Source organism: Rutilus rutilus (assembly GCF_951802725.1).
Source record: "Rutilus rutilus genome assembly, chromosome: 11".
Classification (NCBI taxonomy): Eukaryota; Metazoa; Chordata; class Actinopteri; order Cypriniformes; family Leuciscidae; genus Rutilus; species Rutilus rutilus.
The window spans coordinates 9,454,533-9,514,289 of record NC_140216.1 but is presented as its reverse complement, the minus strand read 5'-3'; the positions used below and the strand labels follow the sequence as shown (position 1 = coordinate 9,514,289).

Genomic DNA, 59,757 nt, shown 5'->3' with positions numbered 1-59,757 from the left:
TATCCATTGTTTTTAATCATAACATGATCATGGCATTCACAATGCATCATGGGATTGTATAGTTTCCCTTATTAAAACCGTCAAATACACAGTCTTGAACCTTTCTCTTTTTTATTGCTTTAAAATCAAATGTTGTGATTTTTGTGAATCACCTCATTGCTGGTTAATTTAGTTCATGGCTTATGACTCTTTACAAAAACTTTTTAAAAATCCCAATGGGGAAAATTAATGGTGAAAATACTTCTGCTATCATGGCAGCTCGGGATTTGAAATGTTGTAAAAGCAACGCGGAGATGGTGTTTTTATTACTCAACAGGTGAGTAAGGTATTTTATTGAACCAATAAACTGCCATAAGTAGCTCTCTAACAGAGTTAATTATGAAGCATTATCTATTGTAAAGGGTAATTTCATTATGGTTTTAGCGGTGTGCGCTGTAATTTATTTTCAAGGAAGTACCGTGTCTATTAATGGGTAACGCTATAGTAACATCTTCAGCTAGTCAGCTTGAGATCCTTTCCATCTACACTGGTTATTTCTCTTACGCCCAGTAGTGAGTGTTTTATGAGCAATAGGACAAAGAACCATATTCATCCACACAGTCACACAGGGCCGAAGCACAACCAAAACAATGTCCTTCCGCAAAATGCATGCAGTTTTGTTTTTTTAAAGATTACCTACTGTACCTTAAACTGGTTATTTCAATTTTTTCTAGTGATAAAGTATGTTTATGAGCTGTTTAATTCATAAGATTTAATTAAACTCATATTAACTAAAACTGATCCCATGATGGGCAAATTTTCTATATAGACAAATTTTTTTCTTAATGGAAGCATGAAGATGATATACAAGTATGTACAGTCAGCCGGTCATTATTCCACAATAACATATTTGATCACATAATTTAACAAAAATGGAAAGGTATTTAGGACACAGTTTTCATTCAGATGTTTATTCCTCCATATTTAATGTTTTACTGATAACACATTTAATCCAGTATTTTCTACCTCATCTAAAACTGCACAAGGCATGTTGAAGAAATGAGGTGCAGGAGTTTTCACATTCCTCTGGTCTGATATGACATCCCACCACACCCATTGTACAATCACAAAGGAAGCAGGCCAGCAGAAATAGTTCACAACAGTACACAATGCACCAATCTCTGCACAAATCGACTCAAACTTAGAGCACAACACACAGGAGCGAGCGTAAAGTGGCAGAGAAGATCATCTGCTGGTGTGTAAATTTTTCACTAGCATGCATTTCTTTCAGTTGCTATACTATAGTAAGAGAATGGGTTGCATAGTTACAAAGAATGAATCATATCACTCTAGTATTTTCCTGTCAAGAGACTTATTAGATGTTTTCATTTTTCACCCTCTCGTACAGATGCAACCCCATTGCATACTTTAAAGAACTTAAAGGTTGTAAATGAACAAAACTGAGCCATGCTACAACATTGTTTTTCCAAAAAAGATTTATACAGCAAGGTTCCTGAGTATCTATGGAGCACAGAAAACTGGAAGACAGAGGGAAATATGTTCATGAATGTCTTTCCTCTCCTCTTTATGGTAGAATTATGCTGCTCATTTCACCCAAAATTCAAATTGATAGAATGATGACAGAATTTCCATTAGCAGCTGAACTATTCCTTACCTAGTAATGGTGAATCTGTATTTGTGAGTGTGCGAGTTTTTTTAACCTGTGGGACTAGGTGAACATTTGGCTAGACTGCTGTGTGACTCTGATGAAGGTCGTCCTGCGGCTCAGTTCTTTGAGTTTGGCAGCTCCTACATATGTGCATGTGGACCGCAAACCACCCATGATGTCCCTGATGGTGTTTTCCACGTCACCTTTGTAGGCCACCTGGACCGTCCTGCCCTCTGATGCCCTTGAAATCACATAAACAGATGTACACATAAGATGACCTGCAATATCACAGTTATTTATGTAGCTCTGGTGCCACACATCCTTAATGCCACAAATGCACTTAAACCCCAAAATGAATTGGCATAAATATGCCCTATATAAAGTATGAAAACATCCTCACCTGTACTCTGCTACCCCTCCGACGTACTTCTTCATGGCTGTGTCCGAGCTCATCCCATAGAACATCTTGAACTTCTTGCCGTCTTTCTCAATGACTTCACCAGCACATTGATCGTGTCCCGCTAACATTCCTCCCAGCATGACAAAATCTGCCCCAGCGCCTAATGAAAATGTATTATTAGATAGCTTAAAGGCCCGTTCACACCAAGAACAATAACTATAAAGATAACTATAACCGTGGTGTGAATGGGCCTTAGTAGGACAACAATAGATATAATAACTTTTATAATAGTACAAAAACAGTAAATTATTGTTTGGTGTTTGAAACATGAAACCACTCATCACTGCTCACCAAAAGCTTTGGCAACATCCCCGGGGCAACTGCAGCCTCCATCCTAGAGAAAAAAGAAAGCTTTACAAAGTCCTATACGGTCATATAAAGTACAGCACAGTTGAAAAGCATTCGTATAGACCTTATTCTGGTTAGACGCCATATTGAATTTAATGCAGATGAAAGCTTTGAGGGATAGACTTACAGTCTTTACAATGGCATGCACTGTACAAAGGTCACAGATCACTTAATTTTGCCAACTCACAACTTTCAAGAGCGTCGCTTTCATTCCTGTCAAAAATTAAATATGGCGCTACCCTGACTAAGGTCTTTAGCTCAAATGGTAAAGTGTGGCACTATCGACGCAAAGGTCTATTCCCAGTTATTCAGTTTCCAAAAATGCATGCGCTGATAAAATGTTTTATTTGAATCCAAAGTTGCTTTGGCCTACTTGGAATGAATTTTGATTTTACTGTCAAACCTATAAAACAAATTGCAATTTAACTGGATTTTATTTATTTTCTCCATGATTGCAACTAGAACTGTTAAAACTTGTGTCTCAACAAGCTTATGTGTCTCATTAAAGGAAGAAAAGAAACTACTTAAAAAGTGTTTATAAAAATAATTATAATAGCATGCTGCAGGGATGCCATATTTTTGCAATGCCAAAACTCGCAAATGAGTTAGCATTTTAACATTTCAGGTTCCATCATCAAAGTCGATGCGTTTTTAAATGGGTTTTTGGTTAAATGTCTAAAATAATGTCTGTGGTTAACACAATATCAATATACTTTCACAATTTATTCTACAACATAAAAATACATCAGTAATACCCCTACTTTTACAGCCTTGGAGATGGTGATGTTGAAGTCATGCGACCATAGTCTATACGTTTAGCCTTTTACTTATGCCAATTTTATTTAGGTTTCAAAATTCAAAAATCATATGCGAAAATTATCATGATGAGCAAAATGTGTAAGAATCATAAACTTTTGTTGGTCACGAAACTTATTTTATGCAATAATCCAAAAGCTAATGGAATATTAGCTATTGGGTTTTTGTCCAGGAAACCAGGGTGATGCCAACTTCCGGGTTGGCCTAAAAAAATAAAATAAAAAGTCACATGACACGTCTGTTTTGGTGTTAATGAAGCCTTTGAGCCTTTCTGATGGGACAAATAAAACTGACATGGTAGGGAAACACTGGAATAGAATTGAGGATGCTGCCCTCTTGTGGTAATGTGATGTCACTTGTATGTGGGTTCCCAACTACCAATCTATGCCTTGCATTAAAGGATGGCATTAATGGATTTAAAAACGAAAGATTTAATTTAAAGAGACTCACAGATATTATGTGTCCTTTCAGTCCATGGGCCGAGTCAGCGCACTCAATAACAGCACTCAGTTGAGGATAACCCACACCGGTCTTAATGCGTGTGGTGCACACAGAACCTAAAATCACAGTGTTGTCAAACATCATTAACATGCTCCAGATACTGCAAGGAATGCTGTTAAATATGAAGGATGATTACCTGGCCCAATGCCCACTTTAATGATATCAGCTCCAGACAGAATGAGTTCCTCCACCATCTCTCCTGTCACCACATTTCCTGCCTAAGTGATCAAGATCCTTTTGTTATATGAAATTTGTTGTTCAACAAATACTTATGATGCTTGTTATATTATGTTTAGGCAAAAATCTCACCATGATGGTGTGCTTAGGAAACTTTTCCCGAACTTTTTTGACAAACTCCACAAAGTGTTCTGAGTAGCCATTGGCCACGTCCAGGCAGATGTACTGGATGAGAGGAATGGCCTCCAGGATGCTGGACAGTTTTTCCAGATCCGCCACTCCACTGCCTGAGCTGGCCGCGACATGCTGAGGACGAGACGGTAGATAATGCTTAAAGGTGTTTGCATATAAATGTGTCTTTGCAGTGTGTGGACACAACCCCCATACAATGAAAAAAATCCATTCACTCCTTTTTTTTTTATTCTCAAAAAGCCTAAACACTCTCAATAATCAAGCCGTTTGGATTTTCTGAGCAATATAATGTCATATTGCTCATGCTCCGCCCACGACCACTGACGAACTATCCCGTATTAGCATATTTCCGCCCTCAGCCATTTGTATACTGTCTGCCAAGGCAGCACTTTACGTGTCTTGTGTATAGACTGTAAAAAGGTCTTGTGTCGACGCGCCCCACGGAAGAGAGGGGTGGGGTGAGCAGTTGCTCATTATCATTTAAAGAGACATGCACCGAAATGGGTCTCTGTGAACAGAGCTGTTTTTGAGGAGGTAAAAAGGGTGTTTTACATAACCATTGAGGAATTTTAACCAAAGTATGTATAAACTTTACATGAATACCCTAAAGAATCCTACCAACTTGTGGAAAATGGGCATCCGACGACCCCTTTAAGGCTTCATTGATTCACTGCAGGAACTTTGTGGAGAAATAAGAAAGTTTCCATCTAGAAAGCTAAATGTGCTAAAAGTTACATGTGTGTTAATATGGAAGGTTGTTTCCGCCATGGTATAAAAACATTTAAAAGATGATTGCGACTTTAGATCTCACAATTCTGACTTTTCTTCTCGCAGAGAGTTTATATTAGGCAATTCTGAGAAAAAAAAATCAGAATTGTGAGATGTAAACTCGCAATGACGAGGGGAAAAAAAGGTGAGAATTGTGAGATAAAAAGTACCTTGTTTTTTATTTTTTATTCAGTGGCAGAACAAGCGTCCATAGTGTTAGTCTGTTGAGGTTATTATAGACAGATTTGAAGTCTGAAAGAATATGCCTTGTTACGGTTTCTAATGTTTTCTGTATCTGCTAGGCAGAGGTGTAAAGTCCAGGTTCAGAAAGTCCTTGAATTCCAATCACCTGGATTTGCTTATTAGCACAGTTTTTCAGCCAGGAGAGAACTAATTAGTGAAATCAGCTGGCTGAGTTAATGGGTGGAATAAACATATGGCAGGACTTTGACTTTCTGACCCCTGGACTTTACACCTCTGTTGCTAGGTGGTTGCTTAGCTGTTGCTCGATTGTTGTGGCTAGTTGCTTGGTGGTTGCTAGGGTGATCTGAGGATAATACCTGGGGGATGCCAGGCCTTTCTAGGGTGTTCTTAGTGTTTTGTCGACATGACAAAAGTTTTTTTTTTCACAACAAACGTTTTTCCTCTGTGCAGATAAAAACTTTATCAAAATGATTCCTGTTCAACACGGATCAGCGGAAACGACTAAAAACGCTGTATTATGCATGCCAGACAAGTAACTGTCAATGTCGCTTGAAAGACTACACGCCTGCACACGTACGCATTCAAACGTGCATGCCTATAGAATAAACACTTAATACGCATGTGCATGCCGTCGCCATTTTCACAGATTCAAGTTTTTGACGTTTACACGGAGATGATAACGGTATCGCTTTCAAACCCGTTTTCAAAAACGGGCACTTAGAAACCATTAAAAGTTTTCTATTTTCAGTTGAAAACAGTGTCATGTCTGCTAAGTTAACAACTAATGATTTTTCTCAATGGAAATGAATCAATAAAAAACTTTTATTTTTGAACTAGACAATGACTTAGAGCTGTCTTTGAAACAATCTTTGTTGCATTAATCACTGTAAAGCTGCTTTGAATCAATCTGTATTGTAAAACAAGCTATATAAATCAATGTGATTGTTAGGCAGTTGAACCTTTTAATTAAACTGCTTTTGATTAAGCGAGGCAAGAAAAACATTTTTGTCCATTCACCTCAAGGCACTCTGGATGACTGGCAGCAAAAGTCTTCCACTCCTCCAGGGAGTAGTGCTTCTGGATGGCTGTGAAGAGAGTGTGCTGAAAGACAGAGCAGAGAGATGTCTGAGAGACCAGCAAAGTGTCTGGCTCCGAGACAGACAGAAATATAAGAGCCTCTTGATCCCAGTGCATGGAAACAGGACACAGCTAATTATGTTTCAGTGATAAATCACAGAGATAAAACATAGTAAAACAAGACTTTTCTTGGGTTGTATTTCAGACGCAGGTGCTGTGTTTCTTCCGTTAGTGTGCTTTGTTTAAAGAAGCACTCACCTTGCTGAGCACCTGTGCCATCTCAAAAGTGCCGGTGGTGTCCATGTTAGCAGCAATGATCGGGATTCCATTGTATGTCTGCTTTGAGTTCCGGAATGTGAAGGTCCTCTGCAGGTCAACCTTCAAGAACAAAAAATAAAGAGGAAATTACTTTTCAAACATACAAACAGTACATGTGACCGGCGTCTCATTTTAATGGATAAACCCATAATCAACCCAAACATCCTGTGTTCCTATATCCTGTTCTCCAGTCCCTGTAACCCACTGAAGCATGAACTCAAATATATTACAACTGAAAAATATTTAGACCCATCTAACAGTCATTCTCCACGTCTGGTGGATGTCAAATGCAGTGTTCAAAGTGTAGTAGTGCTTTCTCTGAATAAAAACAGGAGTATCCGTCTGTTCTAGTTTGAGATTTGAAACAAAACATATTGATACATTACACAAGAGTGAGGCAAGTAGTCATATTGCATATAGTATAGCCTATATTTTGCATCGTTTTTCTGATTAAGATCCACAGCCATTGGATTATTCCTTCACATGTAGTCAGCATATTCAGAATAAAGACATGCACATTCAATGGATATTACTGTATTTTTTTCCTAAACAAAAACAAAAAAATTTTTTTTAGTATTTTTAAGCATCTGATAACTGGTATGAAGAACCAATAAGCAGAAGATTTGTAGTTATTATTTTAATTCTGCTGTTGCCATTATATCTGCTGTTTTGTTGAAAAAACATCCAAAAATGTGTTTCTTCAATAGTCTGTATAATACAATACAGTTACAATATGATACAATTGTCTGTATATAATACACCCAGATTTACCTTTGTTTGCACGTTCAGATAAATGTTAATGTTCAAAGGATATTCTGGTGTTATACACTGCTCAAAAAAATAAAGGGAACACTTTTTAATCAGAGAATAGCATCAAGTCAGTTAAACTCCTGGGATATTGATCTGGTCAGTTAAGTAACAGAGGGGGTTGGTAATAAGTTTCAACTGCTTTAGTGTTAATGAATTTAACAGCAGGTGCACTAGATGGGCAACAGTGAGACAACCCCCAAAACAGGAATGGTTTTACAGGTGGAGGCCACTGACATTTTTTCCCTACTCATCTTTTCAGACTGTTTTTCACCAGTTTTGCATTTGGCTAGGGTCAGTGTCACTACTGGTAGCATGAGGCGATACCTGGACCCTACAGAGGTTGCGCAGGCAGTCCAGCTCCTTCAGGATGGCTCATCAATACGTGCCATTGCCAGAAGGTTTGCTGTGTCTCCCAGCACAGTTTCAAGAGCATGGAGGAGATTCCAGGAAGACAGACAGCTACTCTAGGAGAGCTGGACAGGGCCGTAGAAGGTCCTTAACCCATCAGCAGGACCGGTATCTGCTCCTTTGTGCGAGGAGGAACATGATGAGCACTGCCAGAGCCCTACAAAATGACCTCCAGCAGGCCACTGGTGTGAATGTCTCTGACCAAACAATCAGAAACAGATTTCATGAGGGTGGCCTGAGGGCCCGACGTCTTCTAGTGGGCCCTGTGCTCACTGCCCAGCACCAGGGAGCTCGATTGGCATTTCCCATTGAACACCAGAATTGGCAGGTCCGCCACTGGTGCCCTGTGGTTTTCACAAATGAGAGCAGGTTCACCCTGAGCACGTGACAGACAGGAAAGGGTCTGGAGAAGCCGTGGAGAATGTTATGCTGCCTGTAACATCGTTCAGCATGACCGGTTTGGTGGTGGGTCAGTGAGGGTCTGGGGAGGCATATCCATGGAGGGACGCACAGACCTCTGCAGGCTAGACAATGGCACCCTGACTGCCATTAGGTATCGGGATGAAATCCTTGGATCCATTGTCAGACCCTATGCTGGTGCAGTGGGTCCTGGGTTCCTCCTGGTGCACAACAATGCCCGGCCTCATGTGGCGAGAGCATGCAGGCAGTTCCTCGAGGATGAAGGAATGATACCATTGAAGGGCCACCACGCTCACCTGACCTACATCCAATAGAACACCTCTGGGACATTGTGTTTCGGTCCATCTGACATCACCTGGTTGCACCTCAGACTGTCCAGGAGCTCAGTGATGCGCTGGTCCAGATCTGGGAGGAAATACCCCAGGACACCATCCGTCGTCTCAGTAGGAGCATGTCCCGACATTGTCAGGCATGCATACAAGCACGTGGGGGCCATACAAACTACTGAGAACCATTTTGAGTTGCTGCAATGAAATTTCAGCAAAATTGACAAGCCTGCTGCATAATTTTTTCACTTAGATTTCCGGGGTGTCTTTGAATTCAATCCTCTGTAGGTTGATTATTTTCATTTCCATCAAACAATGTGGCATTGTTTCGTTCATAACACATTACCGAGTCCATATTAGTATAGATATCCAGCATGATATTTTTCCCCATTGAGATCTGATGTGTTTTCAAAGTGTTCCTTTAATTTTTTTGAGCAGTGTATTACCCAATATTCAGATAAATTTTTATTAGATTAGTCATATTCAAGCTGTATTATTCTAATGGAATATTGACCTCTGACCATGTCAATTAGGTAAATATGTTTACTTGACATTTACATGTGCATTAATATGCGCATATGCCAATGCTTGAGATTGCTCTACTGATTGACAAGATATAACACTGTTGTTGTTGTTATTAGTTTTTTTGTTGTTGCAATTTTAATGAAAAAAAAAGAACTTGATTGGTCACAGAATTCGATGTAACAAGGGGAACTAAAATGTTTAGGTGTTTATAAAAGTTTTTATTGTATTTTATGGTATTTATTATTTTATGGTATTTTACATTATTTTTGAATGTAATAATAAAATGTGACAATGCAACTTATCTGTTTATTATTATTATTATCAAAATTTATATGCAGTTTTATCATATAAAATTGCAATCTCAACAATGCAATTTTGACCCGCTGTGAGTTATAGTCAGGTGCGACTTTCTGGAAAATACGAAAGATTTAAAAATATATTAAAATAGAAAAAAGTTCATTTAAATTGTAATAATATTTCACAATATTACTGTTTTACTTTATTTGTGATCAAATAAGTGAAGCCTTGGCGAGTGTAAGAAGCCTATTTAAAAAAATACCAACCCCAAACTTGCTAACGGTAGTATCCCTCTAGCTGAGAGACTGTGGTGGGCTTAAGTGAAATTGTGCTGAATCATTTATAGTTCCCTTTCAGTCAGTCACTACGAGTTACGTCAGTGACTGACGAAATGGGGGTTCGCTAGAGAGCCCTATCACCTTCAAGTATTAGAAAACGAGCCAATGGTATGAAAATACCATGGGTCTGCGGAATTTGCATTGCGAACTCCGCCCCACCGCGAGGGTATAAAATGAGCCACGAGTGCAATCTCGCATTATGTTTTTGCTTCGGAGCCGAAGTGTGTATGTGCTTCTCCTTCACCTTCTTCAAAGCAACGAGCGCTCTTCAGTCGGTGTTGGTGTGATGCTGCATTTCAGCGGATTCACGATCCTGCTGCTGGTCTGTGCAGTGGCTTGCACGCGGCTCGTGTTTCTCCCCTGGGCGCTTCAGCGCTACTAAAAGAGCTTTTTCTTTCTAAAAGAGCTGCACGGGCACGTCTTTTTAAAGATGTCTTGCCCGTGTGTTTCTGGTTGTGGGCACATGGTCCATCCGCCTGACGGTCACGAGCGCTGCCTCGCGTGTTTGGGCTTTAATCACGCTCAGGTAGTGCTTGTAGATGAGTCATGTTCTCATTGCAGGAACAAGGTCATCGCGGTGTTTAGGTGCTTAAGGCTGTCTCCTTCCACCCTGAAGGTTTATGTGGCTGCGATCTCTGCGCACCACGACCTTGTGGAGTCAAAGACAGTAGGACAGCATGACCTGGTCATCAGGTTCCTTAGAGGGGCAAGGAAGTTAAATCCTCCCCGCTCCCCACATATGCCCTCTTGGGACCTTGCAGTGGTTCTATCTGCACTGCAGAGAGCTACCTTCGAGCCATTGCACTCAGTTGAGCTTAAGTACCTCTCTTTGAAGACGGCGCTCCTGGTTGCTTTGGCCTCCGTCAAGACGGTAGGGGACTTGCAGGCATTTTCCTTTGACGAAGCGTGCCTGGAATTCGGGCCTGCTAACTCTCACGTGATCTTGAGAACCCGACCTGGATATGTGCCCAAGGTTCCCACCACTCCCTTCAGGGATCAGGTGGTGAACCTGCAAGCGCTGCCCTTGGAGGAGGCAGACCCAGCCTTGGCACTGCTCTGTCCAGTACGTGCCCTTCGAACTTACGTAGACAGAACGCGGTGTTTCAGGACCTCAGACCAGCTCTTTGTCTGTTTCGGTGGGAAGCTGAAGGGAAAGGCTCTCTCCAAGCAGAGGTTGTCTCATTGGATAGTGGATGCTATTGTCTTGGCTTACCAAGTGCAGGGCCTGTCATGCTCCCAAGGGGTGAAGGCACACTCCACTCAGAGCGTTGCTTCCTCCTGGGCGCTAGCACATGGCGCCTTGCTAACAGACATCTGTAGCGCGGCAGGCTGGGCGACACCTAACACATTCACGAGATTCTACAATCTCCGTGTAGAGACAGTGTCCTCTCGTGTACAGCGGCCAGTAGCTAGGACCTGCTCGGTGTCATCGCTTGCTGCGCCATTCCACTCCATGGACTGGATCCGAGCGCTATTTTACTCAGATGAGTTCTCCATAGACCCTGAGTTCCTCCTGCACTGTTCATGCCGTCACCAGAGTGCATGCCCGGTTGGTCAGCCCTCGTGACTGGCTAGGTGCCTCCATATGCATGGTTCCCCGCTTGGGCAACTCCCACGTGTGTATTTCCACGGTAAGTCTCCTCCGAGCACGTGTCTTTCCCTCAGGTAGGTACTGTGTTACATATTCCACCTGGGATATGCTACCCAGTGTACCTTGATATTCTTGCGTTAGCCTTGCCCTTCGCTCCTGCTAGCCTCACAACAGGGAGCTGTGGCTTGCGCAGGACACTGGAAGACAGCTGCAGTGGCAAGATTAGATTGGGACCCCCATTTCGTCAGTCACTGACATAACTCGTAGTGACTGACTGAAGGGGAACATCTTGGTTACGTATGTAGCCCTCGTTCCCAGAAGGAGGGAACAGAGACATTATGTCCGCATGCCACTACCGCTGTGCCGCTGAAACGGCCAGGGCGCACAGTCTCGGCTCCTCGGCAGGTAACATAATGCGAGATTTTATACCCACGCAGTGGGGCAGAGTTTATGATGCAAATTCCACAGACCCATGGTATTTTCATAACATTGGCTCATTTTCTAATACTCGGAGGTGATAGGGCTCTCTAGCGAAACCCCATTTCGTCAGCCACTGACGTAACGTCTCCGTTCCCTCGGACTAAGACGTTTTGTCTGCTTGCAGAAAAAAAATATTGCAAACTGATATGCACAGAAGTTCTCTATCTCTCAAGCACACACACACACACACGGACGTTCTCAGGTTCTCCGAATCAGTTCTTGGTTATTTCCAGTTCCAGTAACTGCTGCAGCCACATCAGTCACACTACACTGCCCTATGAATAATCATCCTGCCGCTATTAACTGAACTGCTTTCGTGCTATAGGGAACAAATTCACCATTCTCCTGTTTGAAGAGACATTTCACGGACATTCCAGGCATAAGATTGGAATCCTCTCGTTTATTGTTGATGCTTAAGGCTAGGTCAGTGATAGATTACTGCAGGTTATAAAGAGATCCTCAGCTGCTCTTCTATTTTAATGAGCCTGTATATCATCACACCACTGTTCCTGCCTGTACAGTGACATCCATCAGATTAGCCAGCCGCAGAGATCTGACCGGCACTTTACGTCATCCTGCAGTGAAAATCTCCTCTGAATTCATCAGCCAGGACACCAATAGGAAAAAATGAACAGAATATACAGATGATCAATGTTGTAAACCTGACAGATTAGCATGTGGATTTTGAAAGCAGCTGTTTAACTAAGAAAGCTACACGTTAACTGGAACAAAAAGAATGTCTGGGAGAAATATGAAAGAATTACAGGCATACAAACCATGTAGATAATCATATGTTTTGTCCCATTATGTGTCGTTGGGTGGACCTATAGTTTGACCAAGAGTTACACCACAGTGGAATCTGCTTCTATTAATGTTTAAAAATAGGCCTGAAGCATGCCAACATGTTTTGAAAGCACTAGCTCTCAGGTTGCTTTTCCTTAGCCTGGTCAGTTGACCCTGAAAACCACTGGACTTGTTTCAAGACACAACACCACAAAATAAAGAGAAACCAACATATACTGGAGCACTGTCTGCTGATCAAGCTTGATAAACTGCCACTGGTTGAAGCTTAAACATGGGCCACATGAAAAACAGATGAACTTCATCAAGGTCATCCTAATTTTCAGTTTCATTCTTTGCCCAAACAAACATGTAGCTCCCTTGGTACTCAGTTTAAATGAGTCTTTCAGGTATAACAAGACCAAGGCCAGTGGCACAAATTTATTTTAAAAGAGACAGCAAGCAGATGTTCTTACCTCAGACCTGCTCTTCAGACTGCTCCTCTTTGGTCTGAAAAGGACATCTTTAAAGTCCAGTTTGAGGTCAGCATCCACCCGGGGCATAGTGACAGGCCTGAAAGCGGATGAGAATCTCCTGAGACGGGCTGGTGCAGTCACTGGTCCAGAGCTCCAGGCACCAAACCCGAACCGGCAGAAGAACAGCGTATTTATAGTGTAGAAAGGGCCGTCACTGCCCAGGCCCCCATGGCTTTATTTGGCAAGGCCTGTACGCTCTCTCCTTTCCTCTCTCTCCTCTCTCTATTTCCCCCCTCCGCCTGCATTCAGTCTAGAGTGGCAGAAGCAGTAGCAGTGATAAAAGTGTTTCCTATGGCTGTCTGACACACACACACATACACACACACACAAGCGCAGTCACTGCAGCTCAGCTCAGCACTGCAGTATGTGCAGAGCTCCTGCTGTCCAGCAGAGGTATTGCTCCTCTGAATCAATGATTGGACTCATGGGAAATAAAAGAGAGAGAGAGAGAGAGAGGGGGGGGGGGGGGGGGAGAGAGGGGGGGGGGGTGGAGTAGTAGTAGAGGAAGGACATGAAATACATTTTACATGTCCTTCACTTTTTTATGTTGGCTAATACAGAAATCATGGGCAAGTGACCCTTGAACTAAAAATAATAAAGATTGCTGCTATAAAACACATGGTACACTAAAAATATAATCATGCAACTGTATTTAAGATGTGCAATTCCTTTATGAAATACCCTATAATTAAGATAATTTTAATTGATATCATTCTCTTGCTATGCGCTATCTACAGCTTTATTATTGCACATTGTATGCTCACTGTGTATCCCTGACTAATGTTTTTTTTTTTTTTTTTGCATTTAATTATTTCTAGTATGTATATAGTATCATTATTCAGTGTCTGTTGTTCGTTGCTGTAAGCACTGCTTTATATTCCTTGTGCTGGATGTTGGAATGGATTTTTTTTTTTTACCCCCAATTTTTTTTTTTTTTTTTTATATCACATTGGACTAAAACTAAAACAGAGGGTGAGCACCCCCTGCTGGCCTCACTAACACCTCTTCCAGCAGCCACCTAGTTTACCCAGGTCTCCCATCCAGGAACTAACCAGGCTCAACCATGCTTAGCTTCAGTGGGCAACCAGTCTTAGGCTACAAGGTGATATGGCTGCTAACAATGAATTAGTGTTCAGGGAGTATGTTCATGTTTACATATGTATCACATTATGTGCTTGCAAAGATCAAGGCCTCAGAACTGTGCATGCGTTGTTACATCACACACACATTCATGTGCACAAACAAACAATTCTGAGTATTGCAGGCTTTCTTTTACACAGAGATGAACTTTATCCTCAGATCAATGAGGCTAAGATCAATAAGATCTATGATCAATCAGTCCCAAAAAGAAATACAAAACCTGTCCTAATTGAAAGAAAATATATAAAATGTACAATGTATAAAATTGAAATAGTATATATGACTATTTTTTGTAAGTTATCAAGTTTGCTTTGTAAAATAACTCAAACATCAGCTGAAATGACGTCTCAATTTTAACCACATGTAGATTAAACCATTAAATGCAATGATATAAAAAACTTTATGGTTTCTGACATTTGGTTCTGATGTTTCTTTCACTTGGTCATTTTAATTGAGCAATCTTTACAATAAAAAAAATACACTTGATTCATAAAAAACTTTCTTAAAACAAATGTATTACAAAAACCAGGCATGTGGCCCAAAAGAAGGAGGAAATATCCAACTTCTTTGAGATTTGATAAAATCGCACCAACAGGTGCTGGCTGTAATAAATGTATTTAAAAACGCTGCATTTTGCAGTTTGTTTAATGATTAAGACTATTTCGCGGTTCACATAGTTCATACTTGTCAAGTACGAAAATACAGAAATCTGTATATAAAAATCACATCCCTGACAATTTCATTAAAATCTCCACAGTTGTTTTAAAGGCTTCAGGCCACCCCGTCCAGCTTGAGAGTCCAGGCTTGAGCGGGTGAGAAAGGCAGATCAGGCAGGAGAATTATCAGTCCTGTTGATTTCAGAGGAGCCCATTTCAAAGGCTCAGGATTCCCCAACAAAGTCACCTGAACAGAGTTGCAACAGATAATTCATTGATGTCTTACCAAAAAAAAAACCTACATTTTATTCCTAAATTCTAATGAATTCATAAGTATTTACCACTGTGCTGTCGGAGGTTTTGGGCATAGAAAGCTGAAAGGTGTTTTGCATGGGATTGGAGGTGAAGATCGCATACACAGTGCTGGTGTTTTTTGAAGTATACCTGGAATTAAAGTAAAATATAAAACATTATATTAAAGCTGTGAAAGCTTTATTAATTGCAACTACATCACAGGCTAACTACACTCACCTAAAGGATTATTAGGAACACCATACTAATACTGTGTTTGACCCCCTTTCGCCTTCAGAACTGCCTTAATTCTACGTGGCATTGATTCAACAAGGTGCTGAAAGCATTCTTTAGAAATGTTGGCCCATATTGATAGGATAGCATCTTGCAGTTGATGGAGATTTGTGGGATGCACATCCAGGGCACGAAGCTCCCGTTCCACCACATCCCAAAGATGCTCTATTGGGTTGAGATCTGGTGACTGTGGGGGCCATTTTAGTACAGTGAACTCATTGTCATGTTCAAGAAACCAATTTGAAATGATTTGAGCTTTGTGACATGGTGCATTATCCTGCTGGAAGTAGCCATCAGAGGATGGGTACATGGTGGTCATAAAGGGATGGACATGGTCAGAAACAATGCTCAGGTAGGCCGTGGCATTTAAACGATGCCCAATTGGCACTAAGGGGCCTAAAGTGTGCCAAGAAAACATCCCCCACACCATTACACCACCACCACCAGCCTGCACAGTGGTAACAAGGCATGATGGATCCATGTTCTCATTCTGTTTACGCCAAATTCTGACTCTACCATCTGAATGTCTCAACAGAAATCGAGACTCATCAGACCAGGCAACATTTTTCCAGTCTTCAACGGTCCAATTTTGGTGAGCTCGTGCAAATTGTAGCCTCTTTTTCCTATTTGTAGTGGAGATGAGTGGTACCCGGTGGGGTCTTCTGCTGTTGTAGCCCATCTGCCTCAAGGTTGTGCGTGTTGTGGCTTCACAAATGCTTTGCTGCATACCTCGGTTGTAACGAGTGGTTATTTCAGTCAAAGTTGCTCTTCTATCAGCTTGAATCAGTCGGCCATTCTCCTCTGACCTCTAGCATCAACAAGGCATTTTCGCCCACAGGACTGCCGCATACTGGATGTTTTTCCCTTTTCACACCATTCTTTGTAAACCCTAGAAATGGTTGTGTGTGAAAATCCCAGTAACTGAGCAGATTGTGAAATACTCAGACCGGCCCGTCTGGCACCAACAACCATGCCACGCTCAAAATTGCTTAAATCACCTTTCTTTCCCATTCTGACATTCAGTATGGAGTTCAGGAGATTGTCTTGACCAGGACCACACCCCTAAATGCATTGAAGCAACTGCCATGTGATTGGTTGATTAGATAATTGCATTAATGAGAAATTGAACAGGTGTTCCTAATAATCCTTTAGGTGAGTGTATAACTCAACTAAAACTCCAGAAAAGTGCAGAAAAGAAAGCAAAATTACATTTGAGGAATCCAGGCTAATTATAAAAAGACCAAGAATGATCGGTCACGTGTCAACATTTCAGGGTAAAAGTTTGTGTTCACTCTAGATTTCAACTATTTCACTTCAACCTACCCATATCAACTTGGCTCATGAATATTAATTTAATTAGGTGAGGCACTTATAATTGGCAATAATTTTATACAGTGGCCTATGAATCTTAAATTATCATTTTCTCACATGCTTCCTGTTATACTGATAAAGGTCTCTAGGTGACACTGCTTTCACAGCTGGAGCTTCTGAAAGTTTTTCAAAGGAACTGTGAGGAATGTAAAGATAAGAGGAAGTTTAAAAACATCAACTCACCAGGCAAGAACAGTACCATTCTCAGCCTGAACTCTCCAAGGTTTAGTTCCATAGATGGCTTCACCGTTAATCTTCAGCCAAGCTCCAATTCCTCTGAGACGCTCCTCAAAGACAGGTGCGATCACGCCGTCTGCTGTGGGTCCCACATTCAACAGGTAATTCCCCCCTAAGGCCACGGTGTAGACCAGGTCCTGCAGTCACAACATAAGAGAGGTTAAAAACTTCCTTGACTCATTAGACACCACATAAACTTTCATACAATTTTGTGTCCATGTTTAATTCATATACATTATTTTTAATGCAGGAATCTAGTAATATCATCTGAGGGAAGCACTCTTGCTCAATAGCAACACATCGCACCTTTATGATGGATGGTAGATCCATCAGTTCGGTTAGTTTCATATTTCGGCGATACCCCCATGATTTTGTGTCCACTGACTGACATTTCTCCCACTTGTGATTGGGCAGATGTCCAGGAGTGAACTTGTCAGCACAGTTGAAGTAACCTCCATGTTTACAGTAACAGCCATTCCCCCATCTGTCATTGGTCACCACCACATCCTGTAAGGAGCACAATAATGCAGTCATTATGATCAGAATTACAATTTGAGACCGTTCTAAAATAAGATAATAAAATATGGCATGAAGCGATGATCTCACTTTGACCGGACTGTCGTTGTAGAGCCAGGCGAGGAATTCTGTAGAGTTCCAATAAGTGTCAGGTGCTTCCCAGTCCCCATCTGACCAAATCAAGTCTGGCTTGTACCTGAGATGTTAAAAACATCACCAATGAACGGTTTCATAAATGTAAAACCATATACAATATGTAGGCTGTAAAGGTTTATCTTTACACAGACAAATACAACATAACAATCAGGCTTATGTCATAAACAATTGTTCTTCTCTCTCCAGCCTGTATCATCACATGACTGATGCAAACGTACTTGTTGACAAGATTGATGAGTTCTGGCATAGCTTTTTTTGCAACATAATCCTGAGTCTTGAAACCAGTTTCCTTGTCACTCAGATAGATGGGATTGAACCATTCATACAGAGAGTTGTAGAGTCCATAATGTAGAGACCTAATACAACAAATTGAAAATTTTTGGTTAAAATTCAGAAAAGTTTGAATTTGCTTTTTAAAAATTTGAATGTGCAAGGCTTCGTGTCAGCTGAAGTTGAAGTTTAAAAAAAGAATATTTAATATATTTGTCAATAAATATGTAAATCCAAACAAAGTCAAAGAAACTCAGTTTAAAATAATAAATCGACAATCGTGACTTTATATGTTCAAGGAAGGGTTTCCTTAGCTGTGTTGTTTGTGTAAAGAGAAGTCAAAAACAATTTTACACTTATTTTTCAGTTGTATTCATAGTTAAATGTGATTTTTATGATTCTTTAATTTCTATAAAGAACAACAGTAAAAGAAGACATCTCTGTTGCTGAAAAATATAATTTTGTAATACTTAAATGACTGAATTTTGTTCTAAGACGAGGTCTATCTATTAGAATATGCATATAGATACGTTTTGATGGTTCCCCCTGATGAAAATATTTGCAGAACACAGCTTATTTCCGCGTTGGAAAGACAATAGCATGTGTTACCAGTCTCTAAAAGAACACATAGCTACCTCTTTCTTATTGCATTGCCCAAATCTCCAACAAGATCCCTGTGAGGTCCATTATCAACAGAATTCCAATTCCAGGAATTTGGGGACCCCCAATTTGTGAAGCCTTCGTGGTGTTTCGATGTGAGCACCACATATCTGAGAATGAAAAACAAAATTATAAATACGTAAAACACAAACAGGAAGCATGCTAATGCATATCGTACCTACTTTGCTCCTGAAGCTTCGAAGATATCAGCCCAATCGTCAGGATCAAAAAACTGCGCGTGGAAATCAGGTGCGAATTCCGTGTAGCTGAATCCAGGTGGGTAGTTTTTAATCATGAACAGGATATATTCAGGATCATGTGCGCCTTTCCAGTACCACCAGAACCACTCGCTGCCGAACGCGGGCACTGAAAACACCCCCCAATGAACAAAGATCCCGAACTTCACCTCGTCGTACCATTCAGGCAGAGGTCTGGAGTCCAGACTGGCCCAGTCTGGTGTATATCGAGCACCGATTGATGAGGCGCATGATAGAAGACAAAGAACCAGCGATATCTGACTCACACTCACACTCACCTGCATGATTGATCACAAACACACACTAATGCATGAATGTCAGTATGCACACATTCCCGCCGCCTTAACTTAAGATTCAGCATAATGCAGACCCAAACAACCAGCTTTTATTTTCTTCCTGGTTAACCATTATGCCACCAATCATGTGACTACAACACATGACTTCCCTTCTAACCACTCGTAACAAAGGATGGGGAACTAAATGAGTTTAACGTTTGTTTGGGAACGGGAATCGGTATATTCTGGTGAAAGAAAAAGCTTTCGCTTCCGTTTGAACTGATCCCTGGCACTCTGTTCCTTTTGTAAAAGATGAAATGTCAGTTTTACCACCTTTACTATTATTAAACAAAATATTGAATTGCCTTTTAAAAGACAAAATGAAAAAAATAAGCAATATGACTTGAACAACTTCTTGATAAATAGCAAAACTAATGTTTATAGGCTAGTCTACAAATAATGTAGACCTACAATATAGCCTAAATAAATATAGGCTAACTGGAACCACATTTTCTTTTGCAACCTAAAAAAGTTCAGCTCAGCATGTTTTTAGGTTCATGATGACAGACATACTCATAACAGTTAATTAATTAAATTAATACACAAGACCATTGACATGGTCCCTAAAAAGTGTACTTTAAAATATACAAATATTTATTCAAACATAATCCATAATAAGCCACAGCAAATGTATACAAACCCCTAAACATTACATTACACAACTTTCCCAACTGTCTAATATTTCCAATAAAAATCAACCTTTTAATTCCAACAAATAATTTCCAAATAATCATTTCTATTCCACAAATAATATAAAGGAAAAGTGATTAAACTGGTAGTTAGTTACCAGAAGAACATTAGGCACATTAGAGGCTATTACAAAGATTTTTTTTTTTCCTTTACTATAAGTCTGTTTTTTTTGGGCAAATACTAAAATGACACTAGCATCAGTTGAAATTGTGTTTCCATTTTAATCCTGGGTTCCTTCCAAGGCATCTAATATGCAATGCTATAAGATTGTTCAATTAAAAATTACTTTTGGTTTTGAAATGTCATTCAGTTGGTCATTATATTGGCAATCATATCAATTAGTCTATGATAAAAATAAAAAACCTAATTTAAACAAAACTTTCTTAAAACAAATGTCATTCAAATCTTTTTAAAAAGTTTAAAGGCTTCAGGCCACCCCGTCCAGCTTGAGAGTCCAGGCTTGAGCGGGTGAGAAAGGCAGATCAGGCAGGAGAATTATCAGTCCTGTTGATTTCAGAGGAGCCCATTTCAAAGGCTCAGGATTCCCCAACAAAGTCACCTGAACAGAGTTGCAACAGATAATTCGTTGATGTCTAACAACAAAAAAAAAAAAAAACATTTTGTTCCTAAATTCTAATGAATTCATAAATATTTACCACTGTGCTGTCGGAGGTTTTGGGCATAGAAAGCTGAAAGGAGTTTTGCATGGGATTGGAGGTGAAGATCGCATACACAGTGCTGGTGTTTTTTGAAGTATACCTGGAATTGAAGGAAAATTAAAAAAATAATGAGTGGGCTAATTAAGTCCAAACCAACATCCCAGAAGCAGTGAGAGAGGGAAAAGACTATAGTTGACTCAATAAAAGAAATCCAGGCTATTTATATAGACCAAGCATAATTCAAATCCTTTATGACAATCATATGATCGGTTTACTGACATGTCAACACAAACATTTGTCCTGAAAATATTTGACATCTACAGCCTTCCATCTGGAGCGTTGGAATGATAAAAACTGAGGAGCAAGGGCCACACAATATAAACCATATCTGCTTATCTCATGAATATTAATTAAGTGAGAATAAGTACACAGTAGTTCACAGCTGGAGCTTCTGAAAGTTTTTTAACCCTTTCACACGTAAGTTTAAAATATTTTGGCCCCCCAGCATGAGTTTTTCAAGGCGACCGTTATTTAGAATGTGTGACTTTATGGTTTCTATGGTGATGCGTCATTGCTTGTCACGTGACACACCGCAGCAACAACAGCTGAATGAATGATGATCTGCTTTTATGTCATTTTTCCTTTTTTATTCAAAATATACACACATTTGTTAGATATGGCATGAAATAGCTGATATTTCGATTGTCAAATATAGGCAAGTGGAAGTGTTTTGTTGTTTAAACACCTTTATAACGATCGCGTTAGTTGAGCCAGAGAACGGCTAATGAGGGGAGAAGTGCCACTCAATAAACTTCCGGTTGCAGTTCCACTCTTGTTCCATATGAGGGCGCTCACATGACGAGTGCAGAATGAATGGAGGTCTATGGAGCTATACCGCTCAAAATCCACTTTTCTTAGGATATAATTTTTTGTCTAGTAATTTGAATGTTGTTTTCGAAAGGGGATGCAAAGAAATTACACATTGCTTGGTGTTAGATTTTTTAGAGTCACTTATTTGCTTTAAAAAGTCTTTCAAAATGTCAATTAGCAGAATGCTAGCATGTTATGGGCAACAACAACTCAACCTGTTAAGAAATCGAAAAGAAATAAGTACTCGTTCATTCAACTTTCGATCTATAACCCATGTTGAACTTGCAAAACCTACAATCAAATCTGAGATTTCTCAACGGCAATCGGGTCAGGGAGACAAATTTAGCCATCTAGCCCCATTGACTCCCATTCATTTTGCACTCATGGCGAGCGCCCCAAGTGGAACTCTGATTGGAACTACAACCAATAGGACTTAATAGGGCGTTGGAGTGAACAGGCTTTCCGTAGACGGGCTTTGGTTGAGCTGTATGCGCGATGGGCGCCGCCATCTTAGTTTGTGCCGCAGACGCAGTTCAGAGAATCGGATCTGTTGGATTTACAACACGTGAATTCATCCACTTCTCCTGAAATACATAAAAGTAAGTGGCTGGTGAACTGAGAGAAGAATAGCGTAAACTTTAAAGTTACTTACACAATGTGTATCTGATATGAATAAAACTTGTCTAATTATAATGGAAAGGATTATTATTGCCTCTTCCTTTGACATCAGTGTGTATTTTACAAACTCTAAATGTATTGTTTTGTTAGTACTTATAAGTCTGAAACCTAAAATAAACATTATGTGGTTGAAAACACTTTAGAGTTGTGATAGCCTATATGACAGCTTTGAGCGCGCCTGTCTCTGACTCAGCGCCAGCCAACGCGCGAAACAAGCGGCAACCTCCCCGTCTCTCTCTTGAAACCAACACGGAAGTGAGTTAAACTGCAATTCATTGACTGGCCGCTTGGGCTGGCTGCACAAGTGAGTCAAATCTGTATCTCCCCCATGTTAAAATTACCAACTTTACAGCAGATAAAAACATGTTTACAGCCTGGATCTCTATGTGGCTTTGGTCTATACAGCTAATTTCGCCCTTCATAACAACTGTGAGGGGGGTGAATTTTTTTATAACTCATCCTTTTAGTTGATTAATATTTAAAGTTCTGCATAATTAAGGGTGTGGCCACTTGAGTGACAGATGGATTCCAGCTGATGTCAATGCTAGCCGTTTGTCTGCTGTTACTAGCCGTCACTTCACCTCAGCAAATTTTAGCTGCTGAACTTGCCACCTCTGCAGTGTTTTGTGCTTTTTTCCGGGATTATTTCATACAATTTAATACACCCATTACTTCGCCCACAGTATAGGATTCCGTCGTTGTCGTCGAGTATCGTTCGAGAGAACAACCAGCGCTGTATTTCAGTTGTTTTCCTCTGTGAACATGCACTAATGGATGTCTGACAATTTCGTTGCTTTTTGGAGTTTTCAGATTTAAAAACGTCAATAAAGGCTCGTTCGTTCTGCTCTCACGGAACATATAGATTATAATATGCTTATGTTATGTACCGTCAGATGAAATCCTGCAGGTGTCGGCGCTTTCTCCGTCCATGCTATAAATGCACATCCTTGAATGAGCGCGGATTTTCTAGCGCATTTACTTGAACTTCATAGGCAATATATCTATGGTTTAACCCATTTGAGAGGCGGCCAAAATCTGAATTTAAAATGGACTGAATAAGCTCTCTACGAACTTGACGAGCGATGCCGCGCTGACGGACCATAGACTATAAAAAAGAGTGACTGACATGTATGCACATAAATCACTGTCACACACACACTCTCAGAGTAATATTAAGTTACTGCATAATACATTTTCAATTAGCAGAATAGTACAGAATCACGATACACAGTCTCACTTGTAGCCATGTCATTTAACTATTATAATATTTCGAAGGGCAAAAATAGGAACTTTTAATTGGCTTTACATCATCAACTGTCACTTTAGCGCGAGGCTCTGTGCAGTCGCAGACTTGGTACTGTCAGTAGCATAACACTATAGCATTACCTCCCCAGCCTGAGCTAACTCGATCACGTCGAGCTAGGTGATTTCAGATAGCCAGGTTCCTCAGCTCCACTCACGCCCCGCCTATTTTCTGTTATCCGGGAGTGACGCAAGGCCAAGATGGCGACGGCTGGCTCCGCCTACTTTAGGCTTCAAAAATGCTCTTCAGAAACCTACGGGTGACGTCACGGACACTACGTCCATATTTTTTTTTACAGTCTATGGCACATTTGAATTTAGCAGTTGATCACGTGATGCACTGACCGTTCTAATCACACCGGTGTGATCGTACGTGCGAAAGGGTTTAAAGGAACTGTGAGGAATGTAAAGATAAGAGGAAGTTTAAAAACATCAACTCACCAGGCAAGAACAGTAGCATTCTCAGCCTGAACTCTCCAAGGTTTAGTTCCATAGATGGCTTCACCGTTGATCTTCAGCCAAGCTCCAATTCCTCTGAGACGCTCCTCAAAGACAGGTGCGATCACGCCGTCTGCTGTGGGTCCCACATTCAACAGGTAATTCCCCCCTAAGGCCACGGTGTAGACCAGGTCCTGCGGTCACAACATAAGAGAGGTTAAAAACTTACTTGACTCATTAGACACCACATGAACTTTCATACAATTTTGTGTCCATGTTTCATTCATATACATTATTTCTAATGCAGGAATCTAGTAATATCATCTGAGGGAAGCACTCTTGCTCAATAGCAACACATCGCACCTTTATGATGGATGGTAGATCCATCAGTTCGGTTAGTTTCATATTTCGGCGATACCCCCATGATATTGTGTCCACTGACTGACATTTCTCCCACTTGTGATTGGGCAGATGTCCAGGAGAGAACTTGTCAGCACAGTTGAAGTAACCTCCATGTTTACAGTAACAGCCATTCCCCCATCTGTCATTGGTCACCACCACATCCTGTAAGGAGCACAATAATGCAGTTATTATGATCAGAATTACAATTTGAGACCGTTCTAAAATAAGATAATAAAATATGGCATGAATGATGATCTCACTTTGACCGGACTGTCGTTGTAGAGCCAGGCGAGGAATTCTGTAGAGTTCCAATAAGTGTCAGGTGCTTCCCAGTCCCCATCTGACCAAATCAAGTCTGGCTTGTACCTGAGATGTTAAAAACATCACCAATGAACGGTTTCATAAATGTAAAACCAGATACAATATGTAGGCGGTAAAGGTTTATCTTTACACAGACAAATACAACATAACAATCAGGCTTATGTCATAAACAATTGTACTTCCCTCTCCAGCCTGTATCATCACATGACTGATGCAAACGTACTTGTTGACAAGATTGATGAGTTCTGGCATAGCTTTTTTTGCAACATAATCCTGAGTCTTGAAACCAGTTTCCTTGTCACTCAGATAGATGGGATTGAACCATTCATACAGAGAGTTGTAGAGTCCATAATGCAGAGATCTAATAAAAATGGAAAAGTTACTTTATTAAATTAGGGATAATACTATTGCCCAGGAAAAAATAATCAGTTAATTGAAAATGTATGGATAAATAAATATGTATATATAAAAAGATATACTGTAGCATTTGTTGCAATTATCTACACAATACCTCTTTCTTATTGCATTGCCCAAATCTCCAACAAGATCCCTGTGAGGTCCATTATCAACAGAATTCCAATTCCAGGAATATGGGGACCCCCAATTTGTGAAGCCTTCGTGGTGTTTCGATGTGAGGACCACATATCTGAGAAGAATGAAAAACAAAATGATAAATATTTAGAATAAACACTTATATTATATATCGTAAGTACCTACTTTGCTCCTGAAGCTTCGAAGATATCAGCCCACTCGTCAGGATCAAAAAACTGCGCGTGGAAATCAGGTGCGAAGTCCGTGTAGCTGAATCCAGGTGGGTAGTTTTTAATCATGAACTGGACATAATCAGATACTTGTGCGCCTTTCCAGTACCACCAGAACCACTCGCTGCCGAACGCGGGCACTGAAAACACCCCCCAATGAACAAAGATCCCGAACTTCACCTCGTCGTACCATTCAGGCAGAGGTCTGGAGTCCAGACTGGCCCAGTCTGGTGTATATCGAGCACCGATTGATGAGGCGCATGATAGAAGACAAAGAACCAGCGATATCTGACTCAGACTCACACTCACCTGCATGATTGATCACAAACACACACTAATGCATGAATGTCAGTATGCACACATTTCCGCATTGGGTATTTCTGCCGCCTTAACTTAAGATTCAGCATAATGCAGACCAAAACAACCAGCTTGTATTTTCTTCCTGGTTAACCATTATGCCACCAATCATGTGACTACAACACATGACTTCTAACCACTCGTAACAAAGGATGGGGAACTAAATGAGTTTAACGTTTGTTCGGGAACGGGAATCGGTATATTCTGGTGAAAGAAAAAGCTTTCGCTTCCCGTTCGAACTGATCCCTGGCACTCTGTTCCTTTTGTAAAAGATGAAATGCCAGTTTTACCACCTTTACTATTATTAAACAAAATATTTAATTGCCTTTTAAAAGACGAAAAAAATTAAAAACAATAGGACTTGAACAACTTCTTGCTAATTAGCAAAAGTAATGTTTAGGCTCCTCTACAAATAATGTAGGCCTACAATATAGCCTAAATAAATATAGGCTAACTGTAACCACCTTTTCTTTTGCAACATAAAAAAGATCAGCTCAGCATGTTTTTAGGTTCATGATGACAGACATACTTATTATATACTTATACTTATGTATCAATTAACAGTTAATTAATTACATTAATACACAAGACCATTGACATGGTCCCTAAAAAGTGTACTTTAAAATATACAAATATTTATTCAAACATAATCCATAATAAGCCACAGCAAATGTATACAAAACCCTAAACAAAATTACACAACTTTCCCAGCTGTCTAATATTTCCAATAAAAATGAACCTTTTAATTCCAACAAATAATTAAATAATTTCCAAATAATCATTTCTATTCCACAAATAATATAAAGGAAAAGTGATTAAACTGGTAGTTAGTTACCAGAAGAACATTAGGCACATTAGAGGCTATTACAAAAATATATATTTTTTCCTTCACTTTAAGTCTGTTTACTTTGGGCAAATACTAAAATGATACTAGCATCAGTTGAAATTGTGTTTCCATTTTAGCCCTGGGTTCCAAGGCATCTAATATGCAATGCTATAAGATTGTTCAATTAAAAATGACATTTGGTTTTGGAGTGTCAATTAGTTGGTCATTTTTTATTAAGCAATCATATCAATCAGTCTATGATAAAAATAAAAAAAAACAAATTTAAACAAAACTTTCTTAAAACAAATGTCATTAAAATCTTTTTTAAAAGTTTAAAGGCTTCAGGCCACCCCGTCCAGCTTGAGAGTCCAGGCTTGAGCGGGTGAGAAAGGCAGATCAGGCAGGAGAATTATCAGTCCTGTTGATTTCAGAGGAGCCCATTTCAAAGGCTCAGGATTCCCCAACAAAGTCACCTGAACAGAGTTGCAACAGATAATTTGTTGATGTCTAACCAAAAAAAAAAAAAAAACACAAAAAACATTTTTTTCCTAAATTCGAATGAATTCATAAATATTTACCACTGTGCTGTTGGAGGTTTTGGGCATAGAAAGCTGAAAGGAGTTTTGCATGGGATTGGAGGTGAAGATCGCATACACAGTGCTGGTGTTTTTTGAAGTATACCTGGAATTGAAGGAAAATTAAAAAAATAATGAGTGGGCTAATTAAGTCCAAACCAACATCCCAGAAGCAGTGAGAGAGGGAAAAGACTATAGTTGACTCAATCAAAGAAATCCAGGCCATTTATATAGACTTAGAAGAATTCAAATCCTTTATGACAATCATATGATCGGTTTACTGACATGTCAACACAAACATTTGCCCTGAAAATATTTGACATCTACAGCCTTCCATCTGGAGCGTTGGAATGATAAAAACTGAGGAGCAAGGGCCACACAATATAAACCATATCTGCTTATCTCAGGAATATTAATTAAGTGAGAATAAGTACACAGTAGTTCACAGCTGGAGCTTCTGAAAGTTTTTTAAAGGAACTGTGAGGAATGTAAAGATAAGAGGAAGTTTAAAAACATCGACTCACCAGGCAAGAACAGTAGCATTCTCAGCCTGAACTCTCCAAGGTTTAGTTCCATAGATGGCTTCACCGTTAATCTTCAGCCAAGCTCCAATTCCTCTGAGACGCTCCTCAAAGACAGGTGCGATCACGCCGTCTGCTGTGGGTCCCACATTCAACAGGTAATTCCCCCCTAAGGCCACGGTGTAGACCAGGTCCTGCAGTCACAACATAAGAGAGGTTAAAAACTTACTTGACTCATTAGACACCACATGAACTTTCATACAATTTTGTGTCCATGTTTCATTCATATACATTATTTACAATGCAGGAATCTAGTAATATCATCTGAGGGAAGCACTCTTGCTCAATAGCAACACATCGCACCTTTATGATGGATGGTAGATCCATCAGTTCGGTTAGTTTCATATTTCGGCGATACCCCCATGATATTGTGTCCACTGACTGACATTTCTCCCACTTGTGATTGGGCAGATGTCCAGGAGAGAACTTGTCAGCACAGTTGAAGTAACCTCCATGTTTACAGTAACAGCCATTCCCCCATCTGTCATTGGTCACCACCACATCCTGTAAGGAGCACAATAATGCACTCATTGGCCCTCATTTATCATTCTTGCGTAGAAACGGACGTATATATTGGCGTAAGATTATGCTTACACTCCTCTCATCGCCTGATTTATGAAGCTGTGCGTACCTTTGAAATCCAGGTGTACGCAATACCTGCCCTTGATAAATGCCGCGGCTGAAAACGAGCGTCATTAGAATAACACGCCCCTATATATTCAAGTCTCCGCTCGCCCCACGCCCTCATTTTACGCCATGGACACACGGAAGACGGCAAAGAAGAGAAACTTCTTTGAGAAAGAGAAAGCGAAACCAGGGAAGTGGAAAGAAACAAAATTGATTTCTAGATTTTTATTATTAATGACGCTTATTGTTATTTAGAAGAAGAATGTCGTTATTATTATTATTATTATTTAAAAGAAGAAGAATGTCATTTTTATTATTTTGTCAGTCTGATTTTTTTTTTTTTTTTTTTTTTTGTCATTGAAAGCCTTTCATTACTAAACCCCGTGCACACCTGCCGGGCCTAACCCTGGCCTAACCATCGTTTCAAAGAATAGTACAACGGAGCGCGTCGAATATAAACGCCTCGTCCGTTTGGGGAGCTGCGCGCGCAGTCTGCGGAGACTCGCGCTGCGGAGCCAGGCGAAAGTATAAACAAGGCTTGAAACGTCAGGTAAAGCGCACAGGCTCGCAACTTAAGGAATACATATGCCTACAATTCAAATGCTTTGGTAAAGTCACACAAATTAAACATTGAAGTCCATGTTGCACAAAAATAAACACTTAAGTTTATAATTAGCCTACTATGTTGTTGTTGTTTTTTTTTTTTACAGTGGGTCATAATATATCATATCTTTTAGTTTGTCAGTGCGTTGTGTGGTTTTAGAAATTGTTTTTCTGCGCATTCCCGCACTCGAAACGTGCGTACACCACCTCCTGAGCTGGCGTAGGATTTGAGCGTGCCGTACGCCAACGTCCATATTAATAAATCTCAAAGTCACCGTGGTTTTGGGTGTACGCCAGGTGTACGCTGGAAATTTGGTGTACGCACTTTTGATAAATGAGGGCCATTATGATCAGAATTACAATTTGAGACCGTTCTAAAATAAGATAATAAAATATGGCATGAATGATGATCTCACTTTGACCGGACTGTCGTTGTAGAGCCAGGCGAGGAATTCTGTAGAGTTCCAATATGTGTCAGGTGCTTCCCAGTCCCCATCTGACCAAATCAAGTCTGGCTTGTACCTGAGATGTTAAAAAAATAAATAATCACCAATGAACGGATTCATAAATGTAAAACCATATACAATATGTAGGCGGTAAAGGTTTATCTTTACACAGACAAATACAACATAACAATCAGGCTTATGTCATAAACAATTGTACTTCCCTCTCCAGCCTGTATCATCACATGACTGATGCAAACGTACTTGTTGACAAGATTGATGAGTTCTGGCATAGCTTTTTTTGCAACATAATCCTGAGTCTTGAAACCAGTTTCCTTGTCACTCAGATAGATGGGATTGAACCATTCATACAGAGAGTTGTAGAGTCCATAATGCAGAGATCTAATAAAAATGGAAAAGTTACTTTATTAAATTAGGGATAATACACTTGCACAGTTATTGCCCAGGAAAAAATAATCAGTTAATTGAAAATGTATGGATAAATAAATATGTATATATAAAAAGATATACTGTAGCATTTGTTGCAATTATCTACACAATACCTCTTTCTTATTGCATTGCCCAAATCTCCAACAAGATCCCTGTGAGGTCCATTATCAACAGAATTCCAATTCCAGGAATATGGGGACCCCCAATTTGTGAAGCCTTCGTGGTGTTTCGATGTGAGCACCACATATCTGAGAAGAATGAAAAACAAAATTATAAATATTTAGAATAAACACGCATATTGCATATCGTAAGTACCTACTTTGCTCCTGAAGCTTCGAAGATATCAGCCCACTCGTCAGGATCAAAAAACTGGGCGTGGAAATCAGGTGCGAAGTCCGTGTAGCTGAATCCAGGTGGGTAGTTTTTAATCATGAACTGGACATAATCAGATACATGTGCGCCTTTCCAGTACCACCAGAACCACTCGCTGCCGAACGCGGGCACTGAAAACACCCCCCAATGAACAAAGATCCCGAACTTCACCTCGTCGTACCATTCAGGCAGAGGTCTGGAGTCCAGACTGGCCCAGTCTGGTGTATATGGAGCACCGATTGATGAGGCGCATGATAGAAGACAAAGAACCAGCGATATCTGACTCAGACTCACACTCACCTGCATGATTGATCACACCTCACAGACGTGAGCGCGCGCGTTTACTGAGATCAGTAAGAGTGAATTTCTGCACTAGAAAGATTTCTGCCCACTTCCCTTAACACTTTATATACATAACCAAAAACCCGATCAACCAGCTTCTATTTCCTGGTTTTTCATGTGACATTACACATGAGACAAAACCCATGACTTACCTGCAAAATGGGCAGGTTGGACACATGCAAAACACATAGACTCCTCATTGGCCGCTGGATCGTACGTCATCAGCGCCGCCATATTGGTCCGGCCAAACTTGCCATAACTCTCATAAGTGGATTGAAGAAAAGATCCCTGACTATTTTATATATCTATGGGGATGGGGACCGAAATTAACAGTTCCCGATTCTTATGTTTTTATAAGATTTTGTATATTTTTGATTCACTAAAATAAACAGGCTAATAAGAGTCATCTGCTCAGGAATCAGACTACACTAGTAAAAAGAAAAGGGTTCCCAACTTCCCATCAGTACTGATCAATACACTGTAAATGTTTTTTTATTTTTATAAAGAAGATATTTTAATTGCTTTCACAAAAACAAAATGTAATAAAAAAAACAAGCATTTTGACTTTCATAACTTCTTGGCAAATAACAAAAGTAATTATCTAATAACACAAGTGAATTGACAAGACCACTGAAACAGTCCCTGAAAAGTGTTTAAAGCAGATCACTTTAAAGCATAAAATATTTATTCACACAACTGCCACAACACATTTAAATCTGTTGTGCCCTCATTGTCATACAGCAAAATATGTTCATAATCCACAATTAGCTACTGTAGATTTGTACTAAACCCAAACATGTTTCAAAGCCTTCCCAGCTGTGTAATGTTTCAAATACAAATGAATCTTTTAATTTCACCAAATAATGAACCGTCTTTTCTAATCCACAAAAATATATTAAACAAAGCCACTAAACCGGTAGTTTGTTACCAGTAGAATGTTGGTCACACCCTGCCTCAGGCAATTACTGTGTGTACTTCACAAAGTCCGTTTTTTTTGTTTGTTTTTTGGTAAACAAGTGCAACTATGGCAATGAACCTACCATGCCATTCTCCCCAAGATGCTTTGCAACATTCTGCTTATCATCCTGTCTAGCACTCGCCTCCGCTTCATCCCCTTCCACTATAAACATGGGCCAATCAGAGTCTCTAGCACCCCTCTCCATAGCTTCAGACTGAATGCTGAGGTTCATGGAGGAGGGATCCTCATTAGTTGTAGTAACAAAGGTGCAGCCATCGCAAAGTCCAAAACGCTTCATTCCCTGGGACACAATGCCTGAGAACACTCGACGACAGCCTTTGCAAACAATGGGCCATGTGGAGCGATGGACCTTCAAAACAAAAAATATAGATTTAAATATACTGATACATAAATCGATAAAATAAATGATCACAATCCACCTCAATTTGCTAAATGCAACTATAGGCATGAAGATATAAAAAAAGATGAACATGATTGAAGCTGCTTTGAAACAATGTGTATTGTGAAAAGCGCAAAATAAATAAAACTAACTTCTATTAAAAGCATGACCTTTTCTGAGTGATTCAAACCTGTTGAATGCTAGTGTATGTATAAAATGTCACCCTGTAATTAGTAAATAAACGAGAGTTCAGTAATAGGATTACTGTGTGCATTTAATATTGACACCTGCTCTTGTTCTCACTCTGGCCAGTCTTTAGAACAAAACGAAACAGATTTATAGCAAATTCGACAAATGGGTTAACTGTGTGCAATACTTTTAAGCAATCTTTGGCAGCTCTATAGCTACACATTCAAATATTCCTCAGGGCTTATGAAGACTTACAGAAATTGCATGAGTGCGAAGATGTTCTTGTCGTGTGAAGCGTTTGCCGCACACCTCACAAGGATACGGCCTTTCTCCTGTGTGGCAGCGAATGTGCCTTTTCAAAATGCCCTTCTGTTTGGCTGTATATGGGCAGAACGGACATTTGTGTAGTCTCCCTGTGTAAACACACATATAAATTACGATACAAATCAAAAATGATTGTGTTACTGTAGCAGTTTTATCCAGCATCCCTCACCTGGATCATCCCCATACCAGTCATTCTGAATCTCCATCCCACAGGGGACCGCAGGACCAAGTACATCATCACCACGGCCGAACCCAACGTACCCCAAACTCTGGGAATAGGGTTCATCCCGGTTAGGGTTCATCCCCCCTCTGTACAGCACATCTGGAAACTGCTTCATAGGACAGTTGGCAAATGATACGGAGGAGCGCTCGGTGCTTGGAGCCGGGCTAGTGTTAACTGTTCTCTCTCCATCGTGATTTGGGCCTTGATAAAGAGTCGTTTCTTTGGATTCCCGTGAAGATTCGCCCTCTTCATCAGGGTCATACTCTATTTTGGGGTGCACCAACCCCAGAAGCAGACCTGGGGTGGATGAGTTGACTAAATCCGGGCCTGGACTGACCTTCAGTGGAGCATTCATGGGATGATGGTTGAGAAATGCTCCTTGAGAGTTTTCGCTTTCTGAGTCTTTACTACTGGTGGCCGCTGGTGTGCTGATAGCAGCCGTTGGGGCATCATCAGGGCTGAGGGCTTCGGTGACCTGACAGGTCCTTTGGTCGGCTTCGGAAGTGGATGCCACAGGGGCACTGGTGACTGAAACTGGGGTTGCACTATGCTCCAAACCCTCCCTGTCCTTGTGTCTCTCCCTCTCCCTGTTACAGATCTCCAGGGATGATTTAATGTAGCCCTTACAAAAGTTCACCACATCGGTCATCTGCAGGTAGCTCGCAGCTGACATTATTTCAATGACATTTTCGCTGCGCAGGTCCAGGTGACCCGAATACAAAAAGTCCAGGATGAAGGAGAACGCCTCGGCTGTGACGATGTCCAGAGAGGCCGTGCTGTGTCGCTGGCCATTGTCTTTCAGGTAATGCACCAGCAAAGCCCGAAAATAACCACTGCTGGCGAAGAGAATATTACGATGCGCTTTGAAAACACGTCCCTCTACTATGATGCTGCAGTCGCAGAAGAAGTCCCTCTTACGCTGTTCGTTCAGCTCAGTCAAGAGCCTGGACAGATAGGAAGGAACCTCCATATTCACCGTAGGACAGCCATTCGTTTCTCTGGCAGGGCAGAAGTTAAAAAATAAATCAATGAATCAACGATCATGAGAAAGATATCCTATGAAATAATTGCATATTCTCAAACTCTTATAAGCTTCACTAACAGATCAAATAGGGTGACGAGACGTCCCCGTTTTTTGTCACACATCTAAACTAGTTGAGTGGAAGTAAATCCTGATGTTTATAATAAAATAATAATAATAATAATAATAATCATTAACTAAAGTCTACTAACACTTGCAACAATTACATTTGCAAAAAGCACATAATTAGTGCTTTGAGCCGAAAATATAAAATGATAAGCCCAATTAAAGACCTATTTACAAAAAGCACAAAGCATAAAATAACATCTTATAAGGTAAAAAGGTATTCACAGTTAAATTAATACATAATCATATTTATTTTTGTTACACATTTAAGTAATTTTCTTAATATTTCTTAATGCTTTGTGTGTGTGTGTGTGTGTGTATACTGCTTGCTATTTATAATGGTTACTATAATAATTTTTTATAGTGTGATTTTTGGTAAATTGTACAACCAGTTACGGTCAGTTTGACATGCAAACATCATAATAATTGTATATGGGTTTATTTTATTTTATTATAAAAAAAAAAAAAATAAAATAAAAATAAAAAAACGATTGTCTCCGTTTTAAATTCATAGATAATTTTTAGTAAGATTTCACTGATATTTTGACCACTGAACAACGAAACTAATCAACTAGAATGAAATGCATACTGACTATCATAACATTGTCACACCGTTAAATTAATGCACAATTCACCATAAGGTGAGATATTTAAGGTGGGATATTTAAACAGACAATCGAAGCACTGTCCCAATAATATAAAAAATTGACCAAATCGAGCTCGTGCTACACATCAATGCTTATAATTCACGAATAACAAAATGCTATTTTACCATATGTTGTGTTTTACAGCAATAAGTAATAACCGAATTATGGGAAGCAATCCGTGCGTGCACACGGAACAAGAAGTATGTACAAAAATATATATATCTTTGATGCTAAAAACTGAATTTTAGACAATAGTGATTTTTTTTAATACTTACATTCAAGTGTATGTTTTGTTTTTGTTCATGATGGTCTTTTAAAAATGTCTCCCTGACGAGCTGCTTCCTGATTTCTACGTTATACTTCCTGTCGCTGCCATAGTAGCGGGCGGAGTAAGGCGGAGTAACCCCGAAAACGCCCCCTATCCCCTATATAGTGCAGTGCACTACTTTGGGTGTCAGCCACTTATTTACACTCTAAAAGCACTCTGATTTAGACTGTACAACCGAAGAGAGGACTGACGAACTGAAAGAGAGATAGTTTGAAACTCCGTTATGGAGTCATTCCCATATGCCATGCTGATTATAGTATTTCTTTATTTATTTTTATTTTTTGTCGTCATTAGGCTACTCATTAGTATATTGAATTTTAATTTATCATTAATTTAAATTAAATGAAATAGATAAATGAACTGTGGACTTTTTTGGCATTAACTCTTAAGCTTAAGGTTACTTTCTTCCTCAATTCACAGGAAGAATTTATAATTTGGTGGATGAAACATGGGTAAAAATATTCAGTAATCACTTAGCTGTTATAGCTATATTTTCCTGCCTTCTCTTTCACTCTCAAACCTGACGCGTGTCAATTTACTGGGCTAAACATTTATGATTGGAGTTTGTGATATCAGTCAAGGGAGAGCATTTTAAGGAACTGTTACCTTCGTCACATGACCTGACCGCAATAGGAGGAAGAAAATAGTCAATGGGTGCAGTCAGCATTCTTTACTATATCTTCTATAGAAACTCATACAGGTTTGGATCAACATGAGGGGTGAGTAAATAAAATACATTTTTAGGTGAACTATCCCTTTAAAAATAAGGTGGATAGCTACTATGAAAAAGGGGCAATGAAGAAAGTGCAATTACCACTATCACCAGACGAGGGAGCAAAATCCCTGAAACAGTTGGTGTTGTCAAAAGATTCAACAAGTGCTAATTTACAGCACTGTTACACAGCTGACAGGGTGATGAACAGCACATTCATGAGAAGTAGTTTATTTTTCAGCATAGTGGTCGACCACCATTGTGAGACAAGATGACAAACTCACATGTGCTCTGAAATAGATCCCGCTCTGAGTGAGGACTGATGTCTTCACAATGCCCAAATCCTAACATGCCCGTACTGCCAAGCTCATGTCAGACCATGTGCCATACCCTCATTGTCTGCAATGGAATGTGTGTTTATTTGCTCTCTTTAGCCTGAAAATAGCTGTTTTTTAACATTTGGATCGAGATAAAACAAACATGCAGTTCCTGCAGGCTGCACCGCACCCATGCATCACAATCCACAGCGCTCAAAAGTGATTTTTAACACTGATGGGTCACCGGGTGAGTTATTTGTTTGCAGAATTTTCCCATGGTAAACCCACAGAACACAAAGGCTTCATGGTGGCCCCTGTAAACCGCAGGGTAGGCGAGTGGACATAAGCTGCCATACACCCTCTTTTGAAAATGAAATTTATAGCACCTCATAAAACTCTGTTCATCCTTATAATTCCTATACAAGCTAGAGAGTTGTCCCTGAACCCTGTAAACTTGAAACTATACGCCCAAATCAAATGCGGATGCTCCTGCTTCAAAATGGACTGTTCCCCCCAAAAGAACCAAAAATGAGTGCATTTGATTCGCCGCTTTTGGATTTTTCATAAATATTGCAGGGGACTTTTGTTTTTGACGGTTTTAGATATCCGAAATCTGAAAATACAAGAAAATATTAAGTTGCATTCTTCAATCTTAATGTAAGAACACCCTATAGGATTTCTGAAAACGGCAAAAGCAAAAGTCCCCAGCCATATTTATAAAAAATCCCAAAACGTAATATTTTCTTAACATCATGCGAGGAGACAGATGCAGTGCAATAGTGCAATAGTGTGTTGTTTCAAAAATAAGGTGTGCAATCACAAAAAAAATATTAGAATGCAAAACTGTTAATTTTAAATTTGCATAACTTTTTATAATATTGCATAATTATATATATGGAGTATGACATTTCCTGGCCAGTGACTGCGATGAACTACTGTTATATGAAAATGTATTTTCTTTTGGGGTCTATTAAAAAAATAATAGCATATGGGTTTTGAACAATCTAATAATATATATTACTATAAAATATAATAATGATATTTTCTTTTCAGGGTAAACTATTCCATTAACCATGCCTCAGTTCTGTCAGTGAAACACATTTATTATATTATGACATGTACAGTATAATCTGTGTCTGCTGTAAGGCTTTAAAACTCTATTCATCCTTATAATTCCTATATACAAACCAGAGTGTTGTCTGAATCCTGCAAACTTAAAACTCCCCTAAATCAAATGCTGATGCTCCTGCTTCAAGATGGATCGCTCCCCCCCAAAAGAGCCAAAATAAGTGCTTTGATTCACCACTTTTGGATGTGTCATAAATATGGTGGACCTTTGTTTTTTGCCATTCTCAGATCTCCTAAGGTGCTCCTACACATTAAGATTGAAGAATGCAAGTGAAAATTTTCCTGTCATCATATGCGAGGAGACAGACAGTGCGGGTGCGATGGCGTGTTTTGGGACTGAGCGGGGCAAAGAGCTGCTTTTTCCCAGGCGTAGATGCACACCACTGGGATATTTAGAGCCACAGAAGAGCTCTGATTAAAGAGAGAGACAATGGGGAGAGATTGCCATGACATGGTGGCATTTTCCATTCCCGAGCTCTGCCTCTCATGGACGCAAAAACTGCGCCGTGAAACGTTTGAATTATCGCAGAATGTGAGGAATTTGTTTTGAGGCACCAGCGCAGACCCCTCGCACACTGATCACAAGATCTGACACAGAGCCTTGACTGTCTCTTTTGTGTGCGTGCGTGTTGTGGGCGGGTAGGTGGGTGTGTTTGTTTGAGGTGGAACGGTCATAATACACCACAAAGTGTCTGGAGGATCTAGACATCAGATGGGGGGTGTAGTTGGGGGTCTTGGTGATATGATACCAATTTTGGGGGCCTTAATAGGACCGGCGCCCCTCTGCAGTCTGAAGACACCACTCTCCTCTGTGGTCAGAAAGGAAATCTCGTCTCTCTGTAATTACAACTTAATGTCCTTGTGTCATTCAGAGACGATGTCTCATTGTGCCCTGCGCGTCTTCTTTTTCTCTCCCAGGCCGGCGACTGCCAGAATTAAACATGTCAGCCTTTTTATTATCATTTTATTTGAGGCAAAGGAGAGTAATAATTGCTGTCGCTTCAACCACACGCTTCCGGCCACAAGCAGGGCTTTGTAGATCTGCAGCACTCATTGCCTTCCTTCTCATTCCTCGGTTTATTTAAGGAATAGTTCACCCAAAAACAAATTAAATTTTCATTATGTATATTTATTCTATTATTATTATTTTAAATATTTATTCACAGGAATAAATTACATTTTAAAATAGATTAGTTATTTTAAAACTGTAATAATATTATTATGTGTGTGTGTGTAACTGATTATATGTAATCAGATTCCAAAAATGAAGTACTTGTAATTAGATTAGATTATGTTGTAAAATGCTCATAATCAGATTATATTAACTTTTTCATGATTACATTATTTACATGATGACAGTAATAATTTATTCATAATTTATTGATTTTCCCCAATTTTATATTTTTCATTAAGCCTACCATGTTTATACGTTCGTAAAGTTAAGTATGCATGCTTTTTGGAAGTGTGTGTGTATTTTGTGTTCCAGTAAAAAGCAAACAAATTGTAATATATAAATATATATAAAAACATTGGTTTAACTATTCTGTTAATTACACCACAGTTCTGTCAATGAAACAGCTTTGATAGAGAATGATTGTTTTATGATTTATGAATGCATGATAATCTGTCTGCTGCAAGGCAAGGATTTAGTTTGTGTTGATGTGGAGTGCGTGACAATGGTCTTCGCTTGCATCTGTGTTTCTGTTTGTGTCTGTGTGGTTTGGATACGTCTGTGTCCATCCCAATGTGTGTATGCTCTGCCCAAGAGAGTGTGTGACTGCACGCTGTTGTTTGGGATTCTGCCGCCACTACCTACGGGCCGGCCGTCGCTCGGCTGCTCCGGGCTGTAATGACAGGGCCGACTGGTTGTAATTAAGTTCAAACATAGCAGCGTGGTGGACAGAGCTGGAGGCCTGCAGCCCTCAATATCATCCAGGCTGACCACAGACTGACAGCTCTCCAACACCCACCAAACACTGAAACTAAGACCAAACTACATGCTGAGCTAATCCTGAACTAAAAGGCAGACTAAAGCCATTTAAATTGAGTTTACATGTAGGCTACATCAAGACTCCGATAATAACTGCGCATACATTAACTTTTGAAACTGTCTGTTTTTCTCAGTTGACAGTGGATTTGAAATGGTCTGTTTATCCTGACATTAAAGGGGTGGTATAATGCCCCTTTTTACAACATGTAATATAAGTATCTGTTGTCCCCAGAGTGTGTATGTGAAAGTTTTAGCTCAAGATCATTTTTTACAGCATGTTAAAACTCCCTTTTTGAGGGTCAGTAAAAACGTGTCGTTTTGTGTGTCCCTTTAAATGCAAATGAGCTGCTGCTCCCGGCACAGAGGGCGGAGCTTCAAGAGCTCAGACAAGCACTTTTCTGCATTTTATGTTTAAACTGGACAATGATGGAGAGACTCAAGAAGAAGTGGCAACACGTAGAATGCAACAGGACGTTTCTGAATGGTTATGAATTTATGTTGCTGATGTGGAGTTGACTATCTTCAATTAGCATATTCTCTCATGATAATCTATAAAATCGCTCGTGTGGGAACTGTTGTAAGATGTCTACAGAGTGACATGCTATTGCATGTGTGTTATGTACTGTATTGCATGTGAAAAGACGAATGCGACAGCTTTAGCAGACTCACAAATGAGCTTGATTACAATACCTCTTCCTCTTCTCAACATGGACTGCGTATGTAGCCTAACTTTTATGTCAATTTTAGGGTTAGGTTTGTTGTAGTCATTAAAAAACTATTTCTTTAAAAGCAAATATCTTCCTTTGCTTTGAACTTTGAGCGTTGTAACTTTGCAGATGTTGTTTATGCTCAAACAGCAACATACACACTAACTAAAGTAAAGTGAGTAAAGTGAAATCATAATCAACCATAAAGTAAACAGATATGCACAAGACATGCACATATTGAATAACAATAAGCTACCAAATAAGCCATTCCAGTAATCAACTATACTCGGATAAAGATTGTTGTGGTTTGGTTTGTGATTGGCTGTTCGTCAGTCCCAAACCGAACAGCTAGTGCTAGCTTTCAGTTAGAATCTCTAGCTGATTATGTCAGGCGTTATTTAACATTAGCCCATCCTTTCAACAACACCTCCTGTCCTGAACACATAATCCTCTTCTTCTTGGAAAGCTAAACTTAGCTCTCTTTGGAATGCTATGACAGGTTTTCCAATGCAAAGTATTAGGACCATACATCTCAGATAAATGTCCACGTGTTTTGGTAATTTTTATGATTATGAAAATTTTATGAGTTTTATGATTGTAAGTGTTGGTCTAGCTGCAAATTTAACTTGTGAGTCTGTCTCTCTGATGAAGCTGGTTGACCAAGCAATGGTTAAGCATGGTCTTTCCATAGGCGTTAATAGCACAACATTCATTGCGGCAGACAAATAGTTTTGTGAATAATGAGTCTGTTATATAGAAAAGTTTGCAATGTAATTAATGTTAATTCTCTTGGTCCTGCCAACCTGATATCTTGAGAAAACAACTAGGCCTGTTTTACGAAGAGAGGATTTCATATGAATTTATTCAATGTGATTTGAATTGACAGCATGATTGTAGAAAATGTACAAATGAGATAGTACGAATTCATAAGAATAAGCCGCAATTCGCCAAAACGTTTCAAATTTCAGCTAATTTAGCACAGTTTTAACTAGATTGCGAGTAAAAGAAGGGGCTGTTTACACGACACCATTTTCAATTAAAAACGTAGTACTTTTTATATGTTTTGGCCTCTCATTTACACGACAACAACGTTTTGGGGACCTGAAAACTCAAGAGTAATTTTTTTTTTTTTGTGAAACCGGTGACATCATGCGAATGCTTATTACGTGTTCAGTCTATAGCCGCGTAGTTTCTTTACAAAGTGACATCTCCAACTACTGGCCTGGCATGCATAATACAACGTTTTCAATAGTTTTCACGGATCAGCGCTTTTATAATGGTGTCGTCTGTATGTGAAAAATGTTTTTAGTACATTATTGTCATGTAAACCGTACCCTTGGGTTAGGTAAAGTAAATAAGATGCAGGTTTTTGCACTGAAATACTGTGTGTGCAAAAGTTTGGCAAATGTTTAGTGAATTCACCTCTGAGTTGTAAATTACTTGAAAATTTAAACACAAAACCAAGAAGATATTTCAGCTACATAAAACGTCCATTTTAACATAAACAGTGGTTGCAAGCGAATACCGAAGAGCATTTAGAGTAACATTGCCAAAACAATGCTGTGGCACTGGCTACGAGCACAAAATAAATTATTCTGACTTTCGTTTCTTCCCCTCCTCTTGCCCAGCTCATAAAAGATGGCGTAGTTCGTGTGATGTGGTTGACGATCTCAGTCAGAATGAACTGATTACCATGGAGCTGCAAATCCTTTGAGTCATGGCACACAGTGACATTCTTTAGACTCTTAAAAATAGAAACACTTCTCTTTTTTTACAGATTTGTTTTTCTCATTCGATGTCTGTGGGGCATCCTCTCTTAGTTTAGAGTCTCGAATCATAACCAGATCTTCTCTCTTTTCTCCACTTTCTCCTTTTCCTTCTGTTGTTGGAGCTTGTTTAATCTAGAGGAGAAAATTGGCTTAGCGTGGGAACGACGGAATTCTTTGGGGATAGGTTTTGTTGTTTTTGAGTGTTTTTTCCCCCCTTTTTCAAGTCAGAAAAAGTATGAGCTTGTGCCAAAACCTCATAAAGTAAGATAAAAAAATAAAAAAAATGAGAGAGGCAGGCCACAACACCATGACAAAGATAGGGCCTGCCTACCGCTCAAGAGCTTTACAAATGACAATCTTTTGGAGGAATAAAGAGAGATGGAGCAAGAACGAGAGGGAGGAGGACAACATTTGGAGGGAGAAGAAAAAAAGGGAAAGAAATGTGGATGGGTTGGGGGGAGAAGGGGAGGAAACATTCCCCTGGCCACATTAAAGACAAAAAAAAGAAAACAAACAGAAAAACATGTCTGACATGAAGACGCTGGTTTCTGTGGCGACAGACAATGGCTGCTTGTGGCCTAGTGAGGCCTACCCGGCCCGTCTGGGCACCGGCACCAGCGAGAGTTACCGCAGTCAGGCCCGCTATCGGGGGCTCGGCGCTGTGGGAAAACAGCTTGAAAGGGACCTCGCTCTTAGCCACAAAGGGCCCTTTCTGCTTCCTCTTGTTGGCTTTTGCCCTTCTTATTTATCTTTTGGGAGCCGGATGAGGCGGGCATGACTGCGTGAGTAAACAGTGTTGCTGTCTTCCTCTGGCAGAGATGGAGGGTGGAGGCCGCCTTACTCGCTGCCTGAAATCGTAGGCCTTTTGATAGCAGGAGACGCCGGCTGTCATCATGAACGTGTAAATCATGGTAACACGACCTTTCAATGACTGGATGGGACCACTGCTACTACATTTTTTGCAGCACATACATGCATAGTTAGTTACATAACTTTGGTCACACTTAAGCCTTGTTCAGACTGTCAGTCAAAATCCGATTTTGTGCATATTCGATCAGATTTAGCAAGTGTGAACGACAAAAAAAAAAATCACATGAAATGCTTTTTACAAATCCGTTTCGAGGCTACATTCATATGAGGCTTGAAATCCAAAACGCATTTCTAGAAATCCATTTCAGTCTGACTTCTCTGATTGGATTTCGCATATATTGCATATACCTACCAACGTAATGTCATTGCCATAGAAACCAATGCCGATATTCCAGAAAACGAAAGAGTGACATGGGACACACAAATTGGATCTGAGAAGTTGCAATACACAATGTGGACGTCAATGATTCCAATCGGATACACAAATAATCGGATTTGGACTGACAGTGTGAACGTAGCCTAAGTTTACCGTGTTGTTATTGTTAACTGAAATGAAAATGATCAGAAATCAATATCATTAATTGAAATACAGCTGAAATAAAACAAATGATAAAAAAAAAACCCTCAAACTTAAAAAAACGTAAATTAGAAATGTTGCCTTGGCAGCTAAAAATGTGTTAAAGTGATTTAATAAAAATAAAACTGATATAAAAATAGCCTAAAATAAAGCTAAAATAGAATATGTTACAAATATATAAAAAATAACATATTGTACAAATTAGTACAAAATTGCAAAAACTATTGCTATAAATAAAAATAGAAATATTAAATTAAAAGAAATGAGAAAAGGACAAATACAAAGTGTCGTATGACAAATGTGCAACAACCCAGCGAACTGATAATGAAATGTATTTAACAGAACCAGAGACCATAGATAGACCATAGATGCTCAATCACAGACACATGGAGCACAGAAACGTGTTGTTAGCGCCGCCCCGCGACTTTTATTAATAAAATAACTTCGCAACTGAATTGCTACGTTATATTACTCAGCAAGGAGGTTGTAACATTGCTGTTTTTGAAGTAATTAAACTCACAGCTTCATTGCTAGTAGAGAGAAGCTGCACAGAAGCAGGTAATTCACACAAACACATCTTTCTCTCTCGGCAGACTAATTAATTCAAATAAATGTTTTAATTAAATCAAATAAACGTAGTCTTAACGCACTGCTTTATCTCTACAGTATGTCTGATTTAAAGCGGAGAGACCCTCACAGTCAAATTTAGTGCTGCAAAAATCATTAACAGCTTTAACTTGGCAAAATGACCATGGTTAAGCGGGATAATCCATGACTAGCAGTGCATTAAATGATTTGAATGCACTATGTAGAGGTTCTTTGCCTCCACGTCATGCATTAAAATCATAATGCACAGCTAGCCATGAATAATACCTTACTTATATAAAGAATAAGTAGGCTACATAATTAAAAAAAAATTATGAAAACATAGTTATAAAAACTTTAAATCTATAAAGAGATGAATGAATTTTCATGTGATTGCAAGCATACCGTAGAGGCTCCGCCTCAATACCACGATCAGTTGTGACATGTGTCATGCATTCAGGGCATTTGTTCTTGAGGACACATGTCCATGAATATACACAGATTCATGCAATGCGACCTGTGTCATTTGTGGGCTTTAAAGTGGGCAGGCCTCAGTGTCTGGCATTCCTCTCGTGGCTGGAGGAGAGATAAGTCCCTGTGGGATTTGCCAGCGCTTGCAGTGGGGCCTCAGCTCTCCAACACTCAGAGAGCCAAATGAAAAGGAACATCAAAACACAGGCTGATTTTGGGGTCAGCCGCTGAGATTTACACATAAAGGGAGAAAAGTCGTGCAAGATGTGGTAGAGCATGTGGGCGTGTGGGTGTGTGTGTGTCAGCATGAATTAATACACGATTACCGCTTGAGGAAGAGCTTGTGAGTTTGGCTGCTGTCATTTGGCAGTAACATTTAATATGCAAGTTGCACATTAACTTGCGTGTGTGTGTGTGTGTGTGTGTGTTTGTGCGTGTGACTCCGACTCGACTGTATGTGAAAAACGGAAAGCAGGCGGTTGTGTGTGTGTGTGTGTGCATGCTCTTCTTTCTATGAGAGAATCGTAAAAATATGAGCTTGTTAATTTCAATTGTGGAGCTGTTCTTGTTGTGGTGAAGAGGGAGGGCTTTGCAAAAGCACTGAAGTGGCCAACCAAGAGCGTAAGAAGCCGCTTTGCTCAATACCAGCGTTCGCTTTGTTCTCTGGCTCTTGTTCTCAGTTTTCCCCCTTCAAACTATTTTTACAGATCAACTTATTTATTTACTTAATTCCCCCTGTTGCTCTCATCCATTTTCCACTGTGATTTTTCCCCCCTTAATTTGTCATCAGTGGAGGAAGTGTGCCATGACAAAGATCAAAAACCAAGAGGAAGAGGAGGAGAAAGGGGGAGAAGCGAAGGATGCAGAAAAATCTTGAAAAAGAAAAATAATCAGAACGGAGAATGAGAAGAAAGCTCGGCTTTGAAGCGGGTGGACAACAAAAATAACAGCAGAGACACGGCGAAAGGCCCGATTTTCTCTCGAGCTCCTTTCTTCTTGCTTTCTGGAAATGAGATCCAGACCCGAATAAAAGAGGGATTGGTAATGAAAGGAGATGGAGTCGGGGGAGGATGGAGGGATAAAGGGATCTCTTACACTCACTTTGACTCACACACCAAACCATAAGCCTCCCGCGACGGTCAAATGCCACACGTCCGCTCTTTGCTAATTGCTGCCGCCATCCATCTCTAAAAGAAGGAGGAGAGAGGAGACTTTTGAACAAGAACATGCGTTTTAATACGGCTCACACCCTGGGAAAACTCATGGACAGACGCACACATGCATGTACAGTGGCCCCAAAAAGTATTTGGACGCTCAATTGACACTTAAAAAAAGCATGCTTTTTTGAAATCATAATAAAGTATGAAACCAGATGGCAACCAACTCTTTTTTCAGTGGATGTATGAAGTAATTTTAAAGAGGTGTCTTAGCAGTGCTACTAACATTTTTCAGGGTGAAAGTAGAGTTACTGTGTAGTGCAGTTACATACTGTTTTATTGTGTGGGCTAAGAAATGAATGAAATGTACTCATCCTAAGAGTCTTCTGTTTAGGTATTTCTTTCATATGTAGCATAAAAAAGTTAGCTTCATTCTAGTGAATCAATTCATCCACAATGGTTCTCTCTTTGTCGTGTAACATTGAAAAGTCCAGTTTGCTTGAACTGTTTTACAAGTAAATGAATAAATTGAGATAAATGTAAAAAAAAAAAAAAAAAATCACTTTTATGTAAATTAGTCTTTATTTTGTGGCTGTATTTGGTATAAATTTACCTTTTTGAAAGTCACCTAATTGAGACTGCTCTTTCATTCAAAACCCCTCATTGTTTTTGTATCAGCAAAATTATGGTTCCCGAATAAATTAAAAATTATATAATTGGACAGTTATATTTTTATATTTGAAAAAAACATATTGCCCCCCTTGTGAAAAAGTACACTTTAGCATGATTTAAAAGAGTACTTATTCCAGAAGTAATATACTTCAAAAAATATATATTGAAATGTGAGCTAAATGTAATGTTTAATCAATAACACACTACAGTTAAAATTACAATCATGCATTTTACGTGTGATTTAGCATGTTGGTCAGAATAAGTGGACTTACGACAAAAGATTATTACAATTATTTCGAATGTACTTCAGAGAGTAAAACTTTTAATCTGACATTATCACAACGTGCACTTTTCAAAAGTGTTCTTGCATGAGTATACTTTTAAGATTGGAAATACACTACAAATGCACATTCAATACGCCCTTCGCAAAGACCCGCCCCCCTTAGTTACTGTCGCTATGTCCGACAAGCTACGCTGCTCCAGAGAATGTCTAATATGGCGAGAAGTTTCACTCTCACTACACTTCCGGCTTCTGAACTGGTTGCAGTTCCACTCTGATTCCATATGAGGGCGCTCACAGGACGAGTGCAGAATGAATGGAGGTCAGTGGCGGTATACCCCTCAAAATCCACTTTTCTCAGGATATAATTTTTTGTCTAGTAATTTGAATGTTGTATTCGAAAGGAGATGCAAAGAAATTACACATTGCTGGGTGTTAGATTTTTTAGAGTCACTTATTTGCTTTAAAAAAGTCTTTCAAAATGTCAATGACGTCAGAATGCTGACGTCATTAGCAGAATGCTAGCGTGTTATGGGCAACAACTCAACCTGTAAGAAATCGAAAGGACATAAGTACTCGTTCATTCAACTTTCGACCTAAAACCCATGTTGAACTTGCAAAATCTACAATCACATCTGAGATTTCTCAACGGCAATCGGGTGAAAGAGACAAATTTAGCCGTCTAGCCCCATTGACTCCCATTCATTTTGCACTCATGGCGAGCGCCCCCAGTGGAACTCTGGTGGTACTACAACCAAAATTCGGTACAATAGGGCTTAATAGGGAGTGGACAGGCTCTCCGTAGACGGGCTCTGGCTGCTCTCACGCGGTGAAAAATACATCGCGGAGCAGAGAGGAGACTGACAACACGCTGACAGACAGGACACTGTTACTTTTCGGTTACTTTTGATATTAAACATATTAAACAAAGTCTCACCTTTCAAATTTGGTCATTTTTTAAAAGAAATTTAAACGATACATACTGTTTTGTGGCTCTTAAATGTGTCTGACAGATCGCTGTAGAGCATCAGTTAAAGCTGCTCGTGAACCGATCATCTCATCCTTCTAGATCATTTATAGCATCAAATAAACATGAATGAACATAAGAATGAATGTTGTTTTAAACTGCGGAAAGGCGTCAGTACATTCCGTTTTTCAACTTCAAATCCTCCCATGTTAATCTGCTAACGTTATCTCTCCTGACTGCTTTGTCGGACAAAATGGCGGATGGCGGATTATGATTGGTTAGATCGCCTGTCAATCAAGCTTCCTGCGAAAGGTCAATTAAGCCAGAGACTATTCTAAAAGGACTTTGATTAAGCACACTTCTTTTTCTCAATGGCCTTTAGGTACAGTAACAGTTAGTTTCTTTTTGTTTGTTACTTGTAGCTATACTACTTTTTCAAAACAACAGCTCAACTGGAATTGTAATTAACTTGTAAGCTACAGTTTTAATTAGCTTCCCCAACACTGTCTGGAATAGTTCATCACTATGAAAATGTTCCACTAACATCTGATAACCCATAAGTGTTCACACACAGTTGTCTTCGTTCTGAACAGCGTATCTGTTTTTTTTTTTTTTATTCTTCTTGGGGTCACCCCACCTATGTAATTGCATCATCCAACACAATTGCACTGGCACGAACATATACACACTAGGAAACTATATAATTGCATACGGCCCCATGGAATCAAAGCAGCAGGCTAACAGGAAGGCAGAGGGTGGGTCGGGTATTGTGTGATGCAGGGCATGCTGCTGCGGCTCTTGAGTCAGTAAGGTACCGTTCCTGACAGCAAACTCCTGCCAGGCCCTTGTAATTCGAATTACCATGGCTACTCTCACCCTACAGTTTCCCACGGTATAGTGGATGGGGGTGAACATGTACGTGCTTAGCACTATATAGTGTGAAGTGAAAAGTTTCTTTTGAAAATGCAGCGTGTCTGACATGAGAAACCGTGATGCTGTCATCCTTGAGGAGATCCTCTGTTCAGACACTCAGTGGCTAAATCCTCTCTTAACCTCTCTTCATCTCTCCCCAGAGGGCATCAGTTCATGGTCACTATCAGAGCTGCTTTGTCCCTCAGACTCAGGGACGTAACTAACACAGAGACTCAGGGGGAGACTAAGATTAGTGGTCAAGTAATATGTTTATTAACAGTTGATTCTGTAACACTTTATTTTGATGGTCCCTTTTGAACATTCTGTTGACTGCAAGTAACGTTGCAACACGTCAACTAACTCTCATTAGAGTATTAGACTGTCGGCTAAATATCTTCTAAATCTTTATTTTGATGCTCCACAACAGACATTCTACTGACTATAAGTAACTTTGCAAATACATGTCAACTTATTCTAACCCTAACCCTATGCTAATACTCTACTAACACTCTAAGTAGACACAGGTGCAATGTTGCTTAGAGTCAACAGAATGTGTTAAAGGGACCATCAAAATGAAGTGAAACAGTTGATTCTTAAAGGTGAAGTGGGTAAATCTGTCACTAGCACAAACAGAATTGCAATAATAACAATAGCTTCCCTGACAGATTGAACGAATAATCTCGCCTCAAACTCTGCTGTGTAGATGCTGCAAAAAAACAGATTCTGAATGCAATGGTATTTGGATACAAAAAGTATTTGGACACAACCACGCTCAAAAAGCACTTTCAGAAACCAGCTGGTGTTGCAGTGATTTTATTCGATGTATAAAGGCACAGAGTGAATTTTCACAGAGTAACCACATTTTATCACATTGAGAATAAAGGTTTGAGTGTTCGTGTGAACTACTGTTTGAAAGTTTTGGATCAATAACTTTTTTTTATGAAAGACACTTTTATTCAGCAAAGATGCATTAAATTGATATAAAGTGAAAGTAAATGTATTTATACTGTTGCAAAAGATTTCTTTTTCAAATAAATGCAGTTTATTTGAACTTTCTATGCATCAAAGAGTCCTGGGGGGAAAAAAGTTAAAAGCAGCACAGATGTTTTCAACATTGATGATAATAAGAAAGGTTTCTTGAGCAGCAAATCTCAGCATATTAGAATGATTTCTGAAGGATCATGTGACACTGAAGACTAAAGTAATGATGCTGAAAATTCAGCTTTGACATCACAGGAATAAAACACACATGCTAAAATCAAAATCAAATATAGAATGTGTCCAAGTACTTTAAATTCAAATGTATTATTTATTTAATTTAAAGAAAACTAGAAGCTCCTTTTTCAAGCAAAACATAAAAAAAAAAAAAATTAAGTATACAATAGAGACAATTTCTGGTTGTCAAATGTTAGTGAAACTCAGAACACCTGTGTGAACTACATACACTAAAAATATAAGTAAGGTATAAGTAATTGCAAAAATGGCTAGAAAAGTTTAACATCATTTATTTGCAGACTTGATTTGATATTTTGTATCTAACACTATGACATCCATAGAGCTTTAAGTGTGGCTTAAGTGCCCATATACTTTTTTGGCGCCACTGTATGTGTGCATGTGGGTCGAAATCCAAGACACTATTCCCACAGCGTTCTTCCTATTGTCCTGGGAGAGAGGGAGGCGAACTAATTAAAAAGAGTGGAAGAGAGGAGACAGAGAGAAACAGAGACAGAAGAAAAGGAGGGAGGGACAGAGGGGGGGGTAAAGATAGAGCAAGATGAGACAGTGGAGAGAAGAGGCTAATTGAAAGGAGAGAAATGACAGAGAGAGAGAGAAAGAAGGGAGGGCTGATGAGGGGCTGGGAGGGAGGGAGTGTGGGAGGGTAAGGAAGAGGGAGCCAAAACTGGCAACTTTTCCAAAGTGCCCAAGTTCAGTCACTTGTGCTGCTGCAACAGAGAGCAAGAAGACGAGTGTAGCCAGGGTGACCGAGCGGTAGAAAAAAGCCAGGAAAAGTGAGAGAAGACAGAAGAAGGTGGACTGTCATTCTCTGGCTTCAAGTCTAGGGGGTCTAGATATGTCAAAACACGGCTACACATAAACGCAGAAACAAGGACCAGACTTAGTCAGCAAGAGAGGTCTAATAAAGACTCCCAAGCAGCGTGCTTGTGTTGTGGACGGAGGATAGGGGGAGAAATAGAGGAGAAGAAGGTGGAGAGGAAAAAAGGGAAACAGGGAGGGGCGTGCTCGCATTAGAAGGTGGCTGCTTTCCTTACTGTTGCATTTGAAGGACAGAGGAGGAATCCATCATCTGAGATCATCTCGACAGGACCGCACGTCTCCATCGCTCCATCGATTCAACCTCCCCTTGCAGGGATAGAGGTGTGGCGATGAAGAGACCTCATGACTACAGTTCCCCGGACTCGGACACAGACGAACTGATCGATGTCGGACAGGAGGACAGCTACTGGTGAGGACCTGGCGTGTATAATGTGCGCAGTGGCGATGACATGGGTATATATAGCTGTCAGTCGCTCTACATGTAGAGCTCACACTGCAGCTCAGAAAGTATAAACGTGATATTTATGATGAGTTTAAGTTAAGTTTTCCAAGCGACATCTCTTTACAGTGCCAAAATTGCAGCTTTGATGGTCAAAATGCAAGGTGTTTTTTTGATAGCTGTATGCTCGACTATACATGAGCGTTCAGGGTTAATCATGCACTCTGCTGTTTATAACAAGATATGAAATGTTTAACATTCATACAACAAGCTATACAAATGCTGTATGTTTTTATTAAATTTGTTGGCATTTGCCATAAGCAATTCTGCTAATCTGGCCATTTTAATGTGTCTTTTACATATACTAGTATTAAATTATGCATAATTACTAGCAACTAACACTAAGCCAAACTTTTTATTTTAAGGTATCCGTGTTACAATGTAATTATGCATTTAAGTACTGTGTAATAATAATTAACTACATGTACTTACTATAGGGTTAGGATTAGGTGTAATTATGCATAATTTATAGTTATTACTACATTAACTGCATGTAACATGTGCAACAAGGACACTAAAATAAGATGTTACCCCAAACTCTAACCCTAAATTTATATATGTACTTATTGGTAATTAATATTACTCAGTACTTATTTGTGTAATTATAAGGACACCTTAAATAAAGTGTGACCACAATTTCTGTTTCAATCTATGTTTTTCATGATGCATCAGTATTCAGCCAGGTTTGCTTATTTACATGTTTAAAATAGGAGGATGCATGTGGTGACAGTGAAGACACGTCGAACAAACGTTTGAGAAAACATCAAATTGCTAATATTACAACCAATATTCTACAGAAACCGTCTTGTTGTTGTCCCTCCCTAATTTAAATGGACATTGGCACACTGTAGCGCACACCAAGTCACCAGAGCGCAATGACACAGGAGTTTATGTGAGCGGACACGCACGTTGTCAAAATCACAAATATGGCCACCGTCAAGCAGGGCGGCTGATATAGGGGCCCATTACGATCTTATTTGACACTTGTTGAGAGGTGTATCTTTCTATTGCTGTGCCACTGACAAGCATAATGCTCAGCATGTTTTTTGCTTCTCTGTCCGTTTGCATTTTTCTCTCAGTCATTTCATCTTTTTGATATTTCAGTAAAGCTGCGGCACAAATCAAGTGCAGACAGAAGACGCACGCAGCTGCCATTTGGTCCTTTTGAATTGCGCCCTACCAATCGTTTCTCATCTTATTGCCTTTGAAAACTCTCATCCAGAATGCAAAAGCTCTACAGTGTCTATACAAGAGTTTATTCCTGTAACTCATTTTCTTTCCCTCTAAACAAACAGAATGTTTGTGAATTAAACCTCTTAATGTTAAAAGGAGTTACAATGATGTGATATAAAAATAATAGATATGCGTGAAAGTAAAAGCAAAAACAAACAGTGTCATTCTGCTGGCAGAGCAGAGAGTGCCCATGCAAACCAGATCCACATTGAAGGATAATACAGAGTGCTTGATGTGCTCAAAGAGCATGCAAAAGCCACTATTTCATTCTGCCCTGCGGATATGTAATCATCATGTCTTTTGAGCTTAAAAAGAAATGCTTTCGTACGACGCGGAAATCATAACATATCTGCCATCTGACAATAATGTCCAAAAACGCGTTAAACCAAAATAATCTTGTTTTCTGTTTACCCCGGCGCTCCCGTGTCTAGCTGTGCCCAAAGACAAATTAGATTGGGTTTGATGATGTGCAACAGCGTTTCTGCGTTGTATTAAGTACAGTAATGACAACAATATGCATTGACATCAAAGCTTTAATCTGTCCCCTTCCCCGCTCGCTCTTTCTCTTGCTCAGCCCTGTCACTGGGTCCATGTCTCCAGGCAGTACCTCACAGATCCTGGCGCGCAAGAAGAGAAGAGGGGTGAGTTTACGTCAATCCAGCTCTGTTTTTCCCCCTGCTTGTTCAAGAACAGACCAAATATATCATTCATATATGATCTCTTCTGTAAATGCCTGCAATATGACTCTCTGCAGCAACATGCATTTTTACAGTTTGAGCCCTCTTGTCTGACTTTGATTTGTGTTTTCCTATTTTGACTTGTTATTTTTTCCAAAATCCGATCTTAAGAATGCTGTGACTAGGCCTCGGCCACAAAAATAATTCAGTTAGCAAATGCTTTCCACTGCGAAGCGTCGTTCTGTCTTTAAATTGATTCCGCTGGATTCCTCAGATAATTGAGAAGAGGCGCAGGGACAGGATCAACCACAGTCTGTCAGAGCTCAGGAGACTCGTACCCAGTGCCTTCGAGAAACAGGTAAGACGATCAGACTGGCTCGGTTTTGAGTTTTTGGCTCAGCAAAATTGTAATAAAAACCAGCACCTTCTCCCCTTCTGACCAGGGCTCCTCTAAACTGGAGAAGGCTGAGATTCTTCAGATGACAGTGGATCATCTGAAACTGCTTCATGCCATGGGCGGCAAAGGTGAGAGAAGATATGGAGCAAGAAATTTCAGTTGCACTCTATTTCACAGTACGTGTACTTACTTACCTAAGAAAGTACTGGGTAGGGTAATATAAGGTAACTACAGGGGTTAAGGTTAGGTTTAGGGGTAGGTTCAGAGTTAGTACCTAGTTATTACCCAGTTATTGCAATTACTATAATAATAAGCACATAGTATGTACATGGGGACTCTCAAATAAAGTGCTACCGAAATTTCAGAAGAGCTTTCATTACAGTATATTGCTACTATTTCTATTGCTCATACTTTGGGTTATGGATTTGAACACGGCCCTAATTATTCAACTTAAAGGGATAAAAATGAAAATTCTGTCATCATTTACTCACCCTCAAGTTGTTCCAAATCTGTATGGATTTCTTTCTTCTGCTGAACACAAAAATATAACCAAACAATTGATGGATCCCATTTACTTCCATAGTATACTATGGAAGTCAATAGGCCCTGCGCCTGTTTGGTTATCCATATTCTTCAAAATATCTTTTTGGGGGATTCAGGGACCCCCAGGGGGTCGGAAAGGACCCCTAGAGTGTTCATGTGAAATTTCAGAAAGAAAGAAAAATGTCAAATTTGCAGAATTCGATTTTTTTTCTGCTTTGTAAAGAAATCATTAAAGGGATACTCCACTTTTTTTGGAAATAGGCTCATTTTACAACTCCCCCAGAGGTAAACAGTTGAGTTTTACCGTTTTCGAATCCATTCACCCGATCTCCGGGTCTGGGGGTCCCACTTTTAGCATAGCTTAGCATAATGAATTGAACCGGACAAGACCATTAGCATCTCTCTAAAAAAATGAACAAAGCAGGCGTAATGATATGACGCAGCACATTCCGCCTGATAATAGGCTACTGAGCTGGGGACTATTATCAGGTGCTGCGTCATATCATTACGCCTGCTGCACTCATGGTACGGCAGCAAAGTTTCTTGATTATTACGCAGGAATGAGAGTATAGTTCCTAGCCATATCAGCCAAGAAAATCGCAACTTTTCATTTTCCGTAGGTCTTAGTACACGATGTAACTACAGAAGAGTCAAGTTTTAAATAGGAAAAATATCGAAACTCTTTGTTCATTTTTTTGAGAGAGATGCTAATGGTCTTGTCCGGTTCAATTCATTATGCTAAGCTATGCTAAAAGTGGGACCCCCCAGACCCGGAGATCGGCTGAATGGATTCGAAAACGGTAAAACTCAACTGTTTAACTCTGGGGGAGTTGTAAAATGAGCCTATTTCCAAAAAAAGTGGAGTATCCCTTTAAGATTAATCACAACTGCCTTATTCTATTCTACAGATACTATTTTAATCTTTTTGTTCTGTGATAACATAAACAATTATTTAATTGAAGAAACAAAATGTTGTTTTTGTAATATGTTAAATATTGTTTTAAAATATTGTGAGACAAGTTTGTCAAATATTGTGATTTATTGCAAAGCTGAATTTTCAGCAATATAACTAGACTTCAGTGTCACATGATCCTTCAGAAATCATTCTAATATACTGATTTGCTGCTCAAGAAATATTTGTTGTTATTATCAATGTTGAAAAGTCCTTACATTCACTTTTGATCAATTTAATGCATCCTTGCTGAATAAAAGTAAAAATTCCTTTCCTGACCACAAACTTTTGAAAAGCATTTATATTTTAGGAAGGAGTTTCCTCCATCATTATAACTGTGGGTCCTCCTTGGCATCAAAAAGTCTGAAAATTCCTGCTTAATTGCATGTATTTCTCAAACAGAACATTTAAGTGTTCTCTCTCCTAGGCTACTTTGATGCTCGTGCTCTGGCAGTGGACTACAGGACTTTGGGCTTTCGGGAGTGTGTTGGGGAGGTGGTGAGATACCTCAGCTCTCTGGAGGGGGTTGAATCCTCAGACCCCATCGGCGCGCGCCTGGTGTCCCACCTCAGCCACTGCGCCAGTGAGTTGGACCCTGTCCTCCAGAGCTCCACCGCTCTGCCTTTTCCTCCCTGGCCCTGGCCCTCCTTCCCTCAGCTAGCAGCCACCTCGTCTCCAGTCACATCTACCCCCTTTCCCCCAAACGCCCGCCGGGATATGCCCCCCCATGCCACCGCCGCCATGCTCGGCTACCCTACAGCGGCCCTGCGAATGGGATCTTTGGGCACCCAGGGGGCGATAATGAGTCAAGCGCTGACCCCGGTGCGTCGACTGCCCTCTATCCCCGGCCATCCTCACAGACTTCAACAGCACTCACCTGACGGACACACAATCCCATCCTCCTCCTCATCTTCCTCCAACTCCTCCCCTCCCCAGATTTCCTTCAGACCCTTTGCCCCTCTGGGTTCTCCAGCCCCAGGTCGCACCTCAAGTAAGTCCGCACAGGCCTGGGGCACAGAAATCGGGGCGTTCTGAATCAGCATCACGGAGAAGTTTGGAGTTTATGACAGTCTGAAAGGACAAATAAATCTTGGTCATTTGAACTTATTTACCAACTTTAAAAGGAACTACAAAGCATTGGACAATTCAAATTAAAATGTTTATTCAGTACCATCTACTATTCCAACTCAAATGACATTTAGAAATAAGAAAAAAAAAAGTCTGATTATGTTTACAGAGACAAATAGGAGGGAAATTAAATGGACTGTATAATCCAAGGGTAAATGCAACTCTCTGAGAGACTAGATGTGATAATTGAAATGCTCAAAGCAATTCGGTGCTTTGAATTTGGATTTTGAGATCCAGATACTGGAATTTTCTAGAACTCTGATCTTTTATCTTTTTTCTATTAGTGTATTTGTTTACTCTGTCATTTATACATTAATTTGCTATGGATTCTGACATGATATATCATATTTTTGAGATGGAAATGCTTGAGGAAATTACATAAAGAGAAATGTGCCTTATGAAAAAAGCGTTCCTCTTCGTCTCTTAATTGTGTGTGCAAGTACATTGAGCTTCCAGAAGATGGCAGCACGAGAGCAAATCATTAAAGGAATAGTTCACTTGAAAATTAAAATTCTGTCATCAAACAGGTTTCAAACCTGTATGTATTTCATTCTTCTGCTGAACACAAAGGAAGATACTTTGAAGAATGTCGGTAACCAGACACTTCCATTGTAGGAAAAAAAAAATACTATGGAAGTAAATGGGGTCCATCAACTGTCTGGTTACCGACATTCTTCAAAGTATCTTCCTTTGTGTTCAGCAGAAGAAAGAAATTCATACAGGTTTGAAACAACTTGAGGGTGAATAAACGACGACAGAATTTTAATTTAAGTGAACCTATTCCTTTTTTTGTTTTACACTGCGCATAAAAACAATTATTCAGTTGAGGAAAGAACATGCTGTTTTTGTAATATCATGCTTTTCTCACAGTCTACAATATTTTCTCACGATATACACTCCTGTTTCAAAGTTTGGGGTCAGTAAGATTCTTTAATGTTTTTGAAAGAAGCCCCATATGCTCACCAAGGCTGCATTTATTTGATCAAAAATAAAGTAAAAACAGTAATATTGTGAAATATTATTATTACAATAAAAATAGCTTTTCTACTTTATTTGTATTTTAAAATGTAATTTATTCATGTGACAGCAAAGCTGAATTTTAAGCAGCCTTAACTCCAGGCTCTTGTTCACTTACTTGTGTATGCAAGTACATATAGCTACCAGAAGATGGCAGCACTAGAGCAAAATGTGATGATCAACTCTCTCAGGGACATGAATGTATACTTTTGTAACAGTTCCCTTTTCCTGAATCAAAAAAAAAAAAAAAAAAAATGTTTATCCTATACTGGACACCAACTGAGTTATTTTATACTGAGTCAAATATAAAACTGAGTCAAATATAAAAAAAAGTGCCTGCAAAATTTGTAGCCTGCTGCCTACTCACCATACTAAACTGACTCTTATCTGAAAGACTCCTCTGGGTGCTATAGACTCTAAAGCAAGGTGCCATTTAGAGCATCTGTTTTCTTTAGCTGTCTCCAGAGAGGTTGATGAGAAGAGAACACTGCGGTACAGCGGCCACTCAGACAGTGAAACCATGGTGGCTGCTGGCCCTGATCCTGCAACAGCAAGAGGAAACCAGGAACACTGTGTGCCCTCTCAGTGCCTCTGCCAACCACTCTCCGATACAGGCTGTAATTAGAGTGAAACCAGACTAACTTCAAAACACGCAGGAAATCAAAATCTCTTTGCGCACACATTCTCACACTTACATTCAGGAAACAGACAAATTATAAGGGATATTATCGTAAAATAAACCCTGACAGGTTGATCGGAGCCACCGCGGAACGGAGAACAACAGCTGACTGAAAACTTCCTACATCGCATACTCACCAAATAAATAGCTACGTGGACATGAAATAATGATTTGAGTTGTATATAATCTTAAAGTGTCTGCCAAAAATGGTCCATTATACATACAAACAAATCTGCCTAGCAACAAAGACGAATATAGCAACAGTAATATATAGCCTACTGAAGTAATTTGAGGTAATTTTCTCTAAACAAGAACAAAGTCTCAGAAAACACTTAAAGGGTAACTCTCGCATAAATGCAACCTAGGGTCTTTTTGTTAACCTACCTGAGGCAAACTTTCGTTTAAAAGCATAATTAGAATGGAAACGCCGCTTTTAAGTTTGATTTTCGTTTTCGGTCAAATTGCCTTTTGAATGGGAGTGCTTGGGGCACTTCTATGGTAGCATCATAAATCGCTATTTTTAAAACACTAAGAAGGCTCGACACAACATGAAACTTTGCTCGAAGTATCACCAGGGGCTATACCCAGATGAATGCCCTGATAGGCTATATAGCGTTGCCATGGACGACTGCGAATATTAGGTAATGTTATCTGATCACTGAATGCTGCGATTGACCAATCATAATCAAATATTCCACAGTGGAGTTAGAAATATAATTACAAATCCCAATCAAAGGAATGACAGAGCAAATTCGTGGGCTATTTACTAGTAGGAAACTCACAATACTAGATACACAAGTTGCAGAGTAGTGGTGTTGGAAGGGTGGGAACAACAATATATAGCCTAATATAGATAATTTAATATGTCTAGTATAGAGATCACTGATTAGAAACCAAATCAAATGGTGTTAGTGAAAGTTATAATCTCTCAACTTTCATGGTTTGCTTTATGTCATAAAAACAAAGTTGTAATTCCATGTAAAAAATACTAGAAATGAATAATGATTATATTTTTGAATTCAGATTAAGTATTTGGGTTTATTGTTCGCATTGTAAGACTTTTGCTTTACTTAAGGCACTTCCATGATATGATTTCGACTTGAATGCGAAATAATACGTTTCAAGTGCTGATGCATAGGTAGGCCTACTTTAAAAAATAAGGAATAAAAAGATGTGACACTGCTGTGCAGTTACACAAAAGTACAAATGAACAAATGCTATGACAGGGCATCCATTATGTCTGATTCATAAGAAACAGAGCAGCTTTCCAACAACACCTCCGGAATCATTTACAAGACGGTCTCAAATTAAGATTGCCGTTGACCATGAAAAAGGAATAATCATGTGTTTTACCACTAAAAGAGCAATTAAAACACATCAAAGTGTTGGTCTATGTGACGGAGAAGTGATGCTTTTTTTTGGTTCTTGGGTTGTTGTTTGTTTGGTTGGTTGTGCGCTTTCCCCCGTTTGAGCTTTAAAATGGGCATGGAATGTGAGTATGCGTGTGCTAGACTGTGGCGGGACTGTGTGTCTGTGAGGGATGTGGCGCAACGAGGAAACATTGGGCAGATTCTCATGCGAGTGGCGTGTGTGATTGTGCGTAGAGTGTTTATGCTGTTTATGTTAGTGAATATTTAGGCATGAGTGTGTGTGTGTGGACGTGTGGGAATAGTCCTCTGTTCTTTTGGCACCAGTAGAGTCAGTGCTGCAACCACAGCTTCCAGTATGGGCCACCGCAATCGCACGAGGCCAGCTTTCCCACGGGGAGGGGCCACGGAGAGAAAGAGCACTAAAGAAGGAATATGACCCACACAGAGGAACGGGCAGGGTAGATATTTTCCTGTCAACATGAAAATAAGGTAGTCTGTATAGACTGAAAGTTTCTCCTGATCAGGAAATCTGATTCTTTAGCATGGAACTGGGAAATCGTTACCATAATTGTATTGTTGCTTCGATGCAGTGTCTACAACATCTCACCCCATTTTACACTATGCAGATTGTGGCTAATTTAACCCTTTTTTTGATGTATAACAAACTGGGAAAGCTACTCTAGCATAATATCAGTATTTTCACTGCAAAGTTTGTCATTATAATGACCAGTGTTGGGGAAAGTTACTTTTAAAAGTAATGCATTACAATATTGCGTTACTCCCTAAAAAGCAGCTAATTGCATTACTTTTTATGGAAAGTAATGTTACATTACTTTTGTGTTAGACCTGTTTTTAATAACAAAAAAAGTTATATTTTTGGCAAATTTAAAAGAGGCCCTTTCATCAACAAAATGTAAATTACGTCAGGGTTTCCCAAACTCGGGTTTGTGAAGGAACTGCAGGGGGTTCGTAAGTTGATGAAAAGGTAATTAAAATTAAACCATAAAAATTTAAACATTTTCAATAAAAACAATGAAAAAATAAAAATAAAAAATATGCTGTGTGGCCTTTGACTTGTGCAACTCCACAAAACTGAAAGACAAATAGGCTGTTTTAGAAAGGACAATTTAAAAGATAAAAAAAGAATTAATGAGAATCAATAAAATCATGTAATCATGTAATGTAATCATGTTTATGTAATCAATAAAAACAACCTTAGTCTGATTATGAATATTTTAAAATTTTATATAATCTAATTACAAGCATAATATTTTTTGGAATCTAATTACGTACTTCAGATTACATATCAGTTACTGGCCAGCACTGATAATGACTTACAATTAGTGAAGACAGCCTTGAGCGATATGCAAACTGCCC

The 59,757-nt window shown here is 39.6% G+C and overlaps 6 protein-coding genes across 8 annotated transcripts; 1 reads left to right on the top strand and 5 right to left on the bottom strand.

The window, feature by feature from the left end:
• Positions 1–925: 925 nt before the first annotated feature.
• gmpr (guanosine monophosphate reductase) lies at positions 926–13,431 on the bottom strand. The gene is made up of 9 exons (XM_084423605.1): positions 12,961–13,431; positions 6,450–6,569; positions 6,132–6,215; positions 4,083–4,256; positions 3,910–3,991; positions 3,723–3,829; positions 2,400–2,442; positions 2,049–2,208; positions 926–1,889 (listed from the first exon to the last, which is right to left on the bottom strand). The coding sequence occupies exons 1-9, from the start codon at positions 13,045–13,047 to the stop codon at positions 1,709–1,711; spliced, it is 1,038 nt and encodes a 345-aa protein (XP_084279731.1). The 5' UTR covers positions 13,048–13,431; the 3' UTR covers positions 926–1,708.
• Positions 13,432–14,173: 742 nt separating this feature from the next.
• LOC311299781 (tissue alpha-L-fucosidase-like) lies at positions 14,174–19,328 on the bottom strand. Of its 2 annotated transcripts, XM_084423603.1 has the most exons (9): positions 19,147–19,322; positions 18,794–19,064; positions 18,587–18,721; positions 17,900–18,037; positions 17,616–17,721; positions 17,316–17,516; positions 16,956–17,146; positions 15,158–15,260; positions 14,174–15,063 (listed from the first exon to the last, which is right to left on the bottom strand). In XM_084423603.1, exons 2-9 carry the CDS (start codon positions 18,904–18,906, stop codon positions 14,932–14,934), a joined length of 1,119 nt encoding a protein of 372 aa, XP_084279729.1. In that variant the 5' UTR covers positions 18,907–19,064; positions 19,147–19,322; the 3' UTR covers positions 14,174–14,931. The 2 variants fall into 2 exon arrangements, with proteins under 2 accessions (XP_084279729.1, XP_084279728.1); XM_084423602.1 differs by having other exon boundaries at positions 18,794–19,328.
• Positions 19,329–19,776: 448 nt separating this feature from the next.
• On the bottom strand, positions 19,777–25,983 carry LOC311299782 (tissue alpha-L-fucosidase-like). The gene is made up of 8 exons (XM_084423604.1): positions 25,281–25,983; positions 25,075–25,209; positions 24,787–24,924; positions 24,503–24,608; positions 24,204–24,404; positions 23,844–24,034; positions 20,550–20,652; positions 19,777–20,452 (listed from the first exon to the last, which is right to left on the bottom strand). The coding sequence occupies exons 1-8, from the start codon at positions 25,637–25,639 to the stop codon at positions 20,321–20,323; spliced, it is 1,365 nt and encodes a 454-aa protein (XP_084279730.1). The 5' UTR covers positions 25,640–25,983; the 3' UTR covers positions 19,777–20,320.
• A 311-nt stretch (positions 25,984–26,294) lies between these two features.
• LOC311299780 (tissue alpha-L-fucosidase-like) lies at positions 26,295–30,654 on the bottom strand. 2 transcript variants are annotated; one of them, XM_084423601.1, is made up of 9 exons: positions 30,459–30,650; positions 30,106–30,376; positions 29,900–30,034; positions 29,601–29,738; positions 29,310–29,415; positions 27,967–28,167; positions 27,607–27,797; positions 27,086–27,188; positions 26,295–26,980 (listed from the first exon to the last, which is right to left on the bottom strand). In XM_084423601.1, the coding sequence occupies exons 2-9, from the start codon at positions 30,216–30,218 to the stop codon at positions 26,849–26,851; spliced, it is 1,119 nt and encodes a 372-aa protein (XP_084279727.1). In that variant the 5' UTR covers positions 30,219–30,376; positions 30,459–30,650; the 3' UTR covers positions 26,295–26,848. The 2 variants fall into 2 exon arrangements, with proteins under 2 accessions (XP_084279727.1, XP_084279726.1); XM_084423600.1 differs by having other exon boundaries at positions 30,106–30,654.
• A 333-nt stretch (positions 30,655–30,987) lies between these two features.
• Positions 30,988–34,759, bottom strand: zbtb8b (zinc finger and BTB domain containing 8B). The gene is made up of 4 exons (XM_084423599.1): positions 34,664–34,759; positions 32,541–33,592; positions 32,303–32,460; positions 30,988–31,828 (listed from the first exon to the last, which is right to left on the bottom strand). The coding sequence occupies exons 2-4, from the start codon at positions 33,562–33,564 to the stop codon at positions 31,523–31,525; spliced, it is 1,488 nt and encodes a 495-aa protein (XP_084279725.1). The 5' UTR covers positions 33,565–33,592; positions 34,664–34,759; the 3' UTR covers positions 30,988–31,522.
• A 15,000-nt stretch (positions 34,760–49,759) lies between these two features.
• heyl (hes related family bHLH transcription factor with YRPW motif like) lies at positions 49,760–55,714 on the top strand. Its single transcript, XM_084424326.1, has 5 exons — positions 49,760–50,294; positions 52,192–52,258; positions 52,569–52,652; positions 52,738–52,819; positions 54,614–55,714. The coding sequence occupies exons 1-5, from the start codon at positions 50,215–50,217 to the stop codon at positions 55,219–55,221; spliced, it is 921 nt and encodes a 306-aa protein (XP_084280452.1). The 5' UTR covers positions 49,760–50,214; the 3' UTR covers positions 55,222–55,714.
• The last annotated feature ends 4,043 nt before the right edge of the window (positions 55,715–59,757 follow it).

Coding starts and splice junctions, on each gene's coding strand:
- gmpr (XM_084423605.1), bottom strand. CDS start 13,047: ATGCCCCGGGTGGATGCTGACCTCAAACTGGACTTTAAAGATGTCCTT. Junction 6,216..6,449: donor TGGCACAGGTGCTCAGCAAG/GTGAGTGCTTCT, acceptor TCTGTCTTTCAG/CACACTCTCTTCACAGCCAT. Junction 3,830..3,909: donor TAAAGTGGGCATTGGGCCAG/GTAATCATCCTT, acceptor CTGTGATTTTAG/GTTCTGTGTGCACCACACGC.
- LOC311299781 (XM_084423602.1), bottom strand. CDS start 19,152: ATGCAGGTGAGTGTGAGTGTGAGTCAGATATCGCTGGTTCTTTGTCTT. Junction 17,517..17,615: donor ACAACGACAGTCCGGTCAAA/GTGAGATCATCG, acceptor TGCTCCTTACAG/GATGTGGTGGTGACCAATGA. Junction 15,261..16,955: donor AATGGTACTGTTCTTGCCTG/GTGAGTTGATGT, acceptor CTTTAATTCCAG/GTATACTTCAAAAAACACCA.
- LOC311299782 (XM_084423604.1), bottom strand. CDS start 25,639: ATGCAGGTGAGTGTGAGTCTGAGTCAGATATCGCTGGTTCTTTGTCTT. Junction 24,405..24,502: donor ACAACGACAGTCCGGTCAAA/GTGAGATCATCA, acceptor TGCTCCTTACAG/GATGTGGTGGTGACCAATGA. Junction 20,653..23,843: donor AATGCTACTGTTCTTGCCTG/GTGAGTTGATGT, acceptor CTTCAATTCCAG/GTATACTTCAAAAAACACCA.
- LOC311299780 (XM_084423600.1), bottom strand. CDS start 30,464: ATGCAGGTGAGTGTGAGTCTGAGTCAGATATCGCTGGTTCTTTGTCTT. Junction 29,739..29,899: donor GGCAATGCAATAAGAAAGAG/GTATTGTGTAGA, acceptor CATTTTTATTAG/ATCTCTGCATTATGGACTCT. Junction 27,189..27,606: donor AATGCTACTGTTCTTGCCTG/GTGAGTCGATGT, acceptor CTTCAATTCCAG/GTATACTTCAAAAAACACCA.
- zbtb8b (XM_084423599.1), bottom strand. CDS start 33,564: ATGGAGGTTCCTTCCTATCTGTCCAGGCTCTTGACTGAGCTGAACGAA. Junction 32,461..32,540: donor CTGGTATGGGGATGATCCAG/GTGAGGGATGCT, acceptor GTGTTTACACAG/GGAGACTACACAAATGTCCG. Junction 31,829..32,302: donor TTCGCACTCATGCAATTTCT/GTAAGTCTTCAT, acceptor TTTGTTTTGAAG/GTCCATCGCTCCACATGGCC.
- heyl (XM_084424326.1), top strand. CDS start 50,215: ATGAAGAGACCTCATGACTACAGTTCCCCGGACTCGGACACAGACGAA. Junction 52,259..52,568: donor CGCGCAAGAAGAGAAGAGGG/GTGAGTTTACGT, acceptor TGGATTCCTCAG/ATAATTGAGAAGAGGCGCAG. Junction 52,653..52,737: donor CCAGTGCCTTCGAGAAACAG/GTAAGACGATCA, acceptor CCTTCTGACCAG/GGCTCCTCTAAACTGGAGAA.